Genomic DNA, 72,089 nt, shown 5'->3' on the forward strand with positions numbered 1-72,089 from the left:
TAAGTAGATATCTTGCAGTAGAAGATTTTCTATGATTATATATGGAGGATGATAATCGTGCTTTTGCGTGTTCATGTCAACATAGAGCGCATGAGTTCATTCTTCCTGCTAATTTTTATGTGTACTTCTCTACTAGGGATGACTTGTCTGACTTTTTAGTATATAGTCAGCTTTTATATGCATTCAATGTGCTTGGAATTTTTGTTATGTTGACAACCACTTTCAATCTTGACTTCGCAATTTTCTGACTTGTGTTGGCTTCAATAGGATCTTTAGCTTTTCTGACTTGTGTTGGTATATATATATATATATATATATATATATATATATATAGACTTTTCAGTCACTAAGTGTGTCACGCCCCGATCCTCGGGCACGCACACATCCTTCTACTTGATCGATTTTATAATGCGATACCCCAGAACTATGTATCGCCGACCATTTCTTTTATTAAGCACATGTGGAAACAGTTATAAATCCCTAGATAGCAAATCGATAAGTAAGACCATTTTTTTTTTCTTGTTGAAATTCACAACCATACTTTTATACAGAGCATAACTCAAAGTATTTCACAAAATATTCACGACTTTCTAAGTTCACTCTATTCACATATAAACACTGATCACAAAAGCAGATGAGATCTCAGTCCTCATCCCGGTCATATTCAGGATCATCCTGATCCTCTTCTGACTCATCTTCACTAAGCTCATTTCCTTCAAGCTCTTCATCTTTTCCTGGCTCATCGTCATTTTCTGGCTCCTCCTCCTCAGGCTCATTTACGGGCCTGAAATGTTGTCCCACAACCGGGATGAGACTACGTCTCAGCAAGTTCTACCCCCACCAAGGCCCGATTAGTAAACCATTATACTATAGGCTGCCTAAACACGCACAGGTAAGAGGACTTACCTTGGCCTCAGATTCCACCTGCAAGTCAGTACAATTCATAATAGGCACCCACTTACTTAAACAAATCGAACCAGTCGATTATATGTCACCCGATTCATTCCCCACGGTGGAATATCTAGAAGTCAGGCCACGCACATTCTCCAGGACGACATACCAAGTCTCTGAGCCACGTGCCTCAAACCTTGGGCCCACGTGCATTCTCTAAGGCGACCTCTTCGCCAAAGTGGTACATCAAGTTACTGAGCCACGAGCCCTTTTAGATGACATTCTCGAATACAGGACCCACGTGCATTCTCTAAGGTACTAGTTCACCAAAGTGACGCATCAGATCATCGAGCCAACATACCCTTCTCCAGGTGATTTACCTTCTACCGTGATTCCACTATGAAACAACGCCTTTCTCTTTAGTTCGCCAGTCTACTATTGATACCCAATTATTTCTCAATCAAACAATCAAAACAACTCAATAGGAATATATCATAAAATTCACAATTTAATTCAATTCCATACAAATTGAAGCTCAATTAAATAAACGGAATGCGTCACAAAGATCGGCACAAAATTCCAGTCACCGACTATTCCGGTTGAATTTCCGAAAAATTAATTAATTAATTAATTGTTTCGAAAATTAATAATTAATTATTTAAAATCCAATTTAGGCTCGTATTGCCTAATTGAAGCACGCTAAGGGTCGGGAAAAATCCCGAGATGCTTTCAATAAATAGTAGACTACATCTACTTGCTAATTGTGCAATCAAAATGTCTAACGTGCATCACAATTGTCTAATAATCACTAATCTACTCTAATATAACCACTTAATTGCATTTAAATAAATCTAATCAACCCCTAAGCATAATTAGAAAACTAAGCAGAGATTAGTGAGATTACTCACTTGTACAAAGGGAAGACCGGAACACCGCAACAGCGACGTGACGGTGGTCCAACTTTGGCTCGCGACGACACCACGAGCTTGGACCGGGCCTAAAGCCAGCCCAACAAATCTCAGCAAGGCTGAGCTTCGGCCTTGGGCTTCTGAGAGGGCTGCTGGTCGCAGGCTTCAAGTGGGCTGAAAAACTGAACTGGGCTGGGCCCAACTTCAAGTGGGCTGAACTGCTGAATTCTTGAGCTGAATTGAGGGCTTCCAATGGGCTTGCGGCTGAACTCACAAAGAAGCTGGGCTGAGTCTCACATGGGCCGCAGATTGACTGGATTCACGGGCCTGCTTCGTGGACTGGAGCTGCTTTGGCTTCAATTGCAGGGCTGATCCACGAGCTGGCGAAGGAAGAGACGAAGACACTGAAGCTGCAGGCGTTGGATTCGCTAGAGTCGATTGAGCTGCTGGGGACGTGCGGAGTCGTCAACAAACGGAAGCCGATATGGGCCACGCTCGCTGGCAGTGGGAGGAAGAAACGTGGACGAAGCTAGCGGCTGCAAGGTCAACAAACCGATTTTGTTAAGCGCTGAGTTGACCGAACATGGGGCGACGAAGATGGAGAGAAAACTCGGTGGGGCGTGTGGCCGCCGCAGGGGAACAAGAGAAAGGGAAATGGTGGCAGGGGGGCTTCGGTGGCGTGAGGGGAGCAGCTGCTGGTCAACAGGATGAAGTCTCGATGAAGGTTGGACTCGCGGGGGCTGTCTTCTTCGGACGAATGGCAACTGCGGTGGAGTTGCTCAGTCGGTCGCTGCTGGGTTTTCTTGGCAGCGTGAAAGAGAGAAAGTAGTGGAGAATTTGCTGGCAGAGGGAAAAGAAAACGTGGGGTGGAAGGCGTGCGGATGGGAAGAGACGAGTGAGAGAGAGAGTTGCCGTGGAGATGAAGTTGGCGAGACTTGCTGGAGAAGCCGAATGAGAGGGGGTCAAGTCAAAACAAAATATCTCATTCATGATTAACAAACCATAAAAGTCTTCAGCCCAATGGAGAATTTGCTCCAATTTCACCCAAATTAAATCATTTTGTTGTAGATAACTATGCCCATTTTCAGCCAACCTTTTCAATGGGTTACTCAAGGGGTCAATTTCTCCACAATTCCACACCAAATGAAGTCAATTTGAGGACCAAACTGCAGTAGTCCATCACCCCTACGAATTTGCACCATCTCCTCACCATTTGCTTAAATTTGGTGACCCAAAATTCCTCTAATAATGCCCATCCGAATTTCCGTTAATTTTCGCAATGTCCGAAACAATTTTCGGTAAAAATCCCGAACTTGCTGGAATTTCTCCGAAAGACAATACGACATCCTATAAATGAATTGTGATATGCTCGAACGTCCGAATTCCGAAACCGAATTCAATTTTGTGGTTAAAATCGATCGAATGCGATTTTAGTCCGATCCGACCTATCATGTAGCTTTTAGAGATTTTACCACAATTATATCCCTTAACGGCTTCACTCAATAGATTAGTTAACTCGTGAGTGATCACCAATTTCCTTCCCTAAAAATATGAATAATTTTGACTCATAGGAAGAATTTCAACATTTTCTGAATTTGAAATTTAGTCCTAAACTTAATGTAGTTCATCAAACCAATTTAGGTTCAGAAATTCTGAAGTGGAAGTCTACTTAGTTAATTGGCCATTCTACATAGCACACCAATGTCTACTGCACTATTGTGGATCTCTTTTTCTTTCTCCTCCTTTTTTTTCCTTCTTATTGTTCATCTTATTCTCAAATTCTTCTGATTGTCCATCGAATCCGCTCTAATCGTTGAATCCGTAAAGAGTGAGCTTTAATGAGTGAATCCAAAATGGGTCTCGCCAACTGAAAATCGCCCGACCACCACATGGATTATGTGGCAACGCAACTAGAGGTCTACTACAAAACCCATTCTGGTTTGAGCCATTCGAGGAAACTGAGAGATATTTGAGGGCTTGTTTCGATTTTCCATCGGATTCGAACGAAGAGAGATGGTTTTAAGCGAGAGGAGAGATCGAGGGTTTCTAGAAGAGGGTCGAAGGCCATTGCGGATCTCCGCCTCCGAGGAGGACTAGCCGGATCCTCAGGGTCGTGAACTCATGAGCATGGCTGATGAAGCTGTCCGTTTTAGAGTTGACATTCTCCTTGGCGCGGTGGGTCTCAGCGGGGGAGGAGGCCGAGCCATTAGCTAAGAGGACGCTCGGAGGGCTCGGCAGGGGAGATCATGCTGTCGCTGTCACCGTCGATTTGGTTGAAGACCTTCTGGAGCTCACGGTCGCTCGCGTCCTTAAGGAAAAAGGTTGGGTCACTCCTGTTGAACTGCCTAAAGAAGGAGGAGGAGAGGAAGATATGGTAAAAACAAAAGGATAAGAGAGAGAAGAAAAAAAAAAAAAAAAAATCAGAAAATTGAGAAAAGTATCCAAAAAGACATCATCTCAATTAAGTTCTTCCACGCCAGATAATTGATGCGCCACATACGATGGCTGAAGATGACTGGATCGTCAAGTTAGCATTTTCAATTGAAAATCAATTAGAAAGACTACATTGGAATTTATGCAAAGTTTATGATTACATTGACCGATTTGAAAAGTTTAAAACTAGATTGACAATGTACAATAGGTTTATAAATGATAATTTTCTCCATCTTAGGATGTATTTGTTTCACGGAAAACATAACGTTTTTGAAAAATGTTTTCCGAAAAACCATTTTCCAGGAAAATTGTTAGTTTTCCTTTGTTTGGTGATACGTGACTGAAAGCATTTTCTGGTATTTGGATCGTATTTGAAAAATGATCTAACAATTGACAATAGTATGCCTCTTACTTCCAAATTAATTTATTGTGTCCATGTTACTTTATAAATGGATTTTTCTCGATCAATTTAATAAATCTAGAATTTGAACCTGCAAAATGAAAAAAAACCTAAATTAATACACGTATTTTTTTTTTCCTAAAAATGGACATGATTTTCGGTTACAAGAGCAAGTCCAATACATTTGGCTCTCTTCAGATGGATGCGCCTCCCATGTGTAATATTAATTAATTTGACAAAAATTAATGAAAGATAAATTCGTTATAAATGTACTAATTTGAGGTTTTTTGTGATAAAAAAATTAATTTATAATAAATTTATAATAATTATATCGATTTGAGATCTTTTATATATAACATTATATTAATTTGTATTTTTTTTTGTGATATTAAGTAGGAAGTAAAGGAAGCGAAAAGAAACAAAAAAAAAAAAAAAGGGAGAAAGGAGGAAAACATCACCATCTATCTATATAATCAGCACTAGCAAGCTAAAATCTCTTTATTTCCTTTTCTTATTATAGATTTGAATGTTTCAAAAGGTTGTGCTTCTCATTTAAATAAGAGGCAAGAAATTTGGGAAAATAAATAAAAGAAATACATCTAAAAAGAAAATAAAAAAATCTTAGAAGAAATAGTCCTTTCCAAAGAAAGACATAAATCGAATCATCGATCCCCCAAATTTGAAGCCCCCGCTCGCACACAACCATCCAAAAATCAAATCCATTTTCTGCTCAAAATTACCACAAAAAAAAAAAACCCACCAAATAAAAAATTAAAAAAAAATGGGCTGTACACACACCGAACTCAAGTTAGCCGAACTCCCTCTCTCTCTTTCTCTCTCTAGCCCAACGACACTAATGACCGACCCATCCTCCTCGCCGTCCCCTCCTCCGATCCCTAGCCTCCTCATCCCGCCATACTCGCCGCCGCCTCCGCCTCCGCTCCTGGCCCGGAGCAGCCGCCGTCGCCGCAACAGCAGCCGCGGATCCTCTTCTCGTTCCCAAAGCAGCCGGCCCTCCGGGTCACCTCCGAGTACAACAGCGACAGCTCCGTCTTCCTCCAAAAGGTCTCGTGCAAGCTCCTCGACAACCTCGCCAAGCTCAAGCTCTCCTTCCGCAACAACCGAAAGGGCGTGGTCACGGAGCCCCGATTGGCCTTCGTCTCCAAGCACCTCTCCCTCCACTACGACGTGGAAAAAGCGAAAGAACCTGGAATCGTGTTGAGCATCGAAGAGCCAGACCTTTAATGATGAAGAAGAAGATTTGTACCTTCAATGGCGAAGAAGATGCGCATCGTTGAAGAAAAGTCGAAGAAGAAAGATGAGCGAAAGAGCGAAGGGAGAGAGGACGTACCTCAGAAAAATTTGGAGAGAAAAAGTGAAAGCTCAGAGAGAAAAAATGAAAAGGGAAAGTGTTTTCACATTCTCATGCGGAGGAATTCGTTTTCCTAAAATGATACATAATATTTGTGTTGACCATAAAGTATTTTCCGTTGATCAAATCTTTTTTAGAGAACCAAATGGCTGAAAATCCGGAAAACACTTTCTGGTAAAATACTTTTAGTGAAACAAACACACCTTTAGACTATGTTCATTTCCTCAATCATTCAACAATAAGTATTTGAAATGATTGCAGAATTCATTATACAAGGAAAATTGTGAAAGTTGCATACCTCAAAGTGTGAAGATTGGAGATTTGGATTGTAAGAAACTGTTTATAAACAAAGGGCCATGTTCTCAATCCACGACTCCGTTGACAGAGATCGGTAAGAAGCGACAGAGGCGAAAAATCACCAAGTGTCGAGAGCCGTCCGTCGGCAAGAAAACCCAATTTTAGCCGACAAAGGATATCGGTGGAAGTGGCTAAGTCTTGAAGCAATGTAACTGACGAGGAAGTGGGAACGAAATAGCTTGATTATGGAACCGATGATTTCGGATAAAACCTTCAGGGGGCAGCGGTAGAGAAGTTGATCCGACACAATTGCCAAGAAGTGAAGCCAATGTTTGTTGTTTTTTAATTCATAAAAAGTTTTTTTTAGATCGATTCACTTTCAGTCATCAGCCAAGTTTGGGTTCATCTGTGAAAGTTACAATCTATCAATAGGTTGAAAGTTATGTTGCTTAAGAAAGTACTTATTAACATGAGGAAGTTACTGATATTTACTGTTGATTCATGAGCAATTACTGTCGTATGGTAGGTTACTACTGACAATGTGGAAGTTATTAGTCACTAATAGGTTGCAAACGTCAAATTTTTTTTATTGCAAAGTTAGAGAAGTTAATTAAGCGCAGCTATGTTATTGGGTACTTTTTAGTATGGAGAAGTTACTTATTGCGTAGGAAAAAAATTCTTATTATAGAAAAGGAGCTATCAATCAATTAGCAGCTTTTCACCTGATGAGTAAGCATTGTAAGAATTTCTTGGGCAATTATTAATTGGCCAGAGTCTGTAATTCAGCCCATAGATTTTAACAGTTATTTGAGCCAACCGAGTCATGGAAATGCTTGATCTTGTTGTTTCTACATGCCATGTTTCTGAATCAAGCACGATCTTGCGGGTAACGACTCCTTTGCTATTCAAGTTGATACCTACAGTGATAAACTTGGGTGTACTCATGCATTGGTTCCCTGTAGAGAGCAGCACACAGACCGAGGTCTCTCCCGCGCCCCCCCCCCCCCTCTCTCTCTCTCATATGAATATGTCAAGAGCAAGTTATTCTAAAGCGAGACAGTTGGAATCTCTCTGTCTCTCTCTCTCTCTCTCTCTCATGAATATGTCAAGAGCGAGCAAGTTATTCTAAAGCGAAACAGTTGGAATCTCTCTCTCTCTCTCATGAATATGTCAAGAGCAAGTTATTCTAAAGCGAGACAGTTGGAATCTCTCTCTCTCTCTCTCTCTCTCTCTCTCATGAATATGTCAAGAGCAAGTTATTCTAAAGCAAGACAGTTGGAATATTTGTCTGATTTTCTTGTCATCTTGTTTAATCGTTTGGTTACTGCAACACTCAAATAATGTGTTTATCCTCGCAGAAGAAGGTCTCCAGAGGTGCATAACAGGTTTCTATAATAATTCTAAGGTTAACCAAGTATTTTTTTTCTTTTTCCGTGGGAGAACAGCGCGGTGATCTCAATCAACTATGAATACTGGGCTTCAATGGCACTTATTTTCAGATATACATTCATTCACAATGGTCCATTGTGAATGAATGTATATCTGAAAATAAGTGGCATTGCGCAACCGAATCGAAACCAGCTCACATCTTCTTTGTACATACATAGGGATTTTGTCGCGCAACCCACCGCGCCACGAAGGTCACCACGAGGTCGCGGAGGATCTGGGTCGGGACGAGGTCCTGGGTTGCCGCGACCTCCGCAACCCAGATCTGGGTCGCGGCGAGGTCGTGGGTCGTCAGAGGTCGCGGCGACAGACCTGACCGCAACCCAGGCTACCTTTGCGACCCAGATCTGAGTCGCGGAGGTCGCCGGAGGTCACGGCAACCGACCTTGCCGTGACCTAGGCAATCGACGCGACCCAAATCTGGGTCGCACGACTGATCGGTGACGGTCGCCGGGGTGCGGCGACGGTTGCCGACCTCTCTCCAACCCGTTGCCGACCCATCGCCACCTCGCCGGCCGAGTCGCCACCTCACTTGCTGACATCCGAGAATTCGATGAAGAGGAAGATTGAACAGTGCGATGAACAGTAGAAGGGGGAAACAAATGCAAAGCCAAAGCTGAAAGCCCAAGGCACCCCAAGGGCTGCCTTGGGCTTTCAACCTTCAGAATGCTGACTTTGACTCAGTAGGGTTTCTAAAATTTTTGCCAAACACCTAATATTTGGCCAAAAAGCCTTTAGGTATCTAAAGATACTTGGGAAAGGTATCTAAAGATACTTGGGAAAGCTGTTCCCAAATGCAGCCGCTACCCTACCTGAACGAGCTTTAAAGCTCCTCGTAGAATCTGATCCTCGACCCTTCTTCTTGCTTTGAGATTGGCGTAAAGCTCGACGCACTCCCTCACATTGACTCGCTCGCATTGACTTCAAACCGTTACGTACTCGATATGTATTGGGAAATTGGGTATAAACAGGCATCTGCTAAATTTCAAATATGTACTCTCCAAGCAATAGCAACAGACAAACAAATTACATCAATTTGCTATTAATGAACAGGAGAAACCTTTCAAGACCATATTATGGCAACTTCTTTTATTTTTTTCCTTTTTGGATGATGAATGTTAGCTAGGTAATGGAAATAGCCATCAGATCACTCGATCATGTGTTACTAAGTCCATCTATTTATTTATTAATCAGTATGAGTCCTTACGGTGAAATAAATAGTAAGAACTACTTTAACTTTGTCGCCAATTTCAAACAAGATGATTTGAAATGTTACCATGAAAACTCTTGGTCTAAGTTGGCATTGTGGGTCGAATAAGAATTTCAATCGAGCACTCTTTGCCAAATGGCTTCTTGTCCAGTAAAGGCCAATGGTAGGTTAACTCCTTGCAAAGCCATCCAGTCTCTCTTTTTTCCATCTACTCCAATTCAACTAGAATAAGAATCTACGTTGAAGCACAAAACTGTCAAAAAGACAGTATGTCCAAATGCAAGAGGGACCCTAGCTGCTTTAGCTTCACTCATCTCAAGCATGACAAACTAGCCACTAGACTTGCTATTAGAAATATCGTCAGAGCCTCGATGTCTCAGGTGAAGAAATGTAACGACATTTTGGTAATAGTTCCATGGGACGGGTCGCTGAATCATCACACCCTTGCCCTTCAGCCTAGGCAGGGATCTTGCCTTAGGATCAGAAGCCACCTGTATGCCACCAGTCTTGTTCCTGGAAACATGAGCATCACACCAATACTTCAAGTACCAATGCAAGCCAGATGTTAATTCAACTGTTGTGGTACCTCTAATCCTGCAGGGAAATAGACAATAGGAAAGAGCTTCAATAATGCACGACTCACAAACTAAAACTGGGGAATCCACCTTCACCCAATCAAAAATGAAAGCACGCTGCTCCACTTGACAAGAAGAATAACTACATACATTATCTCAGGCCCATCATTCTCCCCGTAATTTTCGATTAAAAAGCAGTTCTTTCCACCACAAACATCCCGATAGGCAAAGCTGAAAAAAAGTGAGCACAAACCACTGACAGTTACCCTCATATGACCACGACGTATCAGAAAGACGTTGAGTAAAAAAGTTTGCAAAGGAACAGTTTCTTAACCTGATCATATTTGTCCTTCAGGTGAGCACAAAGCATGCATGTTCACTGTTCAACGAATTGTTATTGCTAATAGATAGCTTATCAAAGCAATTACTCGAACTGCTTTTTTTTTGGCTACGGAAGCTAGAGATATAACCTTAAACTGAAAAAGCTAAAGACAGTTCAATGCCAATATCTTAAGTGAGTAAATTTTTACGGAGACCATCAATACACTTGAGCGAGTTGTACTCTAAGGGATACATGAGAATTTTGATGCCATCACTGAAGGGAACAATCCTTTCATCAACACCTAAAACCACATCCTACTGTCAAGACACTGTAAACTGGGTCCTGCTAACTGACTATTTCTCTTAAAGGTTTAACCATCGCTAAATTGGAAATGAGAAAAGTGCAGTCATTCGATAAGGGTCACACAAAAGACTGGACTTTTTCACATTTCCTGAGTTCATTAGCTGTGGCTCCACAGTGACTTGAGAGAGCCACAGGCTCAGCTTCTACTTCGTTCCTGAGGATTTGAGACAATGAGACCTCGGGTCCGATCTTGAATTGGAAGCTGTGTGAATGGAAAGGAAGCAATCTCTTAAGAACGCCTGCGGCCGCCCTTTCTTGAACCAACGGAGATGCCCTCTTGGACTCCAGTCGGGTGAGCAGAGACTCAATGACGTCCGGCGATGATGCTGACCAAGTCATTGTTATCACACTGAGAAGCAGTATTAGCGCTGAAATCTTAATGTTGGGCTGGGACATAGTTAAAAAACGGAACACGAATTGGGTTTCTCGAGCGTTTGTTTTTGGAGAGGAGAAGAAGTGTTCGGACGAAGAAGAGAGTACGGAGAATACCATCGGGGTCGTCCTCTGAGAAGGTAGTTCGACTGGCGCTTTGTCGTTGTCTACTCTTATTTCTTGCCTTTTCTTTTTGGGTTTTCCGTGTTTTATAATTGGGCAGTCGGGTTACATCATCGGACATCGTCCCCACCATAACATGGTCAAGCCTCGTTTTAACGATAAACTTCCTTCCCCGTGGGATCATCATATCGATTAAAGCTTCGATTTTTATCAGAGACTCGAGGACAGAAGATTGGTTTTTTGGTTGTCATGGGGAAAGGCGATGGAGGTGGAAGCAGAGCAGCGAGAAGCCAACAACGTGACGTGCCAACTGGTGGGAACCACAAGGAACAACCTTGGGTCCTCCCATGTACCTTCCTCGGGACGTTGGCCCTCAGCTGCTTCACCAGATGGTCAATAAGCTCCTCAATAACGTAAGATTTGAATCTGATCTTCAAGTAGTTTGCTCGTGTTGATGTACTGTTTAAGTTAATGGAAATGCACATAATAGAAAAAGAAAGAATCGGAATTGATCGATATATTTCTCGAAACAAACAAAAAAGAAACGAAAGATGAAACATAAATCATGGATCAACTAAGCCCTCTCGGGGGCTTGCTTAAGAATAAGAAAGAGGAATCTCATGTAAATACCATGGAATAAGGTTTGATCCTATTCATGGGGATTCCATAAATATTCCATTCCAAAAATAGAAAGTTCGAAACAATTGGAATTTTTTGAAAGGGATTCAAGAATCAGTTTTCTTTTTATAAGGGCTAAAATAATTTATTTTGGCTTTTTGACCCCATATTGTAGGGTGGATCTCGAAAATCCTAAGATTAATAGTTGCACGGCTTTTATTGTAGCACCCTGAACCCTTCGAAGGTCGCCACAAGCACCGATGTTACATCTTATTACTCTTTTGTTCTACACTTAGAAGAAGCGTTGTTATACACAGGCATTTTTTTTTTTTTTAAAGCGGTCTCAGTGCGACTCATTGGCAGAAGCAAAATAAAGCATCACCATCTCTCCCTCTACCAACCATGATACCAATACACACCACTAATCACCATAATTTTTATAGACAAGCCATGACACTTTATTTACATATATTTTTAAGATGGAACTTCTTTTGGGTCGGTACATCACAAAGGAAAAGCTAGGACTCAACCATGTCTAGCCTAAAACCTAAAAAAAAACCCTTGACCCTCTACATCACATGTGCACAACCCCCATTATAAGTGTCGGCTAACTATCCCAAAAAAGAAGAAGATCAAGCTCCTACTCGTCACGCACAGGCATCACACCCAGTCCGGTGCGTCAGGCGGTGGCGGTGGCAGCATCCCTCTCATCACCCCATCGCAGCGAACATGGACGGAGACAAACTCCTGGACAATCGGGCCCCCAGCCAAGCCTATGTTGTACGAGACAAAACAACGCACATGTATGTATGTCAGTCCAGGCATAGAAGGACAGCTGAACTCCTCACACTCTACCTCGACGTCGGACGGTAACCCATAAAATGCACCCCGTGCGACGGCAGGAAGCGGCATACTGCTAATCTGAAATGTTGGTCCCCAAAATGGGTGAGTACAACCACTCAGCAGATAAGGAATCCAACAACCACTCAATGCATCATACAAGTCATACATGCATTACAGGCGTTACTTAGCTTGAAGCCATGCGCATACTATCATGCATAATCATCACAAATTATAACACATACATGTGTATCATCATCATGTCATACATGTCATCATCATTATGACATCACCACATCACACATGTCATCATCATCATGGCATCATTATATCATACATGTCATCATCTTCATCGTCATGCATATCATCATGCATATCATCATGCCATATCATATATCATCATCATCATCATCATCATGCTTATCATCATGCTTATCATCATGCATATCATATATCGCATCATGTCATATCATATCATGCATAGTTCAATTTCCACTTTTAATTTTTTTTTTTAATTTGATCACCACATCATCCTTTCTCGGATCATCAATTTCATCTCACATTATACACTCACATCCCATGCGAGAAAACCTCCGGCATTCAGCCATTTCAGGCCACCGGGCATCCGGCCCCCCACATTCCGGGCATCTCGCATCCCAACTAGCATCACGAGGCATTCCCTTCGGGCAGAAACCTCCGACAGGGCTTCCGGCATTTACATTCCCTGGCCGAGCATCCCGCACCCCAATCCTGGCTTTGCAAGGCATTCCCTTCGGGCAAAAACCTCCGATAGGGCTTCTGGCCCCCCACATTCCGGGCATCCTGAATCTCCCAGGGCCATCCGGCAATGCATCTCTATACATTCCGGGCATCATCCTCCACCACAACCACCTCCTCATTTACCATTATCCATGTTTACCAATTTCAGTCTTAATTTAGCATGGCATATGACGTGACATCAAACAAGTCATACTTGGCATAGAATTCACACATGCATCTCAATTAAATGTCATGCACACACCAAGACCTTATCATACATGCAACAATGCATAATTATTTATTAATAAATTTAATGGAATTTATGGCCAATAAAATAATTCATTTTATTTATTATTATTATTATTATTTTTTAAAATTTCAACTTTTGCCACTTTATTAAATTTAATATCTATAGATTCCCAAAATTATAAAAAATTAAAGCAATTATCAAACAAGCCAATAGGATGATGATTACATGCAAAATACATGGCCAAATAGAATTTTACACAATCTCACAATTTTCACAAAACATCATATGATTTTCGGATGAAACCAGAATGCACGGTTTCGAAGAAATTCGATTAAAATATCCATACGGCCTCCAAAAATTACGAAATTTTACCGAGTGATAGCCAAGACATTTTAGTACAACTTTCATGAGACTTCCAAGCCGGATTCTTTTTAGATTATTTTATACAGTCTCACGAAGCTTCTGGATCCGTTACCGCATCGTCCAGTGCAAGCTTCTCCGAAATATTGAGTTTTAACCTACCTATTCTCTTTCGTTTCCTCTGAAATTTGGATATGTTATACACCAAGATATTATATACAAGTTTTATGAAGAGATCTAAGTCAAATAACCATAGTATAGTCGTCATCTAAGTCCATGAAGTCTCGGGTGTCCCAAAATACATCTCCAGAATTACCGTCTTCAAGATCTAGTCGATTTACTAGGCTATACTTGTTCATTTCACTTCAAATTTGAGTATGTTGTAGTTTAAGATGTCCCCTACAACGTTCATGAATAAATCGAAGAGATATTCTTAACACAAACCAACATGCAACCACAAATCCAACAAAAGGTAAGTAAAATCTTTCCAGATCTGAGGTCTCGGTAGGATGAGACTTTAACCCCTCAAATCTCCATAATTATCCACGATATTTCAGTATGTTATAGTTCAAGATGTTATCTACAACTTTCATGAAGCAATAGAAGCCAAAATCGGACTCTAAACATGCATGCAAGCTCACACAACATCCTGACTCACATTGTTCGAGCGAAAACAGCCAAACCATTCAAACACAAACCATCCATACTTCGGTTTTTCTCACCTAAACACCCAAAAATTCAACATGCAAGTAACATACACACATGCAAGAGCAGCTAGAGGACTCCCACTTGCCTCTAGACCAGACGGTCGACGGCGTAAGGTGGCGAGCACGGCGGCACATGGCGGACGGACGGCAGTTCCTCCTCTCGGCTTCTCCTCTCTCGACCGCTCTCTCCCTCTCTCTCACACAACTCTCTCTCTCTCTCTCTCTCTCTCTCTCTCTCTCTCTCTCTTTGGGCGAGTAATTAACCGGCCACTCTCCTTTCTCTCTTCCCTTTTATTTCCCTTAAATCCCATCATTAGCAATCATGAGATTGCCTCACCAATGGCCAATGCATGGCCTTCTTCTTGCCACTTGTTATAATACTTGCTTGATGGGCTTGGGCCTCCTCTTCTTGGGCCTTGTTTTGTGGCCGACGGCCACATCTCCTTGGGCCTAAATGGGCCGGCGACAGCCCCCTTCCATGGGCTTCTATTGGGCCGACTAGCTTGGCCCATTAAAAGCTTAGGCCAATGGACCTAAGGCCCAACCTAAAAATTGACTTCCCCCCTTTTTTTGAATTTCTTCTATAAATATTTTTTAAATTTTTTAATTTTCAACATGGCCAAAGTCTTGTGACATTTTGTTTATTGAAATTTAATTTATAAAGTGCATGGCCAAGCATAGATTATTATCATAATCTATCAAATTTAAATTCTCACAAACATATGCACACATCATCTATTCTAAAAAAAAAGACTAATGGCTAAAGCATAAACCTTAGGAAAATTTATCACCTAATTAAAGACTTTAACACACCTTATGGCTTGACATTGAATTTTGGGATGCCATAATTCTCCCCTCCTTAGAGAATTTCGTCCTCAAAATTTAAACACCACTCGTGCCTTCTTGAAACAAATAGGGATACTTTTCCTTCATCTGATCCTCACTTTCCCATGTGGCTTCCTCCATATCATGATGTCGCCATAATACCTTAACCATTGGGATCTTCTTGGTCCTAAGAATTTGCTCCTTTCGATCCAATATCTGCACAGGCTTTTCAATGTACCTTACTCTCTCATCCACTTTGATGGCTTCATGATCGAGTATGTGACCAGGATCCGGCTGGTACTTCCCCAACATTGATACATGAAACACATCGTGCAGATTTTCTAACTTAGGAGGTAACGCTAAATGATAAGCTACATCCCTTATCCTCTCGAGTATTTCAAAAGGTCCATCAAATCTATGGCTTAACTCACCCTTCATCCCAAATCGAGATATTCCTTTCATTGGAGATACCTTAAGGAATACATGGTCTTCTACACTAAATTCCAAAGGCCTTCTACGTCTATCTGCGTAGCCTTTCTGTCTACTCTGAGCTGTTCTAAGTCTTTCTCTGATAATTTCAACAGCTTAAGTGGTAACTTGTACCAGTTCAGGTCCTGTCAACTTTCTTTCACCTACTTCACTCCAACAGACAGGAGTCCTACATCTCCTTCCATATAATGCTTCATAGGGAGCCATGCCTATACTTTTCTGAAAGCTATTATTATAGGCAAACTCTACCAAATGCAATCTTTCATCCCAATTTCCTTTGAAATCAATTACACAAGCCCTTAACATATCCTCCACTATCTGGATTACTCTTTCTGTTTGTCCATCTGTCTGGGGATGAAAATTAGTACTAAACTGAAGCTTAGTCCCTAATGCAACTTGAAGACTTCGCCAAAAGTTCGAAGTAAACCTCGAATCTCGATCTGAAGTAATGGTCACTAGAACACCATGTAAGCGTACCACTTGACTTACATACATGTCTGCATACTTATCCATTGGGTAGTCCATGCGAATCGCTAAGAAATGAGCCGATTTAGTCAAACGATCCACTATAACCCAAATTGAGTCATGACTACTTGATGTCCTTGGCAATCCTTGCACAAAGTCCATCGTTATATGTTCCCATTTCCATTCTAGAATGTCTAATGGTCTCAAGAGTCCTGCGGGTTTACGATGTTCCGCTTTCACTTGCTGACACGTCAAACATTGAGATATGTGCTTAGCCGTGTCTGCCTTCATACCATTCCACCAAAGTTGCTGACACAAATTCATGTACATCTTTGTACTACCTGGGTGGATACTATAATTACTCTTATGTGCCTCCGACAGAATTTCCTTCCTCAATTCTTCATTGTTGGGAACACAAAGTCGTCCTTGACATCTTACTATTCCATCATCAGAGACTTGAAATTCCAATCTTTTTCCTAAAGATACTACATCTTTCACTTTCAAAATCTCTGGGTCAGATTCTTGCAGGATTTTGATTTTCTGGATAATCTCGAGTTCTATTCTCAATGTACTAAGCATGCCGGTAAGACAATCCATTTCCAATTTAAATTCTGAGTCTGCTACAGACTTTAACAATTCTCATTCTGCCATCCTTAAACTAGCCATTTCCATAGCCGACTTACGACTAAGAGCATCCGCTACTCTATTCACTTTCCCTAGATGATATCTTATCTCACAATCATAATCCTTCAACAATTCCATCCATCTCCTTTGTCTCATGTTCAACTCCTTTTGTGAGAACAGATACTTCAAACTTTTATAATCCGTATAAATCTCAAACTTTTCTCCATACAAATAGTGTCTCCATATCTTCAAGGCAAACACTATAGCTGCTAGTTCTAAATCATGTGTCGGGTAATTCAGCTCATGGGGTTTTAATTGTCTAGATGCATAGGCTACAACTTTGCCATGCTGCATCAAAACACATCCTAGTCCTTTGTGAGATGCATCACTATACACTGTGAAACCATCAGGTCCAGTAGGTATAGTTAGAATTGGAGCTGAAGTCAATTTCCTTTTGAGATCCTGGAAACTCCTTTCACATTCCCCATTCCATTCAAATTTCACATTCTTTCGGGTCAATTTAGTTAAAGGTCCTACCAGTCTTGAAAATCCTTCAATGAACCTCCTATAATAACCAGCCAGTCCTAAGAAACTTCGTATTTCAGTAGGTGTCGTCGGTCTTGACCAATTTACTACCATTTCAACTTTTGCTAGGTCTACTGCAATTCCTTCTCCCGACACCACATGTCCTAGAAATATTATCTGGTCCAACCAAAACTCACACTTACTAAACTTAGCATACAACTTACGCTCTCTCAGAGTCTGCAAAACTATTCTCAAATGTTGCTCATGCTCTTTAGGCTCTTTTGAATATACCATAATATCATCAATAAAAACAATCACAGACTGGTCTAAATAAGGCTGAAATATTCTATTCATCAAATCCATAAATGCAGCCGGCGCGTTAGTCAATCCAAATGGCATAACAAGGAACTCGTAATGTCCATAACAAGTCCTGAACGCAGTCTTAAGAATGTCCTCCTTCTTAATTCTCAATTGATGGTATCTCAACCTTAAGTCAATCTTAGAGAAGACCGAACTTCCCTAGAGTTGGTCAAACAAGTCATCAATTCTAGGCAGAGGATACTTATTCTTAATGGTCACCTGATTCAACTGCCTATAGTCAATACACAAGCGCATCGATCCATCTTTCTTTTTCACAAACAAAACCGGTGCACCCCAAGGTGAAGCACTTGGTCTAATAAATCATTTGTCAAGCAACTCTTGCAGTTGCACTTTCAACTCCTTCAATTCGACAAAGGCCATCCTATATGGGGCTTTTGATATTGGTCCTGTTCCAGGCATTAATTCAATTTCAAATTCAATCTCCCGCTCTAGTGGCAATCCAGGCAATTCCTCAGGAAATACATCTTGAAATTCGTTAACTACACGAACTCCCTCAAGTTTAGGCTCCTCCCTTGCATAATCTCTAACTATGGCTAGGTACCCTTGACATCCTTTGTCAAGTAACTTACAGGCTTCTACTGCCAAAATAAGTGCTATAGGAAGATGGGTCTGACCTCCTAAAATTTCACAACTAGACTGATCAGGTAAAACGAATTGAACCACTCTTCTATAACAATCCATTCTAGCCCGATACTTACGAAGCCAGTCCATTCCTATAATAACGTCAAAGTCATACATAGCCATTACAACCGAGTCTATTTCCATATCCTTTCCTCCCATTGATATCTTACAATTCCCACACACCAAGGTAGACAATACCATATCCTTTAAAGGCGTGGAAACACAAAAAGGCGTCTCAAGAGGCATAACTTCTATCATATTCAAACATCTATATCTTTCAGACACAAACGAATGCGTTGCCCCCGTATCAAACAATGCATATGCCTTTTCACCATTAATAAGGATCGTACCTGAGATAACATTTTTGGAAGCTTCCGCTTCCTCCTGGGTGATCGCATACACCCTTCCTTGTGCAGGTGGTCTTTGAGAATTTCCTTGTGGGTTTGACCTAACAGCACTCTGATATCCCTGTCGCACCGAGCCAACACTCACTTGCGACCTCTCTTGTGGGCAATTTCTCCTAAGATGACCCACTTGTCCACAACCAAAACACTTCGGTCGTCCATTGCAAGGTCCTGAGCCATGGCGTTCATTACACTTTTGACAACACACCAGGCTGATAGGGTGCTTTCCCTATATTCAGACCACTTCTTGCTCCTCCAAAATTTCCAAAATTACTCTTCTTCTTCACATTCCAGATCTGACCTTGACCAGAATAAGGTCTCTTACCCATTCTCACATCATTAAAATTCAACGGTTTCTTAAACTCCGACCGTTCTCTCAACGCCTCTTTGCTCCATTAACTGCGCCCTTTCATAAATCTCATTATAATCTCTTATGTTCAAAGGCACCAGTTGTTTCCTAATGTCAGTCCTCATCCCTTTCAAGAATCTCTTAGCCTTCTCTTCCTGATCCTCAATCAATCTAGGAACATATCTAGACAATTCAGAAAATCTAGCCTCATACTGATCTACAGTCAACTCCTTTAGTTCTAGCTGAACAAATTCAGTAATCTTCCTATCCTTAGCACAATCAGAGAAATGCTTCCTATTGAAAGCTCTAACAAAATCCTCCCAATTAACATCAGTACCTGGTGGAAAATTATGTCCTTCGAAGCTCTCCACCAAAACTTCGCATTTCCCTCCAACTGGTATTCTGCTAAAACTATTTTCTCAACATCAGTGCAGTCCAACTGCCGGAAAATTTGTTCCATCCCATCAATCCATTGCCCCGCCTCCTCAGGACTTCCCATTCCATTGAATTTAAGTGGCTTCAGCTTCAAAAACTGCTCCACTAGTCCTTGAGTATGGCGTTCTGCTCCGGGCTGTTGTTGCGCCTGTCTTTCCATCAGATTTCCAATATTGGCTAATGCCTGCAGGATGTCTTCCATTCGGGGTTCAGCCCTTGCAGTAGAGGCTTCAGCTCTCGATGGATGGGCACTTCCAGCTCGCACCATGACTTTCCTGCAATTTCCAAGCATTGCCTCAGGAATAATCTGAGACTCACTGCCTCTATTCAAAGCAACTACTACTACTACATAAGTAACATATACATGTTACTGGTACCTAAAGGCAATTCAAAGTAAACTACTAGGGATCTACGAGTGAGTTCTCATCACCCGTTATTCAATTATTCCGGTTTACATCCTATGGTGTGCATGATCATCATGTTCCTCAATTTCCAAATGAGGCTTTTTATCACTCCACCTATAACCATTCGCTCTGATACCAAAAAGGGGCGTTGTAGCACCCCGAACCCTTCGAAGGTTGCCACAAGCACCGATGTTACATCTTATTATCCTTTTGTTCTACACTTAGAAGAAGCGTTCTTATTCACAGGCATTTTTTTTTTTAAAAGCGGTCCTAGCGCGACTCACTAGCGGAAGCAAAATAAAGCATCACCATCTCTCCCCCTACCAACCATGATACCAATACACACCACTAATCACCATAATTTTTATAGACAAGCCATGACACTTTATTTGTGACATCCCGATTTTTCAATCCTATTTTCAATAAATTGAGACGGGCATTTCGTTGGTAGGCATATAGTTCTTTTCCTTGAGTCGGCCACTCATGTGAAAACTAGTCTATCGGGTGAAACGTAAGAATTTCTAATGCATCGGACTCGAGAATTTGACCGAGAAGCGACCTTTCGACCGAGCTAGTCTGGTGCAAGGGTCATTACAAGACAATTAAAATCGATTAAAGATCGGAGATAGGTCGACTCGACGGAGAGCATGTGATCGGGGTGTGGGTGATTCCACTAGATCGCACAATTCATGTCGATCGGCCTTTGGACCGACTTTTCTATCGATTGGGTACCACTGTGTTCGTATTTGAAACCTTGAGATTACCCCGACAATCGAAAGTCGCCAATGTTTCAAAGATGTACATTGTGGCTTGAGATGATCAACCACGGTCAAATGCATAAAAATCTCTAAAGGCTACCCGGTAGGTTGGGCTGCTTTAGTATCGTGCCAAAGTGAAATTAGTGGAATTGAGATCGAATTCGAAATGGAAGTCTGGGTGTGTCACAAATCATTTTAGGAACATTGATTAATCTTCAAAAGATTTTTCATGCAAGCCGAGCTTTTCAGCAAAATAATCAGAAAATGGCTAATTTGGCTCGAGAAATTAGTAGGCCCGCTTTTGGGACTTAAGTTGATTCTATGGACAAGTGAAGATGTGAATTGAAGTGTGGTGACATTGAATTAATTCTATGGACTTCAATTTAATTCAATTGGGAGAGAATTGATTGGAATTGAGAGAATTGGTGTACAAAGTTTCATGCCCCGGCGGAAAATGAAATTGCACCCATTGAATAATGTTGTGGGAGAGGAGATAGTGGAAGATGACATCATGCAGGTGATGTCATGCTGATGGAAGCCAAGCAAATGAGGTGTTGACAAGTGTCAAATGCTCATTGGTCCCCAAAAAGCACCTCTCACTTCAATCTTCATCTTCTTCCTTGGGTTTTGGAGAGAGAAAGGGGGTACGAAGCTTGAAGGAGGAGCTGCGTCCGCCCGACCGCCGCTCGGCCCTCCGCTCGCCCGTCATCGGAGCCGTCGCCGCCGCGCACCGTCGCCGCTCCACCTTGGTCGTCGCCCTCCGTCTTTCCCCTTTCTCTTCCGTCGGTTCTCTCCTCCATTGTTGTTGTGCGAAGATCAGAAAAATGGCAGAGAAGTAGCTGGAGCAGCCATGGCCGTTCGCCCCCTCGCCGTCCGCCTCCTTCGCCGCTCGTCGCCGGTGCCGTCGTTGTCGCCGCCGTTTGCGCGCGCAGCCACGCATTCGCTCACCGTCGAAGCCTTCTCTCCATCTTCGTTTGCTGCTCGAGATCCCAGATTTGGGATGGACGCCGAAGCAGCACCGTCGGAGCAGCCGCACGCCTCCGCCCGTCGCCGCTCACCGTCTCGCGCTCCGCCGTTGCCCGCGCTCGCCCGCGCTTGGCCGACGTCCAGCTGCGTCTCAGTCTCGGTTCGTGGGTTCCGGGAGCTGCCGGAGCTCGTCCCTGCCGCCGTACCGCCCCGCCTCAGCTCGCCGGAAGTCCCTCGGCCCATCTCGGCCCTTGTGCGCCTCAACCGGCGGCGGATCTGCTCCCTCTCGGCCCCGATCAGCAACCCAGAAAATGGGTATGGCAGCGGGTGTTTGGCCCGTTTTGGCCGCCTTCCCGAGCCCGGATGCTCGGCCCGCTTTGAGGAAAGTCGATCCTCGCGTCGTCCCCGTCGTTTTGGTCCGCTCGGCTCGCTAATCCGGTGAGTTTAACTCACTAAACCTCGCTTAGAGGGTTAATGATGCTTTAGGTGTGTTTAGTTTATGTTAAGTGTTATTAGGTGGTTAGTTTAATTTATTTAAGTGTAGATTATATTAATGTGCTTGATTAACTTAAGTTGTGTTTAATTTAAAGTTAAGTGGGTGTTTATATTAATATAAACATTGATGTGACATAAAGGAATTTACTTTTGATTTATTTAAATATCCCGAAATCATTAAATAATTTAATAATATATTATTATTCGAAATTATTAAAATATTATTATTTAATTATTTTCGGAATAAATTTAATTATTTATTAAATTCCGAAAATTTTGGTCGGGACCCTAAATTCTCAGAATTTCTTGCCCATCGCTACGGTACATTCGGATTTTGAAATTGATGATTGGATATTATAAATTGAGTGTGGATTTTGAAAACTGTGGATATTATTATTGAATTATTTTCGGAATAAATTTAATTATTTATTAAATTCCGAAAATTTTCATTGGGACCTTATTTGCTCGAAATTTCGTGCCGATCGTTCTTTGTGCTAGTAGAATTTGAAATTGATGATTGGTTGTGATGAATTGAGTGTGATTGTGATTTATAGGGATTCTTTATGAAATCCTAAGTGTAGAAATTGATGGGAGATTGGGCTGTGAAATACCACCTATTAGAGGTCGTGCCCCGGAGAGCCGTGATAAACCACCTTGGAAAGGTCGTGCCCGATGAGGCCGTGAAAAACCACCTACAAGAGGTCGTGCCCGATGAGGCCGTGAAATACCACCTATTAGAGGTCATGCCCAGAGAGGCCGTGATAAACCACCTGTGAAAGGTCGTGCCCAGAGAGGCCGTGATAAACCACCTGTGAAAGGTCGTGCCCAGAGAGGCCGTAATAAACCACCTGTGAAAGGTCGTGCCCAGAGAGGCCGTGATAAACCACCTCTGAGAGGTCGTGCCCAGAGAGGCCGTGATAAACCACCTTGGAAAGGTCGTGCCCGATGAGGCCGTGAAAAACCACCTACAAGAGGTCGTGCCCAGTGGGGCCGTTATATGCCACCTATTAGAGGTCGCGCCCAATGGGGCCGTGATATGCCACCTGTTAAAGGTCGCGCCGAGTGGGGCCGTGATGCCACTGATTTAAATTTGCCGAGTAGGGCCGTAGTTGAGAGCAATGATTGATTTGCTAGAATGACATGTAATCGGCCGAGTCGATTGATCGCTGAGACGATCCAAGTGGTTGAATTGTTTTGATGATGAGATTGTACCATGGTTGTTTGGTTATCATAATTGTACGTGGTTGGATTATATAAATTGTGCTAACCTGCAGATGAAGGCTGAGGCGAGGTAAGTCTTCTGTGTGATGTGGCTAGGCCACCCGAGGCGTATTTTCTTTCTAATAGGGGTTTAGGGGGTTGAACTTGCTGAGACATCGTCTCATCCCGGTTGTGGGATTAAAATTTCAGGTCCCCGGTGGACGGAGCGGCCAGATAGCTTTGATTGACCTTGAGGAGTTGCAGAGGTGAAGTCATAAGGGTTGGAGAGCGTGTCCTGCTAGTTGGTTGTAGGATAGTCCCCCTTTTGTCGAGCTGGCCTATTTTGTAGAAAGTCCAGTGTTGTATTTAAACCCTTTGTGTTTGTAAATGAGTGTTTGGTATTGTGATTGATTACACCTTTTCTATCCCAAGTTAAATGTTGTCGGGGATTTGTTTCGCTTCCGCATGCGTAAAGAAATGAATGGGTCGGCGACATATCCTGGGATGTCGCATTTTCGATCGACCGTAATGGGATGTGCGCGTACCTCGGGGTTCGGGGAGTGACATTATTTACATATATTTTCAAGATGGGACTTCTTTTGGGACGGTACATCAAAAAGGAAAAGCTAGGACTCAACCATGTCTAGCCTAAAACCTCAAAAAGAACCCTCGACCCTCTACATCACATGTGCCCAACCCCCATCATAAGTGTCGGCTAACTATCCAAAAAAAAAAAGATCCAGCTCCTACTCGTCACGCATGGGCCTCACACCCAGTCCGGTGTGTCAGGCGGCAGCGGTGGCAGCATCCCTCTCATCACCCTATCGCGGCGAACGTGGACGGAGACAAACTCCTAGACAATCGGGCCCTCAGCCAGGCCTATGTCATACGAGACAAAACAGCGCACACGTATGTATGTCGGTCCGAGCACGAAAGGACAGTGAACTCCTCACACTCTACCTCGACGTCGGACGGTAACCCATAAAATGCACCCCGCGTGATGGCAGGAAGCGGCATACTGCTAATCTGAAATGTTGGTCCCCAAAATTGGTGAGTACAACCACTCAGCAGATAATGAATCCAACAACCACTCAATGCATCATACAAGTCATACATGCATTGCAGGCGTTACTTACCTTGAAGCCATGCGCATACTATGATGCATCATCATCACAAATTATAACACAAACATGTGTATCATCATCATGTCATACATGTCATCATCATTATGACATCACCACATCACACATGTCATCATCATCATGGCATCATTATATCATACATGTCATCATCTTCATCGTCATGCATATCATCATGCATATCATCATCTTCATCGTCATGCATATCATCATGCATATCATCATCTTCATCGTCATGCATATCATCATGCATATCATCATGCCATATCATATATCATCGTCATCATCATCATCATGCTTATCATCATGCATATCATATATCATCATCATAATGTCATATCATATCATGCATAGTTCAATTTCCACTTTTTAATTTTTTTTTTTTAATTTGATCACCACATCATCCTTTCTCGGATCATCAATTTCATCTCACATTATACACTCGCATCCCATGCGAGAAAACCTCCGGCATTCAGCCATTCCAGGCCACCGGGTATCCGGCCCCCCACATTCCGGGCATCTCGCATCCCAACTGGCATCACGAGGCATTCCCTTCGGGCAGAAACCTCCGACAGGGCTTCCAGCATTTACACTTCCTGGCCGAGCATCCCGCACCCCAATCCTGGCATCGCGAGGCATTCCCTTTGGGCAAAAACCTCCGACAGGACTTCCAGCATTTACACTTCCTGGCCGAGCATCCCGCACCCCAATCCTGGCATCGCGAGGCATTCCCTTCGGGCAAAAACCTCCGACAGGGCTTCTGGCCCCCCACATTCCGGGCATCCTGAATCTCCCAGGGCCATCCGGCAATGCATCTCTATACATTCCGGGCATCATCCTCCACCACAACCACCTCCTCATTTACCATTATCCATGTTTACCAATTTTAGTCTTAATTTAGCATGGCATATGACGTGATATCAAACAAGTCATACTTGGCATAGAATTCACACATGCATCTCAATTAAATGTCATGCACACACCAAGACCTTATCATACATGCAACAATGCATAATTATTTATTAATAAATTTAATGGAATTTATGGCCAATAAAATAATCCATTTTATTTATTTATTATTATTATTATTTTTAAAATTTCAACTTTTGCCACTTTATTAAATTTAATATCTATAGATTCCCAAAATTATAAAAAATTAAAGCAATTATCAAACAAGCCAATAGGATGATGATTACATGCAAAATACATGGCCAAATAGAATTTTACACAATCTCACAATTTTCACAAAACATCATATGATTTTCGGATGAAACCAGAATGCACGGTTTCCGAAGAAATTCGATTAAAATATCCATACGGCCTCCAAAAGTTACGAAATTTTACCGAGTGATAGCCAAGGCATTTTAGTACAACTTTCATGAGACTTCCAAGCCAGATTCTTTTTAGATTATTTTATACAGTCTCACGAAGCTTCTGGATCCGTTACCGCATCGTCCAGTGCAAGCTTCTCTGAAATATTGAGTTTTAACCTACCTATTCTCTTTTGTTTCCTCTGAAATTTGGATATGTTATAAAAAAAGATATTATATACAAGTTTCATGAAGATATCTAAGTCAAATAACCATATTATAGTCGTTATCTAAGTCCATGAAGTCTCGGGTGTCCCAAAATACATCTCCAGAATTACCGTCTTCAAGATCTAGTCGATTTACTAGGCTATACTTGTTCATTTCACTTCACATTTGAGTATGTTGTAGTTTAAGATGTCCCCTACAACTTTCATGAATAAATCGAAGAGATATTCTTAACACAAACCAACATGCAACCACAAATCCAACAAAAGGTAAGTAAAATCTTTCCAGATCTGAGGTCTCGGTAGGATGAGACTTTAACCCCTTAAATCGCCATCATTATCCACGATATTTTAGTATGTTATAGTTCAAGATGTTATCTACAACTTTCATGAAGAAATAGAAGCCAAAATCGGACTCTAAACATGCATGCAAGCTCACACAACATCCTGACTCACATTGTTCGAGCGAAAACAGCCAAACCATTCAAACACAAACCATCCATACTTCGGTTTTTCTCACCTAAACACCCAAAATTCAACATGCAAGTAACATACACACATGCAAGAGCAGCTAGAGGACTCCCACTTGCCTCTAGACCGGACGGTCGACGGCGTAAGGTGGCGAGCACGGCGGCACATGGCGGACGGACGGGAGTTCCTCCTCTCGGCTTCTCCTCTCTCGACCGCTCTCTCCCTCTCTCTCGCACAACTCTCTCTCTCTCTCTCTCTCTCTCTCTCTCTCTCTCTCTCTCTCTTTGGGCGAGCAATTAACCGGCCACTCTCCTCTCTCTCTTCCCTTTTATTTCCCTTAAATCCCATCATTAGCAATCATGAGATTGCCTCACCAATGGCCAATGCATGGCCTTCTTCTTGCCACTTGTTATAATACTTGCATGATGAGCTTGGGCCTCCTCTTCTTGGGCCTTCTTTTGTGGCCGACGGCCACATCTCCTTGGGCCTAAATGGGCCGGCGACAGCCCCCTTCCATGGGCTTCTATTGGGCCGTCGAGCTTGGCCCATTAAAAGCTTAGGCCAATGGGCCTAAGGCCCAACCTAAAAATTGACTTTCCTCCCCCCCTTTTTTTTTGAATTTCTTCTATAAATATTTTTTAAAATTTTTAATTTTCAACATGGCCAAAGTCTTGTGACATTTTGTTTATTGAAATTTAATTTATAAAGTGCATGGCCAAGCATAGATTATTATCATAATCTATCAAATTTAAATTCTCACAAACATATGCACACATCATCTATTCTAAAAAAAAGACTAATGGTAAAGCATAAACCTTAGGAAATTTTATCACCTAATTAAAGACTTTAACACACTTTATTGCTTGACATTGAATTTTGGGATGCCACAATTTTCACAAAAGTTTAATTGAGTCCTAAACTTTTAAAAAGTGAAATTTACTTATGTAACTTATCCTAAAAATACAATTGAGTCATTTTCTTTTAATCTATAAATTTTAAGATCCAATTATACTTTTGTGATAAGATTCTAGACTTCAAATACACTTATCCCAATGTGCACATAAGCATGGATCTAAATTTCAAGTGGGACGGGATGGTTCCTGGTCGGAAGTTGACGCATTTTTAAAAGTCTACTTTGTTTACTCCTTTTGCAAACATGTTTTTAACTGAAAACGGGTGAAAGTGAAATACTGAGTTCTCAATTTATAAGTTTTTTTATTGCCAACCCCCTCTAGTTGTCAATGCTTTATAATATATATATATATATATATATATATATATGAAAATATATTTTTTTCTTGTCGATTGATTAACAAATTTTCATTCTTATTTACTAAATTTCGTTGATCACCGAGATAGTTTTTCATTTCTTTCATCGCTAATGGATTTCCATACTTTTGGGATAATGAGGAGGAGAAATTGCTATATACTTTTTGTCTATATCGGACTAAGAACTCATTTTATAGTTTCCTAAGTTTAGAAAATCTAAGCTCGGTGAAAGAACCGATTAGACATTTGCTAATCATATAATATTTTCACTACCTTTGTGTAATTTTCATTGCAATTTATTTTCTTTTCACGAACTCTATAAGTTGTTCTCGAGAATGAATGAGAAAATTGAAGCAAGAAAAACTACAAGGGATTAAGTTTTCCGGGATAAACTCCACTATCGAGACACTTGCAAAAAGACTTAATTCCATTGTAACTGTTATTTGTTTCACTTGATCATGGATACAGCCAATCATCCCAAAGTTATGTCGCCAAAATCGAATTACACCCGGATGGTCTAAAGATGGTTCGGCTTTGGTTCGTCGCTTGCTTTAGTTTGCCCTTGAGCTCCTTGATTGTAGATCGGCAAAAAGTTCAATCACGTTTTGCAACCATTCGAGGAGCGGAGGAGGTGCTCCGACGAAGTTGCTTCCTCGTTTTCTCTTTCATATTTCTTATTTTCCTTTTCTTTTTTTTGGTTGGGTTTTACCAGTTTTATATGCCAGTTGGGGTTACTTTCATCAGACATCATCGCCCCCACCATAGCACGTTGAACCAGCACGCACCGCATCCGGTAGTTATCAAAAGCCCGCCTAAAACCCTAGAAGCAGAGCCTCCCCCCCTCGCTTCCTTCCCCGTCACAAGACCCTGCCTTCCTTCTGCGTCTATCTACGCACTCCCGGCATCATCGTATCGATTAAAGCTTCGATTTTTATCGGGATTCGAGGAGAAAAGATTGGATTTTTGCTGCTGTGGGGAAAGAAGATGGAGGTGGAAGCGGAGCAACGAGACGTTAACAACGTGATGTGCCAACTGGTGGATCCAGAAGTAACGACCTTGGGTCCTCCCATGTACCTTCTCCTGGACGTTGGCCCTCAGCAGCTTCAGCAGATGGTCAATAAGCTCCTCAATAACGTAAGATTTGAATTTGATCTTCGAGTTTGCTTGCACTGACGTACTGTTGCCAATGTATGGGTGAGCATACGCCTGGAATTTTAAGTGGGAGTGGGCGTGTTTCTCACTCAAGTTTGGTCATGCGGTTCTTGTTGAGAAGTGTTCACCTTTTTATTAATTTACTTTTGTTTTCTCCTGATATGAACATGTTTTTAACTGAAAACACTGACTTCCCAATTTATAGATTGTTGTTTTATTGCCGATGCCCTCTATTTGTCAATGCTTAAGTTTTTTTTTTTTTTTTTTTGAAAATTCCATGTTTGATTTGCATATTTTGGTAATTGTTTACTAAATTTCATTGATGGCCAGAATAGTTTTTCTTTTTCTCCCTCCTCCTCTAATGGATTTCGTACTTTTGGGATAATTAGGAAGACAAATTGCTGTATACTTTTTACATATGGGACCACGAGCTCGTTGTCCCTCTTGAATCTTACTTACAGAAAAACAAAGGTCAATAAAGAAGCCGAGGCCTCATTCTTTTGAGGAGATTCCTCAGGTCTCTAACTGCCTATTTGTTATTCTTAATCAATTTGGGTTGTTATTGCAGTTTCTGTGGAGAAGGTGTTGTCCATGGTCTATCAGCCACAAGCCATTTTCCGAATTCGTCCCGTAAATCGCTGTTCAGCAACAATTGCTGGTATGATGCCGAGCTTTCTTGTCCATCAGAGTTCTTAGCTCTGGTAGCTGCTGGATTATGGAGAGTACAGTTTTGATCCTAATGGAGTGCTGGCAGACCTTTGTTTGACATGTTGTATTTAATTTGCTCTTATCAGCGACATGCTTATGTTATGCCTAATAGTCTGATATTTACAGATAAAATGCCCTTTTAAAGGTTCATTTCTCTGCCATTGCAGGTCACTCAGAAGCTGTTCTATTTGTGGCCTTTACTCCTGACGGGAAGCCACTGGCTAGTGGTTCAGGAGATACCACAGCCCGATTGTGGGACCTAAATACTCAGACCCCAGTGTTTACATGGAAAGGTTGAATATTTGAATCTCTTATTTCATTTTGTCCTTCAAGTTTCTAAATGTATGCTCCCTTTCCCATCAAGGGGGCATCTAAACATATGCATGCCTACTTGCTGTATAGTTGCTTTCTTTCTGCTTAGCTGGAGAGCAGTTGGGTCTTACGTTTTCGTTTCGTTTCGTTTCTTTTTTTTTTCGGTTCTTTTTTTTTTTTTTTGGGGGGCATAAGCTCAAAGTTGCACTGACGGAGTGGATTGTGGGTGGAAAAAAAGCGGTTTGTTGGCAGTGGAAAATTACTTTGGTTTCCTTTTTGTCTGTTCGATTAATGACAAGTTTTATTTACTCAGGGCACAAGAATTGGGTCGTCTCTATTGCATGGTCAGCTGATGGTAAACATCTTGTAAGTGGAAGCAAGGCTGGGGAACTCCAATAGTGGGATCTGTTGACTGGGCAACCATCAGGCAATCCACTTGTCGTATTTATTGCATTATAAGACTAGAAAGTATCTTGTTCAGTTGATTGTGTTTTGCTGCTTCTACCAACTCTATTTAACTTTGAGCTAAATTTATTCTTTGGAAAGCTGTTCAGACCAAATAGTTTTGGGCCTTTGGCATTATGCTTCAATGTTTAAGAATCCTTCCTGCAAGGATTCCATGGAACTCCATTTCCTTTTAATATTTCTCGGTTTATGACTCTCCATATTGATGAGGAAATGGTGGATAAAAGTACAAATGCATTTCTTCTAATTTAATACATGTGGCAAAATAAGTGGGAGCTGTGTTGGAGTTAATTTGGATGATATCCATAATCTTAGTGTAGTAAGTACAGTTTATTGTGTAGCTTTGCCCCCGTAGGATGAGATAAATGGTGTACCATTTATGTTGAGGAAAGCTTTCTGACATCCTTTACAATTTTTTGATAATAATTTGTCAGGTGTTGAAGTATCTAACTTGCTTTGTGGCTTATGCATAGCTAGAATAGTTTCTGTGCCACTAAGACATCGAATCTGCTTAATGTCAGGGCCACAAGAAATGGATCACAGGTATATCTTGGGAACCGGTCCATCTGAGTTCACCGTGCCGTCCCTTTGTGAGTTCTAGTAAAGATGGTGATGCACGCATATGGGATGTAACACTAAGGAGATGTTTAATATGTCTGAGCGGTCACACTCTAGCTGTTTCATGCGTAGAGTGGGGAGGAGACGGTGTAATATATACTGGGTATGCAACTTCCTTAATTTTGGCAATCGTCGGTGAAACTGCCGTTTACTTAATGGTTTCGAATTTTTGTCATGAACTCTCTTTCCCAATCCTTAATAGCTGTTCCACTGACAAGTTAGTCACCAGAGAGGCAGTTAACTCTGAGATAAATAGTTAATCACTTTGTGATGTATTAATGTCCATATGCTAGTGCTGTGCTACATGAACAACAAAAATATAACATGAAGTTTTCTTGACTAAATCATACTTCTAATGGGCCTAACATCAAGTGGTGACTTGTAAATTCTGCTTTCAAGCAAGTAAGTATCCTTGGACTTTGCCAAACTGCCGCTGCTTTTACTACTTGTTACCTGATGAAGTAATTGTTTTAAATTTCTTGCAGCTCCCAGGACTGTACAGTCAAAGTCTGGGAAACTTCCCAGGGGGAGCTGATCAGGGAATTGAAAGCAACGTCTTTTTTAAAGTTCATTATACATATTGCAGGGTCATCGCATGCCTGTTTTCTTCTTCTCCACAAGAGCTTTAGATATATTTGTGCCTTTGGAGTAGCTGCATTTACTCGATCTCTTTGGTGCCAGGAGGCAGTTTGGCACCTAGCGACCTACCCATTACTAATTGATATCATGTCCTCGAACTTTTTCATTGTTTAGTTCTCAGGAGGTTTTGACGTTAAGAATGGAAATACCACAATTTTATGATGTCACTAAGACATGATCTGCATATTTAGGTTGGAGTTTAGTTTTCATGGCTGGTGTGGTAATGTCTTCTCTTGGTTTCTACTGCCAAGTCCGCATTCTTAATCTAAGTTGCTGCTAGATCCCTCTCTTCTTTTCTTCCTGATCGTCCATATCTATGTAAAATTTTTGTTGTAGGGTCATGGACATTGGGTTAACTCCCTTGCTCTGAGCACCGGATATGTTCTTTGGACTGGAGCTTTCAATCACACTGGAAAACAGTATTCATCTGCTGAAGAAATTAAGCAAGTGGGTAACTGTTATTATGTTGAGTCGTCTTCATCATGAAGCAATGAATTAAGCATTTATCTCTCTCTGCTAATTTATTTGCTTATACAACCTAGTATGCATAGTTTGATAAATCTGTGAAGTTGTGGAATGGTATTACTGGGAAGTTTGTTGCTGCATTCGGGGGACATGTCGGGCCTGTATATCAGATTAGGTTTGAGATATTGCCAAAACTTTGTTTGTCTTATCCATTCACAAATGATCTCTAATCATGATTTACATAATGGACAGTTGATCTGGAGATAATAGACTTCTTTTAAGTGGGAGCAAAGACTCTACTCTGAAGGTTAGGTCCACAAAACACATAGCTTTTGAAGGATTTCCAGAAAGTAGTTAGAAATATATTTAGTCTCCAAATAAACTTGAGTCTATGCTGGCACTTAGGAGAGATCAAGCGTGGTGACATAGTATTGTAACGGGAGAGCTTGTAATATTATCCATGAAAATAATATCAATGTGTTCTGGAGGAAATCAGTTTATTTATGATGCATGCAACAAGGATTTCCCCCCTGGTTTTTGCTACCATGTTGTGGTTCATGCTCAAGTCCTTGATCACTCTTATATTGGTCAACTTTTGTACCATGTTAAGATTACTTCTTTTGCGAGATACGGTGATGAGGACGTCGTAAACCAGAGCATGATCATTATAAGATTAGAAATGATGTATAATATGTATGGAAGTTTGAGTGTTGTGCTCTTGCTTGTTTTAATTCCGATTGAACTATTTGTAAATGTCAATATCATGTGGAGTCTACTCTTTTTACTGGTTATGATTTTTATGAATTTTTGCCTGATTTGAATGCTTAAATGTTCGTCCAATGGTTGGCTTACTATTAGATCTGGGATATTCGCGCAAAGAAGTTGAAACAAGATCTTCCAGGTCATGCGGATGAGGTTTGTTCACTTAATATTGTCATTGTACAAGGTCTAAGTTTGTATGTCTATTATGGAATACCACTTGCTTATTTTAGTATGTGTTCTCGTGATAAGAGGTTTTTGCGGTCGATTGGAGTTCGGATGGTGAGAAAGTAGCTTCTGGCAGTAAAGATAAGGTGTTGAAGCTATGGATGGGTTAATGCATTGGGAGTTGCACAAAGGATGATCAAACCATTACATATGCAAATGAAATGAGATGGCAGTTCAAATGCTTTCATCCGAAGTAAAGAATTGATTGTTTGATAACCCATGTTACGGCTGAAGACACAAGGTGCACACTCAACTATCAGGTACTGCAAGTTCGGATGCAATTCGGTTGCATAAAGCTCTCTTGCCTCGGGATGGCAGTCACAGCCAGTACGCATTGTCTACTTATGATCCAGCTGATATTCTCAATGTTTTGTTAAGATAAGAAACATGTTCAATGCCGTGTTAATTGAGAGTATCGTGAGTAGCCAATATCTTGGTCATATAAGTAATTGGTAGAATCAGTCTTTGATATTCATATCCAGTTACAGGGAGCCCTTCATTTTTCTATTGGCTTTATACAGAATGGCAGTCAAGTATGTTGGCCAGAAAGGAGCCTTCTTGGATTAGCCCCTAGCTTGAGTCATTAACTCAAATTATCTCACAGGTTTTCAACATTGCTTACAAAGTCTTGAAGATTAATTCTGATGTTCTATACGATGAGTCATTTCGGCAGGCAAATCGCACAGAGAAACTAAACATCAATCCCTTTAAGATTAGCTGGGGAAAACTGGCAGAGGAGAGAGAAGGAAGAGAGATAATTATTGCAGAAGTCTTACGCGGGAGATGGAAAATGTAAGCAATTCTATTTCCCCGTTAAATGAAGATGGAAAAAAATACCGAAAACGCACCAGAAATTTTATTACATGATCAAAAGCATACATTTACTCATAAGCTTGATATCTCAACTTAGTTCCATTGTACTAGGGGGTGTCAAAAACCAAATCGAACCGAAAACTTCGATTTTTTCGATTTGATTTTCATTAGGTTGGGTTCTCATTAAAAATTGAAATTTTTTTTATCGGTTTGGTTTTTATCGGTTAACTGGACTGAACCAAATCAATAAATCAATAAGAGCTTATTTCTTGAAAAAATGGAAAATATATACAATAGAAAAAAAACAGAAAAAAAAAATAAATGCAAAAATTGAAAATTGAAAGTTGAAATCTAGAAATAGAAATACCAAACCGGACCGAATCAAATCAAAGTTTCGGTTTCGTTTGTATTCGGTTTGGGTCTCATTCGGTTCAGCTCGGAAGTTTTTCCTAACGGTTTGGTTCGGTTCGGCTTGGTTTTTCAAGAAAATCGAATCAAATCGAACTGTTGACACTCGTAGTATTATGCAACTTTTTCGATATTGTTGAGCTTTTTGTAGATTCATATTGATTCATATCATATCCTCCTAAATTAGCAATTTTATTCAATACGGTTGTACTAATACTTTGAGGCATTACAAGCTAAAGCTATAGCATGCCTTTTTTTTAATAGAAAAATTGTATTTTTTTTTTTAAATTGTAAGACAGATGTTGTGAAAATGTAGGCCATTTTACCGTGCCAACATTTGTTAAAAGCTTTTACAATATTCATGTGGCGAAAAGTTTCACACAGTGATAATTTTTAAGTTTAATGGCATTGAGACCTTATAATTAGACCGGCCGTGTGGTACAAACTCGAACTACCTTACCCATATAAAAACTATAAAAGAATGCGTGATGATAGCTGGCTTTTGGTTGTACGGTAACAACGATGTAAGAATCAACAAATACAATCCCGCCGAGGACGGAGGAGTTCGAATCCCGCGGTCGCACGGGATTTTAAGCGCGACGTCAAGGTGGTGGGTTCTCCGCTAGCGTCACTCTGAGGTTTATCCGTCGGCTACCGGCTATACGGGGTTTTCTGGATAAAAGAAAAAAAAAAACAATCCCGCGATCCCGTGGCATGTGGGTGAGTCGTGATTCGCTCGGAAGGCGAGGCATTGATTGGACCCGGCAAGTCCACTCAAGCTTCCTCCATCTTTTTGAGGTTTTCTTTAGTCTTTCTTTTTTTTGGAACAAGAGGTTTTCTTTAGTCTTTCGCTTTGATATAAATAATCCGCCCAATTAAATTTTGGACTGTATATCATTGGGACACTTGGTAAGCATATTTGGAGAAAAAAATATATTTTAATGACAATTTGCTGAATGTACATAATACTTGGAAGACAATACTTTGAAATTGTTGAAATACTTAGGAAATACCCTAGCAAGCTTGCTTCTTATATTATCCTCCCACACAACCTTGTTTTTAGTAAAAATTTGAAGAGTACGGGCTTTTAGCTTGTGAAAACCTTTTCAATTTTGTGAAAATGAAAATACTTTTTGGTTTGCATTTTATATTTTATTAGAAAAAATTGTTTGGTTCATGGAAACGAAAATTTCAAAATAAGAACGGACATTTGGAAAGCATATTTGATATGCAGTTGGATCCATTCATTTATACTTTTGTGATCAACCCCATCTTCTGATTTCATGTGAAATATGAAGCCTCTCTTCACTCATAGAATGTCTTTGATAGCACCAACACTTAAGAAAACTATTTAACGAAAACAAATTTCACAATGACATCTCCTAAATTAATTGTCCGTGAGTATACTTACAGGACTCATTCATATGCTTGTCTTTTTTAAACAAAAAGGACAAAAGTTATGACCTTTTAAATTATTTTGTATTTTTCAAGCGAAAGAAATATATTTTGCGACTTTTTTCAGAATTTGATGTACAGAAAATAAATTACTCAATTAAGAGCTGTAAAAATTACAGAAAATACCATCTAGATGGGGTGAATAGGTGTAAAAATGAATTTATCCAATAAGAGCTGTAAAAATTACTTTCCTAAAACAAAGTCTGACTAACACTAGACTTCTAATATCAATTCAAACTCAAATAACATATTTAGGAATTTAGCAGAACGCATAAAAATATCGCAACAACAAAATTAAAGGAGTTAAGGGAAGAGAGAATTGAACACAAGAATTATAGTGGTTCGGCTTAAGCCTACGTCCACTCTCCCACGCCGATAGCTTTCTGGCTGGATTTCACTATGTAATCAAAAGAGAATTACACAATTTGAGTACTATCATTCGGTGAAGAGTTTCGTTTTCTCTCACTAAATCACTCCCTTTTGTGTTTCTCTCTTTTAAGTACCATTGTAAGTACTATCGGTGAAGAGCAAGCAGTTGGAAGGGTTTCAAACTTTGGAATTTAAATTCTTACACTCCTTCACTCAAATGGATCAAATGATCTTCTTAAATACTCCTCAATATCTTTCTAATCATTGGTACTTTCCGGAGGAATTTCTTCCAATCAACCCGTTGGACAGAATCAATTAAAGAAATCTTGTAGCCGTTTGAAGATTGAGGTGGAAATTTGATGATCCTAGTCGCCCATACAAACATAATTTAGGTTTCCATAAGTAGATGTTTCCCAAAAAGGAACTTGTCTTCAAAATTGATTTAACCAATCCAAAATTGACTTCATCAATATATTTAGAAAAAGTAAGTGAGATTTTCTGCCAAAAAAAACCAAATATATCTTGCACATACTAAATCCTCGTTGAATGATCAATAATCCTAAGTCTGGTTATATCTTTGTTCTTGACTTGAGTTCAGTTTGTATCTTTGTCAGAGTGGGAAAAACTTCTGATGCGGAATAGACTCTAACTTCATTCCACGATATAACACAGAAGTTTCATATTCCTTAGAATAAGAATGAGAGAAGGAAAGTTTTGTCAACTTCAAAATCTAATAGGAGTTTTCTCAACAATCTCCCTAGTTTTTATAATGACAAAACTTTAATGTAGATTTAATCATAGTAAGAGATTATATCTTGCAAAACAATACTTTAGCAGCACATGATAATTTATAAAGAGAACAAACCATAATGATACCGAATAACATAGTAGTCTGCATCCATAAAAATACATTAGCTCTGCAAAACATATACCAATTAAAGTTCAAACATAAGTTTGTTCAAACACAAATTCAAACACCACAAGTAAGTTCAAGAAACACAATCACAAAAATAACAGGTTCAAACTTCAAAAAAAAAAAAAAAAAAAAGAGTGTGAATCTGCATAAACTCTTCCCCTTTTTGTTAGCAGCAAAAAGATAAAGTTAGTGAGTTGTAAAAGGAGGTTGGGTCAAAAAATGATTACAGTTGTCGGGGAACATAAACAAGTCGGAAATCCTCCAAGGACTGCAGGGTCTCCTCAAACTTGAATCTAGAATACAAACGTAAACATCAGCCACCAACCCAACATGATCAACCGTAGTCGTCAATTACAGAAAAATTCGATTTCAGCAAAAGTGCAAAACCAAAACTTCAAATCCGAAAAAATCACACTTCAATGATATTAATGTATCGATTTAATCTAACGACAAAATCAGCGAGCAATTGTTCCATTGTAGAGGTATCATAACAACACAAAGTCTCACAAGTAGCCTGCGGATACACCAGCAAGAAGCAGCAAAAGTATTTACGCAAACAGAGGACACGCATCGCGCAAGTGCAATCAATCATTCTCCACACACGCACACTCGATTCATCAAGAAATGACCTGTCACTCGGTAATCAGGAGAGCTCCGCTTAGCCTCGTCCAAGGAATCGCGATCCTCGACCCTCGCCTTCGGACGACCTCCTTGCGGCTCGGCTCCGCCGCGTCGACCGGCGCGAGGCAGGTGCAGACGCCAAACAGGAGCCAGGCGGAGTCCGGCCAGTGCAGCCACCGCGCCGGCCGCGTGTCGCAGGCCACGTTCCATGACCCCTCCCCGCAGAACACCGGCCGCCGGGCTGGTCCATCCTCCTCGGGGGCGCCCTCCCGGATGGGAGGATCGCGTGCCATATGGAGGCGACCCCGCAGGGGTGGGCGCACGACGCCGACGCGCCGCCGCCGTCAAGGCGGCAGGAGCTGGAGTGGTGGTGGCGGCGGTGCCACCGGTCAGGGGAGTCGGTGGCGAGCTGGAGCCGGGCGGCGGCGGCGAAGACCCAGGCCAGGCGGCCGCAGTGGTGAGCCGCGGGGGCGTGGGAGAAGCAGGAGGCGAGGATCCAAGGCTTGGGGCGCGCGCACAGTACCCTGAGCATCAGAAGAGCCTATCGACAAGAGCAGCGGCAGCAGCAGAGAAGAAGAGCTCAATCCAGAGCTTCCATGGCGAACGTACGAGATTCAATCAAAATGTATTTTATTGTTTGATGTCGAAATATGTGAAAAATACAGTACTTGATCAATTTCTCATAACTTGCTTTATTAAAATAAGAATAAAATTATTTTTCTCTTAGTATAAATCTACATGAAACCAAGTTAAAACTATCCACCTTATTATTTGTATGTCATAATTATTATGTATAGTACTCATGTAGATTTAACCAAAAAATCAGAAGATAAAAAATTATTCAAATTTTATATAAAGTGGAATATCCTCGCAGAGAAAAAAAGTTTTTCATAATCATGAAAAGATCAAGAGAAAATTCCAAATGATAACCTAAAATGCTCGCATTCTGTCAGATAAAGACTTAAAGTGGGTCTCATTCCAAATAAGAGCATAAAATGATTATATTTATTTTAAAGAATGGCCTGACTTTTTAGATGGTTAAGGGCATTTTCATCATTTATCTTATTTTCCTTTTCTTTTTTCCTTTTATTCTAATTTTCTCTTTCTTCTTCGCTAGTGGCGGGGGCCGATGCCTAAATAGGGCTGGGCGAGGGTCACCCTCGCCCCATTTGGTGAGGGCCACCCTTATTGACCATAGGCAAGGTTGGCCCTCGCTAGATTGAGATTCACTAAGCCCTTGCCAACGCTTGTCGGAAAAAGGGAAAAAAAAGAAAATAATTTAAAATCAAAATTGTCTTTTGACGAAAATATTCTTGATCGGTTAGAATATCCATGCACCTTTAAGATGAGTGATAAGAGAAATGATCATAAAAAGATCGAAACGGTGAAGTTCTGTATATTCTATAAGACCTTTGCAAAATATATTTTTGAAAGATTGAGATATTGTTCCTATAAATAATGGTTATAGCAATGTGCTTAAGGCTTACATTGTACATATTGATGTGCCATACCGTTCATACGCAAAAGTCATGAATATGTCATCACTACTTATTTTTCCATAGGAATTTTGCAATCAAATAAGCTTAAAATATATGCATTAAAGATAAGAAAACTATATAACCAATAAAAAATATGACATTATGGAAATATACATCAATCTCATGTATCTCCTAAAAATCATTTCTCATATTTATAGATTATTAGGGTAACTATCTATACTAAATTGCAAATGAGTTGGATTGACATGAAACATGTAACTCTATATATTATGCATGTATTAAAACAATAAAAAGTAAGAAATCACTTATGATTAATAAAAAAATAATCGTTAAAGTATAAAAAAAAAGTAATCAAGATTGATCTAGTCATAAGTATGCTAAATCACGTATTAAATAGATAAAGAAGAGAAAAATTGTGTGGAAATATTCGATAAACAGAAGCGATAGCATAATAAAATGAGTATATGTCGAGTAGGCGAATAACGACAAAATTAAGAAGGTGTAGTTGCTACGACCGAAAAAAAGAAAAGAAAGAAGGTGTGGTTGGTGAAAAGAAGCCCACGTGCAGTCGTCTTCCGCTCTCTGTGCTCTCCCCATGGTGAAGGTTGACCGTTGAGGAACTCCTCTTTCAATATTTTATATTCAATTTTCAAAATTACATCAATTGCATTTCTGCTCAAAATCTTGTGAAATTATCGAATCAAGATCAACTATTAATTAGGTAATTTCCACGTGCATAATTGTGAATCGGATGACAATACAATAAGGTAAATTCAATATATGTAATAACAGGGTTCTCATTTCTAGCTTATGCATACCTAAAATAGCTCTTATTAAAAATCTGGATCAATTTTAAATATTCTAACAACTATTTAAATTTGTCCATATCAAGTTGATTGTCAAGAAATTTCTCCATTTAAGTTTGAGGCAATTCATGAGAATTCTTGGTTTTATGATAGTGACAACAAATCCATATTGAGTTGATTGTTGGGACTTCTTTTTGTAGTAAGGAGGCTATCTGTGTCAAGTGGCAACATTAACCCTTTAATATTAAAGCTTAAAAGAACGTCTTTTGGTTATTATTACAAAGCTGTTAATATTAATTTAAAGAATTGTATAAGTGTATATCAATTATAAGGCTATCGATACTATGCTTTAAAATTAGCCGATATAGTCCTAAACCTTTTAATAATGGCTAATGTAGTCTGATTAGCCAATTTTTAGGTCGGAGATCACTGACGTGATAATTTAGTCAACATCGAGTGTCCTATGCAACACACTTGGTGGCTGACATGGATTAAACAATGTTGTGCAATTTTAATTTTTTAATTTTCTGATTTCTTTTTCTTTCATTTTTTTTTTTGTTTTCCTATTTTGCTATTCATCTTCTTCCATCGTAAGTTGTCGAGGCCTTTGTGAAGTTGAGGACAAGTGAGTGTCTTGGTGCTGCCAACCATTGCCAAGTAGAATAGGAAAAATAAAGAAAAAGGAAAAAGAAAATGTAATTATCATCATTTCGTCCACGTCAGCTACGTGGCCATGCCACGTGAATACAACAAAAAGGCTGTCTATACATAACCTGGAATTGAGTTTCAAGTCATTTTGCAGTATGTTCCCAAATCGACCCACGAGACATTTGCAGAAAAGATGTATCAGACTTATAAAGGCAACAAGCGTTTCAGCAAGCCTAAACTTGTTCGAACAGACTTCAATATAAATCATTACGCTGGAGATGTTTTATTTCTTCCAACTCTCTCTCTCTCTTTCTCTCTCTCTCTCTAAAAGCTAAAATTTTCACTTATGTTTGTTTTCAATAGGTTACGTATCAAGCAGATCAATTCCTTGATAAAAACAAGGACTATGTGGCAGGTGAACACCAAGCTTTACTAAATGCTTCCAAGTGTTCGTTTGTTTCGAATCTCTTTCCTCCTTTGCACGAGGAGGCATTGAAGCAGTCCAAGTTCTCCTCCATCGGTACTCGTTTCAAGGTAAGGTAACTGGACTGGCCACATAATAGATGCATATTACTGCACTTCAACAACTCTGCAAACTGAACTTACTTTCCGACTACTTCTAGCAACAACTACAAGCTTTGATGGAGACCTTGAATACAACGGAACCTCATTATATTAGATGTGTAAAACCAAATACGGTTTTGGAGCAACGAATCTTTGAGAATCTCAATGTCTTAAATCAATTGAGATGCGGGGTAGGTTATGATATGCCTGTATCTCACTAACTAGGCTTTGTCGTTCAAGTTCAATTTATCCTAAGGATGGAGATATTTCTTTTGACACGAATTTTCAGGGCGTTCTAGAGGCCATCTAGATAAGTTGTGTAGGGTATCCCACTAAAAGACATTCGATGAGTTTCTGGACCGTTTCGGATTGCTTCTTCCCGACCTTTCAGACGGGTAAGCTTCTCACATCTCACATTACATGAAAATGAAGTAATTGTGAAGAATTTGTTGTTATCTTACTGATGTTGATCCTTGAAATACCAGATCCAGTAACATAGCTAGTTCCAATGTGTTAAGCACGATTTCGCAGTTAAATCATATATGTACTCTACACCAGCCGTAGCTCGCAACACTTGATTCTCACATTAACAACCGTGATGCTTCCCTGTGCGCAGATCCAACAGAAAGCAGCCTGTATAGCTATCTGTGACAAGATGTGTGTAAAGGATTATCAGGGACTCCATATATGGAATGAAGTCTACACATCCTTCATTTCACACAGCTTTACATGAAGCGTTTTTTTTTTTTTAATTTCTTTATGTATTTACTCTTTCCCCTCAATGCTATATTTAGATTGGGAAAACAAAGGTGTTTCTTAGGGCTGGACATATGGCTGAGTTAGATGCACGGAGAACTGAAGTTTTGGCTAACACTGCAAGACTCATCCAGAGGCAAATCCTGATATGTTACTAGAAAATACTTCATATCTCTGCGAAGGGCTAAAATACGTATGCAGAAACATTGGAGAGTGTTGAAAATCAGAATCAGATTTTCTAGTTATTTTGTTTACAGATTTTCCAGATCTTCCTAATCTTCTAGATTTTCCAGACTTTCCAGATTTTATTTTTCCAGATTTTGTTTGTTAGCTTTTAAGAATTTCTTTACTACATTTTAGGGTGCCATGCAGCTATAAAAAAGGATACCAAGTAATTTTCCACTGCCGACAAACCGCTTTTTTTCCACCCACAATCCACTCCATCGGTACGACTTTTAGCTTATGCCCCTACGAAAATTCAACCTATCGCACACCCCCCACCCCCTCCCCCCAAAAAAAAAAAAAACTGCAGATTTCTGTCCTGTTTGAGTTTAATTTCTTATGTATGTAAGCATATTGCTTATAAGTTCCTAGTTCCCATGATAGATTCATCACAGTTGGGGTTGCGCTGATAAGCTCTCCATATTGCCAATTCAAATATGCTTATTCCATTAATTGAGATTGATTTCCAAAGCTGGTGAAATTTTGACGGTCTCCTACTCCATGAATTGAATCTTATATAACGAGATTTTCGAGATTTTCGAATAATACATAGCTTTATTCTCCAAAAGGAGGTGCTTCAAATATGTAAAATCAAGGATGACGTATTTTTCAACAGGAGGCATGTGGTGTCACTGTCAGATGGTGTATTTGCCTATGACTTACTTGTATGGCAAGAGATTTGTGGCTCCATTGAGTCCCCTTGTTTTGTCCCTTCGGAAGGAGCTCTATGTGCAACCTTACAATCAGATTGAATGGGACCGAACTAGAGATCTATGTGCTTAGGTATCATTTCATGATGGCACAGCAAAATCTCTAGCTTTTGATTTATATTGCGTGCAAGCATAAGAAAACAATGGAGAACAGTGACTTCTTACTATTTTCCTCAGGAAGATCTGTACTGTCCTCACCCCTGGGGCTGGATTCAAGAAATGCTCTGAAGTTGTCTACACGATGTGTTGGAACCACTTCTAGCACAGTGGCCTTTCTTTAAGCTGAGACAGATTGCTTTAAGTACTGTAATGGATCACATCCGCTATGAAGATGAGAATACCCACTACATTTGCCTTGGTCCTGTAAATAAGGTAAGGTGACAGCGATGTAAAAAGGAGTGGCTTGTAGCACCAAATTTTCGACTTAATCAAACATAAAAATAATATTTGCATGCGAGGCTGCGAGAGGGGTGGCAGCGGGAGAGGGATGCGAGGGCGAGGTTTCCCTCTTTTTCTATGCTTGAGGAGGTGGGAATTTGAGAGAAACTGAGCGGAAAGGGGAATTTTTTTTGTTTTTGTTTTTGGTAAAGGTAAGAATATATTGATAAGCTTTGGACAAATGTACACAAACGGCACCAAACTTACACTCTAAATGCGAACAAAAGAGTGGAAGGGAGCCGCACAAAAGACTCAAGAGGCAAAAGAGCGCAAAAAATAGACACAGCCCAGCCACCAGACCTCCATAGACGGCTGGAAAACCAAGAGGGGAAAGGCGCAAAGCTGAAAACGAAGCCCATAAACATCTGAGCTGGAGACGACCGAGCGGGAACAAAGAATACAAACCCCTAAGGGTTAAGTGAAGATGATTGGGTCAAGATCCCAACCCCTCTGAAGACGCCGATTCCTTGGAGTGTCAGGGACATCCTTGTAGGTAATTGCTTTATCTTTAACCATCTTTATCAAATGGTTCTTCAAAGTGGGAATATCAAGAGATTCCCCTCGAAAAATCATAGCATTTATCTTCTTCCAAATTAGATAGCAAAGAGCTCCAAAGGAATAGCGGGAGAGACTATGAAAGAAGTCCTTACCAGCAAGGAATTTCATAGCCCAAGCAAGGTTTTCCGCCAAAGTGCCGTTCCTCCACGGCAAATTGCACCTAGTTGCCCAAAAGTAAACAATGGTATTCGAAATATTGCAATCAAAGTACAAATGGTCGGTCGAGTCTGGCTGAGTATTACAAAAAGTGCAAACCGAGTAATCAATCCTTCCATATGAGAGAAGAAGTGACTGCGTTGGCAAGTGGTTTTTAGTAATAAGCCACAAAAGGAATTGAACGCTAAATCCTTATCCCACACAAAAGAAGTCCAAGGTGCTTTTGTTTTTGTTTTTGTCTTCGAAATGGTCCAGAAACAAAGCAGGCGCATCAACCATCAACGGTTCTGAATTCACAGAGTAACCGCATCCGCTAAAAGTAATAATTATATAATAATTATATGTCTCGTTAGTCGTAAATAATAAGGACACGATCTATCTTTTAACACATTGATTTCAACTATTAAGGAAAATGAATTTTACACAATGATATATACTTATTTTACTTAGTTCTATTTGTTTCACGAAAAAAATAAATTATTTAAAAATTATTGTTTATATCGCATAAAATAATTAGTTAATGGAAATTGTTTCATTAATAACAATTTATGTCTAAATATTTTTATGGATGATAAAAATAATTTTCATAGAACGAGATCATTTTTAAGAAAATATTTTATAAATTATTTATTTTCCGTGAAAATAAAACCCTTGGAGTCTAGTTAACATAATATTCATAGATCCTCATAAGATCACACTTGTCACACAGCTCGAATAAAATATTACAAGTGGGTTTATTTCTCATTCTTTTTTCAGAAAAGTATGTGTCGTTTCTTTAAAATTAGACAACAGATTATTTGAGATGGGAAAATTACCTAGACAAGACAACTACGGAAAAATCCTGGCAGATAAGATGTGGAACCAGGATCATTAAGTATGTGGGTCTAACTAAGATTTGCGATGTGGTCCTTCGAATTTTCATGTCCAGCTTTGATCTTTATTTCTCTCTTTTTTCCCCTTAATCTTCATTGCCGGTGGAAATTTTGAGGGGAAATCTTTTTTAAAAAATGTGAAATGTCCTACTTTTTTCAAAAGATAAACTAAAATGAACATAGTTTCAAATAAAGACATGAAATGACCATGTCAATCTCAGATAAAGGTCCATTCTTCTTATGGTCCAAGCTGCTTAAAACCTCCAAGAAGATGGCGAAGGTAGACTTGATCATATAGTCTAGATAGGTTCTCTGATTCATTTCTTAAATGCAAATGATAATCCTACTATCACTTTAAAGATCTAGTTATAGGACACTGTTATCGGGATATGGATTGCCTGTGTAAACTTTGTACAACCCCTCCAAAAGAAGAAGATGATTGCCGTTCAACGAATAAAGGGCAAAAAAAAAAAAAATCGAGATCATTTCTTCTTCCATAGGTTTTATTGGTGAAGACAGTATATATTATGATTTTTCTTAACAAAAAATTCGAGATGGAATTGAGACTATAATTAAATTTAGGATTTTGAAGGAAAATACAAAAAAAATGGGATAAAATTAAGACCGCACCTAAAATTAGGGGTGCTTTTTAGACAAAAAAAAATTGAGTTAGAATTGAAACTAGAGTTAAAATTTGAGATTTTCTAGAGTATTAAGCCAATTAAAAAATGTGAAAAATTATAAGTCAAATGTGCTATTTATTTTAAAATTCCAATTTCATAAGTTATTAAGAAAAAAAATAACAAAAAAAAAATACCGTTCAAAATTTCTTTTCCATTCCGAGTGAATTTGTAATTACTTGAAAATTTTGCCGACACTGTTTTTCTTGTTTTGGATGAAGCTGGCATGTTGATTGTGAAAATTTCTCTGTGGAAACTTCCTCGGCATTGAGGCCTGTTTCGGTTTCTTTCCTTTTTGCGTTCTGTTGTACTTCGCCTTCTCCAAAATTAAGGATTCGGCATTCGTAAGTGAGGCCATGGATTTTCTCTTAAGTTGGGCCGGAACGATTTCTTGATGAGGGCCGCCGACTTCCTTCGTGTTCTGATCAGGCCTGAGGGGGAAGAAGTTGCGAGCCACTGCCTCTCCTGCAGACGAAATACCTCTGGCCCCTTCACCGCCCTTCTTCTCTTGATCGTGCAGGGGATCCTTAAGAATGATGTTATGCACACCCTAGCTATCGTTTAATTGAAACAGTCTTGCAGGACAGAAGAAAAAGGGAACAGTCATGGTTGGCTGCAACTTTTCTTCCTTTAATAATGAAGTTAACTCTAACCGACGCAAATTAAGTTAATGACTATAAAGTTGTGAACTAGATCAATGCCTCTGGCCATTCAACATGGTATGGTTTCTGGTTTTCTCCAATTATAGACCATCCAAAGGGTTATGGAGTACTTCGGTTTTGCTTCGGATGAAAGGAGTATTTCGGTTTCTCCAGTTATAGATCAATGCCTCTGGCCACTGCCTCTCCTGCAGATGAAATACCTCTGGCCCCTTCACCGCCTTTCTTCTCTTGATCGTACAGATAAGAAAGGCACAAGCACGACGACAAAGAGTCCATCGGACCTCACCTCTCGGGATGTTGCCGATGGGAGGCGATTTGGGGCCCAAGAAATTGATGAGCTTCATGGGTTTTCGGTTGAAGAAACAGAAAAACACTCCGCAAGAACAACAAAGGGCAACAGGGTGCGGAGAAATTCAGAGAGAGCAAAAGACAGGAGAAAGACAACGGTGGAGAGAGAATAGAAAGACAGAGGAAATATATAGTTCACTGTTGGAAATGAGATGGCTTTGAGAGCGTGCTGAGGAGTGAGAGTTTGTGAGAAGTTAAGAGTTTCTTTCCTAATTCGAGTCAGGTTAAGATTAGTAAAATAGGAAACAGTTGCAAGATTCAAGATTGAAGATGGGTTTCTTGTGGAAACAATAATATTGCAAACATGGTGTGATTGATCAGTGGGTGCTTTACATCGATTAGGTTTTACCATTGATGATCCTTATGTCTCGATCAGTTACTTCATCGTCTTCATATTTGCTTGTTTAAAACTTGATACTGATATAATCTGGATGTGTTGTTTCTTTTTTTGTCTTTGAGTGATGATCCGAGATTGTCGATGTGAGTCCTGTGTCGATCAGAAGCCAAGCAACTTGTTTCTGAATGCAAATTGTGACCTTAAAATTGGAGACTTTAGGCTAGCTAAGACCATATCTGAAACGGATTTGATGACTGAATGTGTTGTTACTCGTTGGTACGTGCTGCATTCTTGAATTTGCAATGTTATAGTTAATCATGTCTTTGATGTTTGAATTGCTTTGACTATATGTGGGACTCTAAATGGGATATGGTTCTATGGGATTCTGTTTAATCTGTCATGTCATATTCACTTCATGGATTCCATCTAGACTAGAACTATTCATTCTCAACTATTGTAACAGTGTTCATAATATAGGAACATAAGGCACAGGGGTGCAGAAAATGTGTTGCAAGGGTATGTCTGGATAGAATTTGCTTCTTTCTTGATATTTCGTAATAGATGCCGAGAGTTCTTGGATTTGGTCAGCATTTACTAGATTCAGCAATTGTTAAAAACAGAGCTACAGTTTGTAAATGATTAAGTGTTCTGTTTTCATGCCTTTAATGACCTGTGCTGTTTGCCATTTTCATATGATTTTTTGTGTTGATGCCTAAATGAAAGTTGTTCATTAGGTTCCAATCTATATCAAATAAAAATTTCGTGATAATTGAATATCATTTACCCAGGTCGAGTATGTCTAGAATATCCCTGACCTTGTTTGAAATTTTGCTGTTATAATCGGTTCTCTGTTTCGGATGACGCTTTGTGCAAATGACCTAATACGAGCTGGTTTCTGTGGTTTTCTGTGTTTGATGCCTTCATGAGAGCTGAAGATGGTTCGTCTAGCTTTCCAACAAGCTATAATACACCCTGATCCGATATCATTAGCCACATGAAATCTTCTTTAAAAGTCTACTCCAGAATCTGGAAAATTGTTCTGGTCTGTGCAGTTGTTTCTGTTACTGATCTGACCTCTTTACTAAATGTCTTTGTTTGAGCTAGAAAATGATTTCAATTGTGTTCGTGACCTTCTAAGGATTCATAGGAGACTTCTCAAGCTTTCTAATGACGTATTATGTGCATGATTTGGTTGTCATCTACCTAGTCAAATGAATGTTATCGCATCAATGTTTGATTATGGAAATTTGTAGATCATCAGTACTTAGTTTTTGCTATGGTAAATTTGAGATCATAAACTTCAAAATCTTGAGTTGGCGTGTTCTGGACAATTGATCTGCATTTAAATTTGTGTACTGTGCTGGAAATTTGATTTTAAATCTACTAGCTGCTGTGATTGTTGAGCATGTTTCTAGGCTTATTTTGAGCTCTTAAATGTCGTTGTCTCGTGAAATGATGAGCTACAAGTTCGACATGCACATATTAAGCTTTCATCTGAGATTCACGTATTAGAAATCCTGAGATGATTCTTTCATGAAATTGTTCCTCATATGCTGATTACCTGTCATAGAAATTCTAGGATAAGATAGCTATTGACTGTGCTTTTATCCAGCCTATATCGAATACCTAGTTTCTGTGATGGATGATTTGGTTGATGGATGCACATGCATTCTTAAAACTTTCTTTTAGAATATCATGCATACTAACTTTGATGATGTATAACATGCTATCTTCTTGGCTATGAATGTTGTGTATATTCATAATATGCTGTCACCAAGTTATAATTGATGTTTGTGACTTGAATTTGCTGGATTCATGTTCATGTCTGATGTCTATATTCACTCGTTATAATAACGATTTCTATGCATTATCTTAGTCATATAAGATGAGGCAAGGAATTCATGTGTCTTAGATTAGGTTTATATTAGGATCCTGAACATGAATAAAGCGTGAAGATGGTGGAGGTGGATGTCCATTCCGACCATTGTCATGTACTATTTGTGTTCCCGACATTTGTCTCGGGTTCCATACATTATATAAAACCCGACGAGTTGCGGGTTTCCTTTCTTTCCCGATTGTTTTCTCTTTTATTTTCTTTAGGATTGCATGATTAGGTTTACCGCTTTTCTTGATTGTTTACTTCATGTTTCGCCAATTTAATTTTCATTGATTGTTTTCCTTTTTTTTTTTTTAGGAATAGAATAGAATGAAAGTAATCCACCACGCATGGTCACTTAGTCTAGAAATAACGATCCTGAAAATATAAAAAGAAACGCATGGACATGTTAGGAAAAATACAACATACTGTTTAGGTACCGAAAAGGCGTTAATAGAAATATTAACATAACCCAAGTCCCCGAATCTAGATATCTAGTTACGTAGGAATCGAGGGAACACTCCCGACCCTTGATTGGGTTTCTAGTCGACCCCCAAAATGAGGCTAGTGGCGACTCTTGTATATTTTTTAGGTTGTTAAATACCTAGATCATATAAATAAATCCGCTGTCGCGCGAGGTACGAGCTTGGGAGAGCTCGTGATCTCGTGAGGAAACTCTCGTGATCAAAGTACCCCTAAACCCGACCTTTCCCCTCCTTGGACTTTTCGAGGGCGGCAAGATCGGGTCGCGATAGGCTTGGCGACTCCGCTGGGGACTGGTTACTAGATTAAGAGGACTTTAAGCCATTTAAAAATGGTTGTTGTGTTTTAACTAACATGTCTTATGTAGGATCGCCTGCATGTCAAAGTCGCATGGAAAATCAGGTTAGTCGCTAATCTTGTGTTAAATTGTCTTGTAGGTGAGAGTTATAAGGGGAGGCGTGCTTGTAAGTCAATTTCTGACTCTTGTGGATAAACTACAAAGTCATTGGAAATAGCCTGCCTCCTTTCTTGTTGAGATCTTCTTAATACTTTTTTTTTTTATGTGTGGACCCCTGCAGTGCCACAACTTTGCACAAAGGGACACTTAAGTGTCATAACTTATGAAAAGTACACTTAAGTGCCAAAATCGGAGCACAAGGGATTACTTGAGTGCCAATCCAGCCAAAATCCGGCCAAATTGCATACATGGCATTTTCCGGCAATTTTCGGCGACTTCTTTTACTGATGTGGCAAATGTTTTTTTTTTTTAAAAAAAAACCAACGTGGACGACAAAAACGACGTCGTCCATCCACATTAAGTGCGCTGACCTAAATGACGTCATTTAGTTCATTGTGCGTTGACCTAAACGCCGTTCCTTCTCGTCCGCGTTCACAATAGATCTCAGACCCTTCTCTCCGTCGCCATTCACGCCCAGAGCTGGTCATTGGTCGCCATTGTCAGTCGTCGTTTTTGGTCGCTGTCGCTGCTCATCGCTCACCATCGTTGGTCATCGTCACTGCTCACCATCGTCGCTCGTCCAGGTTTGGCCCCTTCTCCCCCTCCCCTGTGATGAAATTAAGGCTCGATTATTTAATTAGGGCTTGATTATTTTATTAGGGCTCGATTAATTTATTACAGCTCCGATGGAATTTGTGTTGATACACTTCAACTGAAACTTGCTGACATCGCACAAAGAGACCAGATTTCTCATTATTCTCATGAATTTTTCTTTCAAGCCAATGTCAGAGTATGCTTTGATTGTTGAGTCACTGGCTATGCATCTCCTTAAGAGCATCCTAATAAAGCAAGTGACTAATGCATCTCCGAGAAGAAAATTAAGTCCTTGAACCACTCTACATGTGAGGCTGTATAGGGTATGTCCTTGAACCACCCTGCTTGTAAGGCTGTATAGGGTATGTTTATCAATCCAAAATCCTAAATGAAAACATAACAACTGTAGCTAGAATTTTATTGGTAAAGTTACAAACTAAGAAAAAGTTTCAAGTAGGAAGAATAAGAACTTGAAAGGGTATTAAAGCATGTTTTGGTGAAGCTATTTCCTAGAATTGGTTCTACAGCTTGTGTCAGTTTTCTTTTAGAAAGGTATTGCCTGCTTGTCCAAATTTGTTATGGGTTAGGATAGTCTAAGACTTTAGAGTGATCTATCTGTGCTTCATTTTCTCTTTGTTTTTCTTTAGCTTTAGCGACATAAAATTCTTCCAAGTTTAGTTGTTCTAATTTTAGTTTAAACTTCTAAAGGAATTTGTAGGAGTCAGCGGCTGTGATTTGATTAAGTTGATGTCAGAGTATGCTTTGATTTGCTTAAGCTGATGTACATTCTCTCACATCGAAGTTTAGTGCAATAGACAAAATTGCTTGGGTTGTGATTGTTGTGGGGACCTGTGCTTGTTGTAGGGACCTCTGTTTTTTGTTAATATTTTAAGGGAATGGAAGACAAATAATTAAAGTGCCAACCTCTTTTTTGGCTGTCATGTAGGGGCATATTGTCAGTGTTGGGACCTCTATTTACTAAAGTCCATGAGAGTGGAGGGATTCCCATGTGCAATTGTCTAGTGGTCCCAAAAAGTAATGATTATTTTTCTTGTTCTTGGTGCAGTAATGGCTCATGACAAGGATTATGTCGCTATCATAGTTTGCTACGATGAGGAATTTGTGATTGGGGAGGATGAGTGGGAGTATAAGGGTGGAAATGAGGGCACAATCTTTGTGGATATAAAGAAGGCATCTTATATCGGATTTCTTAGGGATATAAAGATTTATTTGCCTTATAAATTTCAGAAGCTGCTATATTGTATTACTAGGAAAGACTTAAGTGATGGTTTGAGATGCTTAGAAGATGATAATGGTCTTAGGGATGTTCTATACCATTATCTTCATGGTGAAGAGGTAAAAATATTTGTTGAGTACAATAGTGAAAGTGAGGATGAAGATGATGATGGAGAGAGCGCCGGAGTAGGACAAGAAGGAGATGGTATTCAAGGTAGTACTGACATTAAGGTCAAAGGAGGGCAGGATAGATATGATGGACATGAGAGAAGCGTAGATGCAGTTCACCGAAGTGATGATGACATAGGTGATGTCACAATCTCTGGATTAGATTGGGAAGTAGCTGAATCAACTGATGATGATGATGATGGAGGGTTGCCTACTGAAAATTTTATAAGTGACGACGAGGAGGAGGAGATGAATCAACTGATGGAGGGTTGTACTTCTTTGAATTGATTAAGCTGATGCCTCAGATGAATATTACTCAATTCAGGATGTTGGTAAAGGAGCAAGTAGGCATCAATATATTCAAGAATCAATGTAAAAGATCAAAGCAAAAGGTGATGAAGATACTCATTGGTTAGTACAACGGTGAATACGGATAGTTGTGGGACTATGCTTGGGAGTGTAGACTACAAAATCTTGGAAGTAGAGTGTATGTAGAGGTTGTGGAGATACCACTTCCTGATATTGGGACGAAGTTCGATAAATTATATGTTTACTTCGATGCATGCAAACGAGGATTTTTATCTAGTTGTAAACGGATTATAGGATTGGACTGGTGTTTTTTGAATGGCTTGTGCAAGGGAGAATTGCTAGCCACAATTGGAAGAGATGCAAACAACCAAATGTTTCCCCTGGCTTGGGTTGTTGTGAAGGTAGAGAACAAGGACAATTGGTCCTGGTTCCTCAAAAATTTGATGAATGATTTGGAGATAACAAATGGGGGCAAGGTGGGCATTCATGAGCGACCAACAAAAGGTAATGTTTGCTTTTTAAAAAATTTGGTCACTTGTTTGCTTTTTGATATCAACATGTCATTTGCTGATTTTTTATATTTTGAATTATTGCAGGGACCGGTTCCAGTAATAGCCGAGTTGTTGCCTTATGCTGAACATCGAATATGTGCGCGGTACATATATGCAAATTGGGTAAAGACCTATAAAGGGGACAAGTTGCAAGCGCAATTTTGGCAGCTAGCAAAGAGCATGAATATGGCTGACTTTAGGATGGCTAAAAAAGAGATGCTTCAATTGACAAAGGATGGTTATGATGCACTGTCCCAAACAGACCCGAAGCATTGATGTAGGGCGTTCTTTAGCGAGGAATTCAAGTGCGATAACATTGATAACAACATCTGCGAATCATTCAATGGGAGGATAATAGATGCCAGATGCAAACCAATTATCTCGATGCTTGAAGACATACGGGTTTTGGTCATGACTTGGCTGCACAGACAAAGAGATGAGACTGCAAAGTGGACTAAGCAATATGGTCCTAGGATTGCTAAGAAATTGGATGACAACTTAGCTGCAAGTAGGTATTGTCATCCCATTTGGAATGAGGATGAATGATATGAGATAATGAAGGGTTCCGATAAGTATGTTGTCTATTTAGGTACGATAAAGTGTTCATATAGAGCATGGCAACTAAGTGAAATTCCTTGTGCATATGCCATATGTGCAATTCAATTGAAGGGCCACAATACAGAAGACTACCTTGATGATTGGTATAAGAAACCGAAATATCTTGCTTTGTATCAATTCATGTTACAACCAATTAGAAGTAGCAAGTTCTGGGAGCCAATAGATCGTGAAGCACCTCAACCTTTGCCACTAAAGAAGAGAATGGGAAGACCAAAGAAAAAACGAAAAATGACAGAGGGAGAGGACTCATGTCACCGTAGGATGAATAAGACAAGTGTACCGATAAAGTGCTCTTTTTGCCACATAGCATGGCACAATATTAAGGGTTGTCAATTAAAGAAGTAGCAGGAACAATTGAGGCCAGCCGAAGGGCCTAGTGAAGGGACAGTTGGAGAAGGAGAAACAGAAAAGGCGAAGTGAGTCGACTGTTCTTCAGTTGACGACAATAAACCCAGTAAGTCATGACAATTATGTTCATGTTGCTTTATGGTTTGTTATGAATATGTGCATAGATATAAGTGACATGTATGTAATGTTTTTGTCTTTGTCAAGTCACCGTGACAAGTGAAGAATTGGTTGAAGCCCTTGCTATACCTGAAAATGAAGGGCATGTTCAAAGAAAGCAAGGTAGAAGACAGCCGGCTGCAGGATTGGCAAAAGTAACCGGAAGGCCAATTAAGTCGATTGTTCTTCGACAGAAACGAGAAAAAAAATACCCGGTCAATTCAATGATTTGAGTTTACTTTTCATTTACGTTTTAATATGGCCTGATTTTATATTTATGATGTCATTTGCCTTTTTCTCAGGTTTGAAGAAGGCAAGCTAGAGCTCAGCTGCCAATAGAGGGCCCAACTGAAGGGCCACCATAAGATCCACCACCAAGGTCATCACAAAGGCCACTAGAAGGGTCATCACAAGGGCCACCACCAAAGTCAACCAAAGGTGTCACTGAAGCTGAAGGCCTAACTAGAAAAACAACTAGAAGAAAGCCAAATCAAGAGCCACCTACAAGAAGGCTATCTACAAGACGCCTAGCTGAAGAATTGGCCGAAGAAGCCCCTACTGTAGTTGAACAACCACAAGAGCCCAAGAAATCACATGCGAGAAGAAGAGGCAACCAATCACAAGTACCTAAAAGTGACGCTCCCCTTCGAACAAGAGGGGCTCTTGGGAAGAGGCTAAAATAATATGGTTATGGCCGTTATACAGATAAGCGTTCTGGAACAGTTATTCTTAATGTAAGCTTTATAGGCTGTATTTAATTTAATTTATAGTGCAAACTTTTGTTGATAATTGAGTTTTCTTTTTGAAGCCTAGGAGAAGTTCAGAGGTTCTTATCTCTCAAGGCCGAACTCAAGAATCAACGGCTGCGCCAACAAAGAAAAAGACATTGCCTACGCCAACAAGAAAGAAGAGTAAGAAGAACCCAGTTGCAGGTCCATCTGAATCAATTCAGCCTACAACAGTTGCAGCTCCTTTTAAATCAGTTCAGCCTAGGACAATTGCAGCTCCATCAGAATCAACGCATCCCAAGACAGTTGAAGAAGAAGTCTCACGTCCAGTTAGAAAAAATGCAAGGATTATAAATCAAGTGCGAGGTCCATCAAAACAAGAGGCATTTTGCATATTGATTGATGAAATGGGATGTGATATGGTTTGTGAGGCTAAGGAGTCAGTTGTAAACATCTGTGGATGTTTTTTTTTTTTATATTATTTTTTATAATAGTTTGTCATTGAGTTAGTTGAGTTTGTGAGACTTCATTTGTCATTGAGTTTGTGAGACTTCATTTCAAAATCAATGGAACGGTTGTTGTTTGTCATTTTCGGCATGCCTTTTTCATTTTTTTTTTTTTTTTTTTACTTTTACTTATTGCTGCTTCTGGTGGTGGATATGTGGTGGTGACTAGGGTGCTCTTGTGGCTGGTGGCGGCGGCTGGTGAAGCCTAGTGGTGGTGGGTTGGGTTGGAGGTTTTTGCTGCACCTAGTGCAAGATGTAAGTGTGCAATATGCACAGCTTGCACCAGGTAGTGTTGCTAGTGCAAGCTGGTGTAAGACACCTTACACTAGCAACTTATGCAGCAACTTACCACCAGCATAGTGGTGGCTAGTGGTGGCTCAAGTGGATGCCTAGGATGCTTGGTGTGGCTGGTGGTGATGATGGCTGGAGGCCAATGGTGGCCAATGGTAGGCGGTGGCGGCGGCTGGTAGTAGCCGATGTATACAAAAAAAAATGGCACTTAATTGATCACATTCTAAAAAACTTAGCACTTAAGTGTTCACTTTTAACAACAAGTGGCACTTAAGTGATCCTTTTAATAATAACTTGACACTTAAATAACTCTTTTTTTTTATCACGACTGGCACTTAAGTGATCACTAGATACAACTTATAGCACTCGAGTAATCACTTGTGTCTGTTCTATGTATATGGTGGTTTGCAGCAAAACAAAGAAGTTGTTGGTTTATTTATTTGCTGCTGGTTTACACATTTGTTGCTGGTTTACATTCAATTCAAGTAAAATAGTCACTACAACACATCGACCTAATATACATTCCATCATCATTGATTTATATTTGAGAATAAGCAAAAACATTGTACAAACAGTATTTGTCGAAATCATTCATTCATTCATTCAAAACAAGTACATTTCTCCACACATTTACAACTATGGTAGTCGGAGAAACTTCTTCTCATCTTCTAGTACTTTACATTTCATCATAAAGTGGGATAAACAAAAAAACAGTAACACAATAAACGCTTGGTAACACTTCCGTTCAATTTTCATTCTTGAAACTTCGTTCTTCAAATGGATTATAGAAGATGCTTGAGCTTGAGCTTACATTGAGTCAATATCGTCCAAGTCGTCTACAATCGTAGATGGAGGTTGATGACATCCATCAAGTAGGTCCAATATCACCTCTGTGGCTCGGTGAGAGAATTTCACATCGACCCATTTGAAGTATTTGCACTTCGAGCCTTCTCTGTATCGGGCACATCCGTAGAATCTTCTCCCGGGATTCGTTCGAGTCCACGATATTCTTCTTAGACTTGGTAACCCACAAAAACATAAACGCTCGCCTTCTCCTTCATTTCGGCAAGAGAAATTTGAGCCGCTACTGAAAGTCCTGCTCTCCATTTCCAATATTCGGTGGTAGAATTTGGGGCAAATCGAATTAGGGTGCAGGATTAGGGCTCTAGTAGCATTTTGCCCGATTTAGGGTTTTAGATTTAGAGTAAATGGGAAAGATGACGGCGTTTTCGCTAATTTAAGGACTCTATTTTGGGCCAACACTCGAAACGACGTCATTTGGGGTGAATTCAAGCTGACTTAGCTCTCCGGCGAGACACATCAGCGAGAAATATTAATATTTTAATGCCGCGTATGATTTCTGGCCAGCTTCGCCGGAGATGGCACTCAGGTGTCTCACTTTTCTTAAAATGTGGCACTTAAGTGTACCTTTCGTAAGGTATGGCACTTAAGTGTCCCTTTGTGCTAAGTTATGGCACTTGAAGCGTTATTCTACCCTTTTTCTTGCGGTTCAACTATTATAGGTTTAATGTCGACATCTTTATTATGGAGTGTTTGATTATTCATTTCTTGATTATTGTTGGGTTGAACTATAATATCAGGAACAACAGCATTAAAAGTCTTGTGTATCTGAACTTCCACCCTTACTTCTCCAATATAAGCATCACGCATTCTTTCACTACCACTTATGTTGCAACATAATATTTCTAAATTCAACAATTCTCATACTATGATTAAAATAATAAAATTTATACAATTTAGATTTCTCTACATAACTAATGAAGTAACCATTGGTCGCTCTTAAATCCAATTTCTTTTTACGTGGATTGTAAATTCTTACTTCTGCTAGACAGCCCAAAACATGCATATATCATAAACTAAGTTTCCTTCTTTTCCACAATTCAAAGAGAGTCTTTGAAATTGCCTTACTAGGAACCATATTTAATAAATGCATATAAGTCTGTAATGCATACACCTATAAAAATAAGAGTAAAAATGAATAAATTATTATAATCCTAACCATTTACATTAAAGTACGATTACGCCGTTTTGCTACACAATTTTCTTGTGGTGTACCTAGCATCATATATTGAGTACAAATGCTGTGTCTTTCAAGGAATTTAGCAAATTGACCTAGATATTGTCCCGATTCATCATATTATCCATAATATTTACCACTTCCATCCGACCTTACTATTTTCACTGTTTTTTTTTATCTAATTACCTCTCAACCTTTTAATATACATCTCAAATACATTCACTGATTGAGGTTTAGCATGTAATAGATAAATGCAACCATACTGTGAAAAATCATCAATGATGGTGATAAAATAGCTTTCTCCACCAAAAAATAGAATATCAATAAAAACCACAAATATCAATATATATGATTTCAAGAAACTCTGTGCTCCTTGTAGCACTTTGTTAGTATGTTTTGTTTGTTTGCTTTTAATATGATCAATATACACCCTAAGATCAGTAAAATCCAAGTTTGAAATAATTTCGTTCTTCACTAATCTTTACATTCTTTCATTAGATATATGACCTAAATATTTATGCCACAAGTAAGCAAATTTATCATCTACTAAACCTCGTTTAGTGCCAACATGATGATGTAAGGTCATTAAGGTCTCAATAAAAGCATTATCAAGTTTAAATTTGTAGATACCATCACATAAAGTTCTAGTTTCAATAAAATCATCATTCTTAAACAAACTAAAAGATCAATAACCAAACTTACAAGAAAATCATGTTACATTAAGTCTTGACAAAGAAACTAAATTGTGAGAAAATGTAGGTACATAAAGGGTTCGAAACAAATGTAAATAATTCCATGTATTTAAGACTAAACGATAAGTGTCAATGCCTTCAACTTGAGTATTGACACCTAAATTTTGGCGACCCTGGCCATTCATTTATTGCATAGAAAATTAGGGAGTAATTTTTAACCCATAAACAAAAATATTAGAATTAAATTGTGTAAAATGTGGTTTTAAGAGCATTTTTTTTCTTATTGCATTTATATTGGACCAGTGACGGATTGATTTGACTTGATGGTTCCGAACTTTTATTTGCAAGTTGCATTTACAAGGAAGAGCCTCACGCAAGAACTTGGGGGAAGGGCTAAAGAAAGACCTCCTTTTATTTCTGAGTCAATAGGTCAACAAAAAGTGAGGTCTTCTCTGACAAGGTGTACAAAGAGAGAGAATGTGAAAGAGAGAAAAGTTAAAAAAAATGGGGAGTTGTCTTCTTCCAGTGGGGGTCTTTGAGCATCAAGCTCGATGTTTGTAACTTCGCCGTCCGCGGCTGCTAATCCTTTGTCAACTATCGCCTACTACTGTCCCGATTGTCGTCATTGCTATTATCTCGACTGTCACCCTTGCTGCCGCCCCTAGTGTCACCGCACTTGCTCCCATTGCTGACGCCTGCAACCTGCTACAGCCTCCCTTCTTCCGGCGAACTCCGCCCCTCACTGTGCCTCCGCTTGACGTTCATCGCCTGCATCTGCCGTTCCTCTATTGATTGCCGATGTTGCTCAACCAAGCCTACACCCATGCCATCGCTGCTAGTGCCAACCAACTTGACGCTGCGCCACAATGTTCTCGCGACCTGCCGTACCTCCCTATTGAGCTGCAGGTTCCTTTAGCAGCGAAGCATCCAATTTGGTGTATTTCAGCTCGTGATCCATCCAACAACAAAGTTGTGGCACCATCCTCCATTGTTAACCGTTACCTGCTGAATCACGAGTCTCCGCACCTAGCCACGCTGATTCCTAGGTTCCTTGGCGTGCTCAACCTCACAAGAACTTACTTGGCTAGACTTTGCTTAGCCTTGTGTAGTCCAGACAATCCCTCCGGCATTGTTGGGTTCACGTCAATATTGGTGGCATTCTAGTTTCAGTAGTCCCCCTCGCTGAGAAGTTACGCTACCTGAAGGTCTGTCCTCTGATCGTACTGAGAGCCCCCACTGAACTTAGTCCTTGCCGTCGCATCCCGTTTTGGAATCAAATAATCCAAACAAGGTAATTTTCTTGAATCAAATTCCATCTCGATATTATTGCCTAAATTGGAATATTTGATGGTAATAGTGATTTCATTGAGACTTTAAGCATTATCCAATAGGAAATTTTGGCAAAAAATCACTATAATTACTAATTTGATCCGTAAGACTTCATATCACTTTTTTAATTATTTTGATTTTTTTTGTGCATCAATGATGTTTTAATTTTAAAATTGTTATAATTATTAATTTGATCCGTAAGACTTCGGATCAATTTTTCAATTATATTGATTTGTTCTTGCATGTTGTATTGTTTAGGATTATAATAATTGTTAATTTAATCCATAAGACAATTGATTATTTTTGTTCAATTATTTTAACCCTTTACTTGAATTCTCAACGAATATCTTTAATAGATTTGATATAATACTTATATTTGGAAATTGCTTGTTTTGGAAAACACCCGAAAAAATCAAATTGTGTATTAGATAGGATAGTTTCCTAAATTAGGATTGCATGTTAGAATATATAGGATTTCTAGATAACATTGTCTAGTTTGAATATGATTGCATGTTTAGATCATTTTAGAATAGATTCGAATGGATTCTAGATAGCATTTTCTTTCATAAATAGGGTACTAGATAATGCTTGCCTATTTAGAAAATGTTGCTTTTTAAAAATATTTTTCTAAAATATGATAGGATTTAGGTCAAATTAATCCCTAAACTAGATCAGATAACTATTCATTTTAGATAGTTTAATTAGGGATTTTATTAATTTCAAATTTTAGAATAAAAATACGAAAACAACTCATGCATGTCATATAAGTTTTAATTTCAAGACAAGAGAACCCAAAAAATAAAAAATAAAAATTTCTTTGGTGTGCTTAATTCTTTTGATGCAATTTATTCGATTCATTAAGTGTTTAATAATGGTTGTGTACCCGCATGGTAACCCCATTGCATGATAGTGATTTAGGCTAAAACCAATCCAGACTGCTTGCAAAGATATTTTGAAAAAAAAATGATATCGAAAAGGGTATTAGAGAAATCTAATATAATTAAGTCCCCGTACCCAAATTCTCCAATTCGTAAGAGTAAAATAATTCTTCTATTATTTTAGTTGTATATCTAATCGACCTATTATAAACTGATTAGTAGTGACTCATAAATAAAATTCATTTGCATGTTAAAAACTTAAATCCAAGTCATGAATTTATATGGGCTTAGAAGAGCCCAAGCTAAGTATAGGTTTAGTAGTCCATTAGCTAAACCCTAAGTGCTGCACCCGAGGTTAGGTTGGGACATTGAGCTTTGTTTCTATTCCCTGTGGTCACATAATTTTCATTTGACTTTATGGTTTAGATCGTAAGAAATCATTGCATCGTATTTGACACACTAATGGTGGCACCAAAATCAATCCATTAAGTATTATGAGGAACTTCAATAAAGCTTGATTCAAAACATACTAAGTCACAAGGCTTATTTTTCTTTTTGAACCACACTTTAGACAATCTTTTTTCAAGTAGCTAACATCATTACAAAAGTGACACGTAATAAAATTGTGTTCCTTCTTATGAATTTGAAAAGTCTTAGAAGATTTATTCATGACGTGTAATCATTTATTCTTGCTCCTTCCACCTTTCCTTTTGGAATTCTTTTAAGTTTCTTGATAACTTAGGAGATGAACGGAATGATTTTTTTAATTCTTTATCTTTATTTCGTCTTGAACAAGCATACTGGCCAATTTATTTACATTCCACTAATCATTTATAGTGTTGTAATTCATCTAAAATGACCCATATTGTTCATGAGGCAAGGAATTAAGTATGAACTGTACTAAAAAGTACTCATCCACGTTCATTCCCAAGGTCCTTAACTTTGCTACTAAATTCGTCATCTCAAGAACATGTTCATGCATGGTATGCGAACCATTATACTTTGCGGTGGTCAAAGTATCCATTAATATACTGGCAAGTGACTTATCAGTGGTTTGAAAATAATCTTCCACAAATTTCATAAATTCCTTAAAACCGTTAGTCTTGGAAATAGTAGTATTTAAGTTATTTGCTACTGTCATTTGAATGAATACTAAACATAGTTTGTTCGATCTTTTCCAAACTTTATGAAAAGTCTTTTTATCATCGCCACTCTCATGAGTAATAGCAGTTGGTTTCTCAACTTGAATTGCCAAATCAAGATCTAAGACACCTAAGTGAAACTAGATTTGTTCACTCAAATTAGAGAAATTCATTCCATTGAACAAATGAACAGACGAAGTGTACGAATGAAGTGAAACGGGTACGGATATTAGAAATATGCAATAAAATACTCATATATTAATGCTTTGGGAATATCACATGATCAGATTTAAACTAAACAATACACATACATCATAGTTCTCATTTGAGCAATCCTATGATATACTTACATACATTAAACCATAATGATGCGAATAACTTTAATCTTGTACTTACAAATTTATCTCATTAAAATTAATTTGCTATCTTTGAATATACAAACAAATTTAACAAAAAATATTAATTACTAACTATTATGTCCATGAATTATAAGATATTGATTAATCTATGGGTTAATTCCTAAATTCTTATAATAAATGAACTTCAATATACCCATGACATCAATAATGATATTAACGTATCAATTTCAATCATAGCATTAATTAATTATGGGTAATTGAATAAAATAATTCACAAAATAAAAAATTCAAAATACCTAGAGGTTTGACCACTTTGGTAACTAACAAATGATTCTTAATTGAATTTTTAATGTTGTAAAGCATAAACATTCATCAAATTGCACCCAAGGGCAAACTGTAATTAGACCATAAGGGCAAAGCTGTAAAATAATAATTCCAGAGGGGCAAAATTGTAAATCAAACATCTAGGGGCAAAATGGCAAATAATTGGCTAGGACAAAATCATAATTATCCAGCAAATAAGGGCAACAAGTAAATAACCATAAGGAGAGCAGAACCATAATTATGCAGCACGGAGATTGGCATTAACTTAAATTAGTGTAGAGGGTAAAATCGTAATTAAACCCGCTAAGGGGCAAAATGGTGAATAATAGGTGGAGGTCAGCGGGTAAAAACATAATGGGGCTCCATAGGCGCATGTACACGCCTCACCCCTGCACACACCTACACTGCAGTGTGCACGCTAGGCACGTGGCATGTGGATTCCACGCATTCGACCGTCCAGTGCGAGCGAGGGGCGCGTGGGGGCACGTGGATTCCACGCGCCTTCATCCTCTTCGCACCTCTTCGTCAATTTTCTCACTTTCGCCTTGTTTTCGCTTGTTCCCTTTCATTATTCGGGTTTCCTCCGACAACCCTTTCAAAAACAATTCAACGACAGCAAATAACAAGAAAAAGACTAATGTCATTGGATGAATCTTCATTTGTAAACCATAAAATTTCAATAAGCGAAAAAAATTATGAAATATTAAACCACGCTTTGATACCAATTGTAAGCATATAACATAATTCTATAACACGGAAAATACAAAACAAATTTTTTTTAATCTTCATGATTTTCACGATAAGAAGGATAAAGACATACATTTATCCATAATGAAATTTTCAAAGTATTTGTTATGAAAAAATCGAAAAGATGAAGAAATCCAATTTCTCTCATTTAACCCACTTTTCCTAAACGTATTCTACTTGATAGATGATAAAATAAAATATTCTTTTCGCATCTCACGTCGTAAGTGAAGAGAGGACCATATTTTACTTATATAAGGTTGTCAATGGGTGCATTTCATCAAAACACATTCTACCTTCATGCATTCTCATAAGAACCATAACTTGCTCATTGTTGCGACCAAATTTTTGGGGTGCACCACCTAGGATTTGGCTAATAGATTGTTAAGTCTAGACTTAATTCGGGCTCTCCCAAACTCATACCAATTCGCAACTTAAGTTCAAATTTCTTAACATGTAAGTGGATTTTATCGCCACTAATCAGTTTATAGTAAGTCGATTAGATACTTAAGTAAAATAATTGGAGAATTACTTTACTTCTACGAGCCAAAGACTTTGGGTACATGGATTTAGTTACACTAGACTACTAGACTTCTCTAATGCTCTTTTGGAACCATTTCTTTTTATTTTCAAAAAAAAAAAAATGTTTTTGCAGGCAGTTTGGATTGATTTTAAATTTATTTCCCTAACATGTGAGGTGATCATGCGGGTGCGCAACTTACCAATTTAACACTCAAGAAAGCAAATAAAAAAATGCAGGATTTACCTCGTAGTAACGAAAGCATCTGCGTTGTTAGATCAGAATTCACATCATGAATCCTAGGTATGATTTCTAATTAACACGCAATTTCTTTTTGTTTTCTTTTAATTAATGAGAATCATGCTTTATACAATGCAATATAACTAAATGACCTAATTTTAATGACAGTCAATTTCTAATTAAATGAACTAGCAACAAACACTAAATGATATGTATTTCATGAATCTAATTATATATGACATGCACATAATATTTTTTAATTTTTTTCTTAAAAAAGAATGCAATCTAACCTAGGGATTGAAACTAATTTATCCTAAGTCATTTTTTGATATTTTTTATGAAATTCGAAATTAGGAAAAATGTGAAAATTATCTAGCTAAATTAAGATTCTATCCTAGTTATATTAAGGATTAGATCATGCTAAACCCTAATTTAAACCAAGATATTATCTTAACTTAGCAATCTCTATCATAAGATACGGTCTATCTAAATCAATCTAAACTTAAAATGAAATATGTGATTTTATCCTAATGTGCAAGGATGCCCTAATTTTACATGACATATGCATGATGATTTTTTGTTGTTTTTTTATTAATTTCAAAATGTCAAATAATTAAACATGCAGTTTAAGCTAATGAAACAAAAATCTAACATCCTAAATTTATGTCTTTTTTTTTTATGACAATTCATGATAAATAAAATGCTTAACCCAAATATGCAAATAACCCTAAAGCATCCAATATTCTAACCTAAACATATTTCAAGATAAATAAAGCAATCAAGTCAAAGACAGACCATTCAAAATCACCAAATGTATCATAAATTGTTCAGATCAATGGATAATATATCGCTAATAAAATCGATATATTGATCTTAAGTCTTAAAAACCAAAATATCAATTTTACTCATGCTTGATTACCTTATAGATGAAATAAAAAAATCTAGGCGCGGTTGCGAATCATGTGATATGTTGGAATTTCCAATTATGCATGGGGACAATATTTCAAATAAGTAAACAAGAAATAAAATAAAATAAAATAAAATAAACTATACCTAATAAATTAAAGCAAATATACCTAATTTGATTTTTTCCTTTTTCTTTTCTTCTTTTTTTCTTACGCAAGGCTTGGCAAAGGTGTTGGTCACGGTCGGTCGTAAATCGCGGTTGTCGGAGCTCCGGCGCGGGGACTCACGGGTCGCTGCCGGTCGCGAACAGGGGCGGAGGAGGAGCGGAGGAGGAGCGGCGTCGAGCAAAGGCGGAGACAGCAGCGACTGGTTCGGGGCCTACTGGCGTCGGGAGGCAGCGGCGTCGAGCAGACACGGTGGTAGCGACGGAGGCGAGCGGCGCTCGGTGATAGGCGGCAGGCGCGGAGATGAATGGGCGCGGCTGCAGCAGGCGTCGGCGAGGCCGAAGCAGCAGGTGGAGATGTCGGGTCGTCGGGAGCAGCAGAGGCTTCGCGGGCGTCGCAGACGGGCTGAGGGCAAAATCGCGATGGTGCGGCGAGGGTTTCGATTGCCGGCGGCTCGGACAGCAACGAGCGAGCAGGAGGAAACGCCGGGGGAATGCAGCAGGCGTCGGGTTGAGCAGATCGCGGACAGAGCAGGGGCAGCAGCAGCGTCACGGGCGGATCTCGAGCGGCGGAGACCGGCGGAACAGCAGTGGCGGACGCGAGCGGAGCGGCGAGGTGGCGAGTCGCGGAGGCGGCTCGTGTCGCGGTGGCGCGACGGTGGACGGCGCGGCTCGGGCTGGCGCGGCCGGAGGGCCCTCGCGAAGAAGACGACGATGCAGTCCTTTTCCTCTCCTTTTCTTTTTCTTTTTTTTTTTCCTTCCTTTTTTCTCTCTCTCTCTCTCTCTCACATGTCACTCTCACGTCTCTTTTCCCTCTGCCCCTTGCTGACTTTTCTTTTCCCAAAGAACCGAAACCCCTCTTCCTTTACTCTCTTTTTTTTCACTGTTTTACTTTTTGTGTTCTTTTTTTCGATGAAGAGAAGCCCCCTTTAAAGAATTCTGGCCGACCCTTTTTATATGCGTGCACGAAGCCCCCCACCAAGGAAAGAAAATGTGATAAAATATTATAAAATCTTCGCTTTTGTTTTTCTTTCCTCTCTGGGGTGCGCTCAAAATCTGCGACTTTCATGTTTTCAAACGAAGAATATATCACGCCGTGTACGCTCCTTGCTGATACATTGCATGAATATATAAAACGTCGACTACCATATCATCCTTTCTTTTTATTCATTTTCATTGGTCAAATTTTCCTTTTATGCTCTTGAACGGATATTGACATGATATTTCTTTTGGTCTTGTTCCGATTGTGAATTTTCCTCCAAATATTTGACCAAGATATTTATTTCTTGTTTGAAATAAAGAAATATCACATCGAAGAATAGAATGCCTTCATATCTATTAAGCTTAAAACCATTTGTTCGAGTCCATCCACCACTGTCAACCCAATGTGAATGTAATAAATAGAAAAATGAATGCACCTAAAATTATATGTTATGCAATTAATGATTTTTTTGGATAAAATTAACCCATAATTTTCTGTGCAATAAATAAATGATCGGATCGTTAAAATTTAGGTGTCAACACTCATAAAGATTGCACATTTTATTTCATAAGGATTACAATTTCTCATAGGCAATATGTTTTAGCTCTTAAATATTATTATTATTTATGGTAAAAGCTCTTAAATATTCATTGAACAATAATTAATAAAATCACGTGAGCCACAATAATTCTTACATCACATGCTCACTTTTTTTTTGTGGGGAGGGGGGTTGAACACAAGCTTACGTTAGTTGAGTTGAACAGTTTTGGATCTTAGAAACTCATTAAATTTGTACATTGATTTTAGTCGAATGGGTACATAGAGGCAAAGGCACGAGCTAAAATAAGGGAAATTATCAAATTATATTTAATCCTTCAAGAATCTAACATTCGATTTATGGGTCATTGTAGATGCAATTCGTATTTTTTTGGATCATCGTAGCCACGTTCGAACAATATAGAAGTAGGCATAAGATGCTCACGATGTTCGAAAAGAGCCGAGGGATTAGTTTGACAGAACTATAGGAGATTTGGCAAATTCTCTCCTAATTACACGTGTCGGCAAGAGGCGCTGCTTTTAGAGATCACCGGCTGACGATTGACCGCAGGAGAGAGCAGTGAAGACGTCTGATCTGCGCGACCAGAAACGGAAAGCTTCAACCGTGTCGACCGACACGTGTGCAGAGGGACATCGAAAGAAGCTCTCTAGAGCAAAGAGGTGCGCCCACTCCGCGGTGCCCCTTGCGCGAGTGTTGCATGCGGTTCTCTCGCTTGCTCCTTTGGTGGCCCCACCTCTCAAGAGGCAAAGACGAAACACTTCGATCCATCTCTCGTGGAATTCATTTCCCGATTATGGTCGATTTGTTTCGTGAGAATCCACGATCTGAAAAATACATATATGTTAAAATAATAGTTCAAATTCTTTATAGAAAAAAATTCCAAATAAAGATTTGAAATGCTCTCATTTTCTCAAATAAAAATTTAAAGTGGACAATATTTTAAAGAAAAGCTCGAAATATCTCCATTTTTTTTTTTAAATAAGAGCCTGAAATGCACTTTATTTCTAATAAGAGCCTAAAAATAAGGAAAAATAAAACTTAAAAAGACAAAAAGAAAAAAGAAAAAAAAAAGAATACACATGAGAGGGACGACTCCCTCTTGCCTATGTCGGCCGCCCCATCGCTGGTGCGCTGGCAGCAATGGCCAATGGGGTCTTCGATGTGCCGACCATCGCCATTGCCCCCACTGGCAATGGGGCGTCGGCCATGTAACGTCCTACGATGCTCTAATACAACAACCATTATATAAATTGAAGATATTGGTGGGTGAATAGGATCTTTTCACTAGCATTCTTTGGGTTTGTAGTGTTCCCTCACTATAGGAACGCCATTAGTCCCTCAACAGTATGGGTAGTTGGAGAGGTGTGTGCGGAGAAGGGTTTTATTAATGCCGTTTTGACTGAAACCTTCCTTTCCCTCACCCATAATAAAGAAAACAAGGAGATGACTTTCCATGTTTCTCTGAGTTTTTGCAAATTTGGTTCCTTTCTAACATTAAGGAGTTACCGACTTAATGGCGATACCTTCAAATTGCTTTATTTATCCTGAGTTTTCAATATGATAATAGAAGAAAGAGAGAGTCACTTGAGAAAATAGGTTGTACGGGAGAGAAAGATGGTTTTTGCTTTTGTTTTGATGTTATATATACACCAATACTGTTGAGGGAGGATAATTTCTTTAACTAATAGAAGATTAGGTTTCCTTCTTTTTCCTTTGAAGCTGCCCCCTCTCTATAGTGCCGTATCTAAAGGGAGCTCCCCCTCTCCCTCTCTATCTCCATCTTCTCTCTTTTGAAGCTGTCTGTCTTTCTTTTCTCTCTCTATTTGTTCAGGGAGTTTGTGAGTGGATGAATTTCTGCAGCTGAATTTGGATGAACATGAAGACCAGTTCGGCCATTTGTCCAGTCCACAACCAATGAGGAGAATGTTCACAACGTAATTCCACAATCTATCTGAGATTAGGCCGCTCTCCTTTCCCGATTAAGATTTAGGTCGAGTTTTGACGATTTTACACTCCCGAACTAGATCTAAATATAGATTTGAGAACTACTTACAGATATTTGATTTGTGTTTTTCAACATTTTGATGCCAATATCTCTATACGGTGATAGTAATGAGAATGTTGAATCTAGATGAGTGCCACAAACCGTTACAAATGAAGTGAGAGATCTCAACGTGTGCTCATCATTGAATTTGGTGAACAGCTACCGATCATTTATGGTGTCAAATATGTTCTTGAAGGATGAGAGTGCATTTCTAGTTACAAATTGTACTTTGTTATTTGCATTCTGGCTTTTTATCTAATTTGTAGTTATTTGGGATTTACTAGGTTTGAAAGCCTTCTATGTCCCTCTCGAGTATTATTTTGATGTATGAATGGTATCTTTCTTTTGATAAAAAAAAAAGAAAAAGAAAAAGAGTAACAACACGTAAAATGGTAATCAAGTCTTTGAATTTAGTAACTTTTGAAATGCCTCGTTTACTCAAGAAAAGTCATGCCAACTCAATTAAAAATGAGGTAAACAAAACATCTTTTTCTCTTCTTATTATAATGGCCATTGCTAAGCCGTCGTTATGGACGAGCCTTTCCTAAAAAATGATTCTCTTAAGGTGTTAGAATTCCCTCGAAGCCCACCCTGATGATGGGTTTTGATCTAATTTTTCCTTATTCCAAGATAGAAGAAATCAAGATTCAGACCGATAGCACCAATCACGTGAGAGTCAGCGGAGAGAAACTGACGAAAGACAAAGTACATTTACATCGAAGAAACCTTCAAAGTTCCAAAAGACTTGGACATCCAGAAGAAGGTGGAAGACTTGAAGATGGACTTATCACTATGACAGTGCCTAAGCAAGCTACAACCGTGGTGGAGAAGGAAGAGACCGAACACCATGAACAAGACTAGAACAAAGAAAACCACGACGAAGCCCCCAAGCCACCTGAGAGCAAAAGAGGGAGAAAATCTAGCAGAAAATGTTGCTACCATGACGAGATCATCAAGAAATGGGGAAGAGAGAAGCATCTTTAGGAGCGTAGTGAAGATGCTTAACAGGAACAGCGGGATTCATTAGTTCCTTTTTAGGATTCTCTCGGGCCTTTTTAAAGATTCTCTTGGGTCTGGGTATCAAGTAAATTCAATTTGGGGGGACATGAGAAAACACTGGAATGATTTAAGGCCCGTTTGGTAATACTCCCGAGAACAACTAGTTATTTTCTTTTGTTCTCACGAGCAAAAAAGAACAAAAATTCATTTGATAAATTATTTATTCTCAAGAACAAAAATCCATTTTCTTTGAAAATAGATTTGAAACATAATTAAGTAGAAAAAAAATTATTTATTATTCTCAGAAAATATTCCTAAAATCAAATCTATTTTTTTTCTTCTCTCTTCTTTTTTCTCCTCTTTCCTCTTCTTCCCTTTTCCTTTTTTTTTTCTTCCTTTTGGTCAACTACCGGCCTCGGCAATGGCCAATGAGGCACTTTGTTTGATAACCATCCAAACAGTACCTCATTCTGATTTTTTTTTTCCCAAAATCAGTTTGGGACGAGAATCGCGTTTGGTAAAAATTTTATTCCCGGAATCAAATTTGTTCCCGGAACAGATTGGGAAGAGAATCAAGAATTAAAAAAAGTTGATTCTTGTTCCGGAACAAAATTGAGAATCAAAACTCTTCCTCTTTTCTTCTTCTTCATCGACCGCCATCTCGCGATCGCCGCCCGCCACCGGCAGCCGGCCACTACCGGTCACTGGCAACTTATCCGGCGAGGTCGCCGTAGGCTCGCCCGGCCATCGATGAGGCTCGGCCTCGCCCAGAGGTGGGCCTCGCCCAATCCCGGTGAGGCCCGCGTGACCACCGGCAAGGCTCAACCTCAAGCGCGAGGCTCGCCCAACCCCGTCGATGGCCAAGCGAGCCTCGCCCAACCCCGGCGAGGCTCGCCTAGCCACCATCAAGGCTCACTCACCGCCGCGAGGCTCGACCGACGAGGGCCAACCTCGCCGAGGGCCGACGACGCTCCAATGAGGTTGCCGGCCCTTGTCCGGCTGGTTGCCGATTATTGCTAGACTAAGGAAGAAGAAGAAGAAGAAGAAGAAGAATAGGAGAAAAAAAAAAGAGGAAAAAAGGAAAAAAAAAATATAAAAATTATTTAAAAATTAAAAGAAATTGATTTAGAAACAGAATCAATTAACACGGTATTAAACGCAATTCTATTCCAGAATCAGAAATTTTGAACAGCTTACCAAACGGCTTCTTTTACTCGGGAATTAGTTCCCGAACAATAATAAAAATAATTATTTCTTGTCGAATCCGTTCTCGGGAACAGTATCGTTACCAAACGCGCCTTGACTAGCTAGACAAGAACCGGCTATGCCGAGTCACGGCAAGGCTCAGCCTCATTTAAATCTGGCAAGGCCGAGCCTCACGATGGCCAGGCGAGCCTCCGAGGAGCTCGCTGAACCTCACCCACCAATCATAGGCCATCAAGAAGGAAGAAGAAGAGAAAAGAAAAATTTTAAATTTTAAAAATTTAAAAAAAAAAAAAAAAAAATTTAAGAATCCTACTAAACACATTTTTAATCACGCATTTTTATCTCAGTATTAAAAATTTTGAATAATTACTAAACGCTTTTAAAAATCGGAAATTGTTCCTGTGCACAAAATCAGAAAAAAATCATTTCTGAAGAAAAATTATTCTTGAGGACAAAATGATTACCAAATGCGCATTTAATCTCCAACCATCATGTTCCAAATCTAGTCAAAATAAGGGCATCTTCAAAACCAACAAAAAATGACAATTCATTCTGTTACCTAGTTTATTGTAACTTTCAGTGGCAAACTAGATCATAGGTTGTAGAAGGGCGACAACAAGTCCATCCAGTCTAATCTTCCCCGGCCAAGATTTCAGAAGAAGGAACCTCTAGAAAGCAAATGCACTCATTGAACAGAGAAGATTACGACAGTTGGGAAGCGGAAGCATGATCGTAGCGTAGGATATAATTACTAATACAAAGTGAGTCAGTCATATCTTTTCATATGCATAAGACGCACTCAAGACGCAATGTAAACCACCGTATTAAGACTCTTCAGGGAAAAATTTCTTCCTCATAAGTGATGAAGGAACGGCAGACATAGTGTTCTCCGAGAAGCCACGCACACCATTAGATAACACAGAGTTTAAGTTAGTCAAAAAAAGCTTCAGAAAAAGGGCGAATACTGTAGGGGGAACGCGCTCCAATGACCATATAGTTGACGAGTTTAAACCTTCTCCTGGGTGGATCAAGGACGGGAATTGCCATTATTTCCTTGTTGATCTTCCCGGTATGGAAACCATATAATGATTTCTCTAACCCTTTTGTATGTAGTGAAACACCATATTTATATATGTAAGAGTTCGTTCTCAGCAAAGTGACAACTATTCCCACTAATTTTCTTAGAACTGTTTGCGGTGATTTATTCAGGGATTGTGATAATTATTTTTTCTCTTCCTTCCGAAAAAAAAGATGAAAAAAGAAAAGAAATAAGAGGAGATCACGAAGTTCAAGTTCTAATAAGTCTCCCATAGCTAATTAATGTAGAAGAAGAGTTTGAGATTGTTAGAATATTTAAATAATAAATCACGCCTTAAATATTCTAACACATTTCTTTTCTTGGTAATTCTATTTAATGTTTTCTATGAGATACTAGGCCATGTTTCATCCATTGGGACACCATGTAGATTTCACCAAGTATGCAGGGCGCCTTAATGAAATTTTAGAGTCTAAAGCTCTTGATTTCTTCATTCTCATTTCAGCACTACGAAAACACAATCTAGCAGCTAAAATCTATCATTAGATCTCCGTGAATCAACTAAATGATGCAATTAAAGTCATTAATTACCTCTTGAGCCAGAGCAAGTTCATCCAAGAACGATGTAACTTATCTTTTTCTGCCCATTTGGCCATGGATGACGAGATTTTACTAGTATGTCAATGAGGGTGACCACTAGAATTCTGGATTCCAACCCCTTAAATGAGTAATTTTCATTCTTGTTTGTGTGTCACAGATGACCCAAAGAAGACAGAACACCTTCTGGCACTTGAAGGGGCTAAGGAGAGATTGCAATTATTTA

At 39.3% G+C, this 72,089-nt stretch overlaps 2 protein-coding genes, 2 long non-coding RNA genes and 1 pseudogene across 4 annotated transcripts in view; 2 read left to right on the forward strand and 3 right to left on the reverse strand.

The window, feature by feature from the left end:
- Nucleotides 1–494: 494 nt before the first annotated feature.
- On the reverse strand, nucleotides 495–2,733 carry LOC104432490. Its single transcript, XR_001984612.2, has 2 exons — nucleotides 1,800–2,733; nucleotides 495–784 (listed from the first exon to the last, which is right to left on the reverse strand). It is a non-coding gene; the product is annotated as an uncharacterized LOC104432490 (long non-coding RNA).
- A 6,553-nt stretch (nucleotides 2,734–9,286) lies between these two features.
- Nucleotides 9,287–21,326, reverse strand: LOC120296261 (alpha-N-acetylglucosaminidase-like). The gene is made up of 5 exons (XM_039318006.1): nucleotides 21,175–21,326; nucleotides 11,066–11,171; nucleotides 10,387–10,604; nucleotides 9,683–9,763; nucleotides 9,287–9,551 (listed from the first exon to the last, which is right to left on the reverse strand). Exons 1-5 carry the CDS (start codon nucleotides 21,324–21,326, stop codon nucleotides 9,287–9,289), a joined length of 822 nt encoding a protein of 273 aa, XP_039173940.1.
- A 7,258-nt stretch (nucleotides 21,327–28,584) lies between these two features.
- On the forward strand, nucleotides 28,585–33,453 carry LOC104455986 (annotated as a pseudogene).
- A 17,892-nt stretch (nucleotides 33,454–51,345) lies between these two features.
- LOC104454703 lies at nucleotides 51,346–53,068 on the forward strand. Its single transcript, XR_727285.3, has 2 exons — nucleotides 51,346–52,411; nucleotides 52,504–53,068. It is a non-coding gene; the product is annotated as an uncharacterized LOC104454703 (long non-coding RNA).
- A 17,764-nt stretch (nucleotides 53,069–70,832) lies between these two features.
- Nucleotides 70,833–72,089, reverse strand: part of LOC104431077 (hypersensitive-induced response protein 1-like) — a 9,323-nt gene continuing 8,066 nt past the window's right edge. The window contains exon 8 of the mRNA XM_039316723.1: nucleotides 70,833–71,137. Coding sequence (XP_039172657.1) covers nucleotides 71,055–71,137 — 83 coding nt within the window. The 3' untranslated portion in view covers nucleotides 70,833–71,054. The remainder of the gene's footprint in view (nucleotides 71,138–72,089) is intronic.

The sequence above is a fragment of the Eucalyptus grandis genome, chromosome 7 (genome assembly GCF_016545825.1).
Source record: "Eucalyptus grandis isolate ANBG69807.140 chromosome 7, ASM1654582v1, whole genome shotgun sequence".
NCBI lineage: Eukaryota > Viridiplantae > Streptophyta > Magnoliopsida > Myrtales > Myrtaceae > Eucalyptus > Eucalyptus grandis.

What these genes read in the sequence shown, in the direction of transcription:
- LOC120296261 (XM_039318006.1), bottom strand. Translation starts at nt 21,326, where the DNA reads ATGGAGGAGAGAACCGACGGAAGAGAAAGGGGAAAGACGGAGGGCGAC. An exon ending in GGGCCAACGTCCCGAGGAAG is followed by an intron (nt 10,605 to 11,065) that starts GTACATGGGAGG and finishes ACTATGTCCCAG; the next exon opens with CCCAACATTAAGATTTCAGC. An exon ending in ATCGGACCCGAGGTCTCATT is followed by an intron (nt 9,764 to 10,386) that starts GTCTCAAATCCT and finishes ACTTTTTTTCAG; the next exon opens with CTTTGCCTATCGGGATGTTT.